Here is a 60,948-nt window from a genome sequence, read left to right as displayed (position 1 = left end):
GGAACACTTACAGGCTCATAAAAGAAAGGAATGAGGAAGGAATGTTCTTTTTCTCCTGGGAATAGGTAGTGACTGATTAACCAAAGACTGAAGTGCCACTTCTTTTTCTCCTTTTTTGGTCTGGTGTTTGTAATCTTGGCAAATGGGGTGTATCTTTAGCCCAAAAACTAAGACCACAATGAGACAGACACAGCATGAAGACAAAGATGCCAAGGCTTTCATCCTTTTCCAGTTACCTTATCAGTTCTCTGGAGGCTCAAGTGAAGAATCAGTGTTTTTAGCAGTAGCCTTTAAATCCCTGAATGGTAACATAGAAAATCATTATTAAGATGATACTCATACAGAGATGCTATCTACAGCAATCTACTGGAGGACTGATAATGTATTATCTAACTGTGTGATCTCTAAAGTTAGTGATTTTTTAAAGTTGAACAAAGGTAAGTGGAGCCAAAGAATTTATTTAGGTTTTTCCTCAATTGAAGTACCATTTAAAATAGGATCAAGGTTAATATTTTCCTAGGGATAGTGTAGCAAACAGCTGAAAATTGAGTCACTTAAATAACAGACATTTTTTTTCTCCTGTATGGAGACCAGAAGTCTGAAACAAGAGTTGGCAGGGCCAAGTTCCCTCTGCATCATCTAGAGGAGAATTTTGTCTGCCATTTCTCCAGTTCTAATGATGACTGACCATTCTCAGTATAATTGCTGTGTAACTCCATCAGCTTAGTATGCCTCAATTTTTACCCAGCCTTGTTCTCTTTGTGTCTATTTAACAATTAATTTTGTTGGTACATTGTAGATACACATAATGATCACATTTATCATAGGAAATTAGAACACATCTTAATTATTCTGTTTTCCCCAATTCCCTCCTCTCTCTTAAATATCTCTTCGCTTCCTTAATAAAGCTTTTTCCATTATTTTTATTCTATTCTCTTTTTTCTTTTTCCTTTCTTCCTTTCTCTCTACCCTCCTTTGCTTGCCTCACCATTTAAAAAATGTCTTCCTATTTCCCAATATGTATTACATTTTAGTCCTAGTTTATCCTTTTGGTTTCTCACACAAGATGAGCAATGTGATATTTAGAAATGTGTGTCTTACTTAGTTCACTTAAGAGTCTGGTCTCAAGGTGCATTCATTTTCCCAAAAGTATCTCAAGTTCATCTATCTTCATAACTGAGCAGTGCTCCATTATACATTTTTTAAAAACCTGTCTTCTATGCCCATTTATATGGTGATGGGCAGTTATACTGTTTTCAAATTTAGCTATCACAAATTGTGCTATTATAAACATGGGTGTGCATACATCAGCATAGTGTGCTGATTTTAATTCTTTTGGGAAGATACCAGAAAGAGTAATAGCAGAGTCAAATGAACTTTCTAGTTTTAGTTTTTTGTTTTATTTGTTTTGTTTGTTTGTTGCTGTTGTTGTTTTTGAGGAGCCTCCACACTGATTTCCCCAGAAGTTGCACCAATCTACAAATGTAACAGTAGTAGAGAAGGATTTTTTTTTGTCACAACCTGGTAGACACTTTTTATAGGTTCATTTGCTGATAATAGTTGTTCTTTATGAAGTGACATGGAATCCCAGTACTGCATTAATTTAAATTTCAGGAATGACCAGTGATGATGAAAAACTTTTATATAGTTATTTGCTGCTTGTATTTCTTCATTTGAGAAGTGTCTATTCATTTCAAAGCCCATTTTTTGATTGGGTCTTCACATTTGGAGGATCTTATATTTTCAATTCTTTATATATTCTAGATATCAATCCTCTGTCTGAAGAATAGCTGGTAGAATAATTTTTCCCACTGTGAAAACCTCTGTAGTTTGTCTCTTCACTCCGTTAAGGATTTCTTTCCCTTGGAAAAACTTTTTTGACAAAATGAGATTGAGTTGTTGATTCCTTGTAATAGTTCTTGTACAATCAGGATTTTGTTCTTAAAGTCTCTGCCTACATCTATCTGTCTTCAAGAGTTGTATGTATTGTATCTTCCAGCATATTTAGTGTCTCTGGATTTTTAAAACTTGTTTTTATTTTGAAGGTTGTAAAATACAGCAGAACAAGATGAAACAAAGCCATTTGAGACAGTGCAGTGAAAGTGGTACAGAACTTCACAGCAGGTTGCAAGGATAATAGCAATAGGTACCACAGTTTATCTCATTATCTTCACAACAGTTGTTCTTTCAAACAGATGTAGCAAAATTAAATGTAATACAGAACATTATAGAACTTATGAAAGCAATATTGAATAGAGCAATACCATTAAACAGAACGAAGCAAAACAGTGAAAAAAAAAAAATCCTTCAGAGATGGTAGAAGGAAATCCCCCTTATTTGCTATATTGCATATAGCCAACCTCCGAAGAGATGCTCAGATCTCTGGCTTCCACTTGCTAATGGGGGGGATGGGATATTTGATTCTTAGCCCATGTGCCAGTAGGCTCATGGCCATGCACCAGGGAGCTGAGCTGGCTGCTTGGTTTCCCAGCACCCCAAGTTCCAATGTGACATGGATCTAGGGAGACACTGACGATTCTCTCCCTGGGGTGGCCGCAACTTGTCCGAGACATAGCCACTTACCAGACAGGTGAGCTGGTTGCTTGGTTTCCCAGGGCCCTAAGTTCCAATATGGCATGGATGCGCTGGTGGTTCTCACCCTGGAGCAGCCATAGCTTGCCTAAGCCATAGCCACTTACTAAGGAGGTGAGCTGATTGCTTGGTTTCCCAGTGCCCTAAGTTCCAACATGGCACAGATCTCAGGAGATGCTCAGTATTTCTGTTTTAATATTTAGATCTTTGATCTCTTCTAATTTTTGTTTAGTGCATGGTGAGACGTAAGGGTCTAGGTTTAATTTTTGACATGTGAAAAATCAGATTTCCTAGTGCCATTTATTAAAGAGTCTATCTTCTTTGCAGTGATTTTGGACCCTTTGCCAAAAGTAACATGGCTGAACATGTTTGGAGTTGTCCCTGCATTTTTTAATCTTCTCCATTGATCCTTAGGCCTGGAGTTTTTTTTGTCGATATCATTATGTTTTTATCATAGTAGCTTTGTAATACAATTTCCAGTCAGAGATTGGGATGACCCCAACCTTGCCTTTTTTGCCCAGAATTCATTTTGCAATTCTACATCTCTTCTAGTTCCAAATGAATTTTAGTGTCTTTGAAGTATACTGTTGACATCTCATTTGAAATTACATGAACTTTACATAATAATTTTGAAAGCATGGCCAAGCTCACTACATTGGTTCTCCCTACCTAAGAACAAGAGATATTGGGCAGCCCACTCAGGACCCCTTCTATCTCTCTCTCAGACAGAAGCTTTCTTTCTCTCAATAAATATTCCTACTGTTAAAAAAAGAACAAGAGGTATCTTTTTCATATCCTTTTTGATATCCTTTTTCTTAGCAACATACTTTTCAGTGTAAATGTTTTAGTTTATTTTTCATTTTAAAGAGAAAAAATAAATAATGGAAAAATAAAACAGCAAACAAATCAAGAAATCAACAAAAATCAAATGACAATAATAACAAAGAACAACAAGAATTATATAGATTTTCAAAATAAGATGATAGGGCCACAAATTAAGCTCAGTGGCTTAAGAGCCTGCCCAGAAAGTGTGAAGTCATGAGTTTGATCCCCAGTACAAAAAAAAAAAAAAAAAAAAAAAAAACAAGATGATAGAAATTTAACAATGGTGGTTATAACATATATCTTTATCTTCACAACAGTTGTTTAGGTTACCAGATACAGTAGTAAAGCAAAACAATAAATGGAACAAAACTTTGCATTTCAAAAACAAGACAGAAGGAAATCCCCCACAGTTGCTATAATGCATATGGTTATACTTCAAATGGATGCTCAGACTAACAGCTTTAGGCTTGCAAAATCAATTAAACAATATAAGCATTAAGTTTTTTTTTTTTTTTACTTTAGTTACTATCATCTCAGCCTGACTTCCTCCAAGTCAGTCTATTGCTTATGGGAGGTTCTTCATGTCTCCCAGCTGTGCACCAGCTGGTTCATGGGAATGCATGGTTTGGCTTCTTGATTCTCTGCCCCTTCCCCATGATGGTTATCTTGATTCATGGGAAGGTGTGATTTCTGTTTTTAATTTCTTTGTTAGATTGATTTTTTAAGTATTTCATTTTTATTGATCCTATTGTGAAAGATGTGGTTTCTTGATTTCTCTCTGAATGCATTTGTAATTGTGAATGCTAGATTTAATTGGAGTGATGGTACTGAACATTCTTATTTTATTTCTGATTTTAGAGTGAAAGATTTCAGATTTTGACCACTTAGTATGATTTTGGCTGTCAGTTTGTCATAGATGGTTCTCATCACATTGAGATAAAAAGTATATATTACAATTTTCTCTAAGGTTTTTGGCATGAATATGTGTTGGATTTTGTCAAATGATTTTCCTGGATCTATTGAGATGATCATGTGGGGATTTTTATTTGGTTGTTTTAATACACTGCACTAGATTTATTGACTTGTGTATGTTGAGCCATCTCTGAATCCCTGAGATGAGTCTTAAATAGTCATGATGCAAAATCTCAAAGATTTAGCTGAATTTTGTATTGCAGTATATTACTGAGAATTTTTGCATCTATGTTCACTAGGAAGATTGGGCTGTAGTTTTCTTTTTTGGAAGGAACTTCCTCGGGTTTAAATCATGAGTTTGAAAATATTGCTTCCCTTTCAATTTCATTAAGAAGTTCGATCTTTGACAAGATCTGGCTATTACAAATTGTGCTGCTATAAACATGGGTGCAGATATCTCACTGTGGTATGATGTTTTCAGTTCTTCTGGGACTATGCCTAGAAGTGGAATAGCTGGAACAAATGGGACTTCCAATCCAAGCTTTCTGAGAAATCTCCAGTCTGAACTCCACAATGGCTGCACCAGTCTACACTCCCACCAATGGTGCAGGACAGTCCCCTTTTCCCCACAGCCTCACCAGCATTTGTTGTTGGTGGTTTTCTTGATCCTGCCCCTTCTTTCAGGAGTGAGATGGAATCTGAGTGTGGTTTTAATTTTCATTTCTCTAAAGAGTAATGATGATGAACATTTTTTCATGTATTTATTTGCCATTTGTATTTCTTCATCTGAGAATTGAGTATTCATCTCAGATATCTATTTTTGGATTGGATCTTTGAATTTCGGGGATCTGATTTTTTTTTTAATTCTTTATATGTTTTAGACAGAAGTCCTCTGTCTGAGGGACAGTTCACTAAGATTTTTTCCCAGTTTGTAGGTTTTCTTTTCACTATGCTGGAGATTTCTTTTGACATGCAGAAACTTTTTAATAAGAGATTATCCCAGCTATTGATTCTGGGAAGTATTTCCTGTGAGGTTTGATTCCTGTTCATGAATTCTCTTCCTACCCCTATGTCTTCATAGTTTTTACCCAATTTGTCTTCCAACAGATTTAGTGTTTCTGTTTTAATATTCATTTGATTTTTAGATCTTTGATTCATTTAGATTTTAGTTTAGTATATGATGATAGGCATGAGTCTAGTTTTAGTTTTCAGCATATGGAGAGCCAGTTTTGGGGATTGGGAGAGAAAAAAATGGCGGCTTGCTAGGGGATTGGGTGGAGAGTCTCTCCAGAGAAATCCTATTAGAAGCTAGAATATGACAACATGGAGAGGGCCAGAAAAATGGATAATGATTCTTATTAACCAAGACAGCGCAGCTGGAGGATTTAAAATCATGCTGAGACTGTGAAGGCTGATAACGGGAGGCTGCAAATCCCGTGCCTTTAAATCAGCAAACTGACCCATGGACCCAACAGGAAAAGCTGTGTTGGCTTTTGATGACTGCTGGAAACTGAGACCTGGGACCCCAAAAAGCAGCCAGGACTGCCCCACTGCACCAGAGGAGATTGTGAAAGGCTCTGGAGCTCCGAAGCCAAACGCTGTGCAGTTTTCTGACCATTCCACGCTGTGCCAAGAGCACAGGGAGGGCGAGCAGCGTGGTGTGCAGTAGACCCAAGAGGAGGACCTGAACCGAACCCTGGTGAGTACTGGGGACCCTGCGGCTGCTTGGGTTGGCCAGAGAACATCTTGGAACTGGGCAGTGCCCACCACCATGGGGACATCAATAACACAGAGAGTCTGGTGGCAGACATCTTAGAGTTGGGCAGAACCTACAGCTCGGTGACATCACCAAGTCCCCCTCTAAGGAGGTCTGCTGGAGGACATCTTGAAATTGGGCAGAGCCTTATGCCATGCTGGCTTCAGCATCATACAGAGAACTAGAGGAAGACATCTTGGATTTGGGCAGACCTGCTGTCCTGGTGCTCCAGTCACAGAGAGGTCTGGAAGAGAACAGCTGGGATTTGGGCAGAACCCTGTGCCATAGTGACATTATTCAGCTGCTTCTGGTACAGAGAGAACTGGCAGGAGCTACTGGGGCTAAACCAAGCCTCCGCTTGGGGCCCAATAAGCAGATACAAAATAGTCACAACTTAGTGACATCCAGAAAGTACAGCCTAATTTACAGATTGACTGGCACAGAGGCTAGAGACTAGCCTGTACTGCCCCTGCATCACAGGCTACCCAGGATAACAGCAAATTGGGGAGGATGGCAAAAACTCAAGTCAGCACGCTTCTGAAAGGCCCTAAGCAATACAGAGAGGGCAAGAGACCCCAAGGACACTTCAGTCTGAAAGAAACCAGAAACATCACAAGAGATAAAAATTTAAAAAAAATCTCCAGCTGCCCAACATGAGAAAATAAGCCCAGGAGAAGTAAACACTGAAGAGAACAAGCACAGTAACCATCCAATACTCAACACAGCATCAGCTGAAATTAAAAAGTACCTTCATGACCTCATAGATGAATTTAAAGCTGTACTCCTCATCCAAGTAAGGCAAGATATGAAGAGATTAATTAAAGAAATGACAAGCCCCGCCCAAGAGAACACAGATGGAAGAACTGAGGAAATCAGAAAAGAAAGAGAAACTTCTGAAGAAGAATTTAAACATAACTTAGAATACATGAAACAGATCCAAAGAGATTACCTGGAAACTAAAAACTCCATTGAACACTGGAAAAATGCCTTGACAGAAACTAAAGACTGCCTTCTGAAACTTGAAGAGAGATTTATGGCATATGATTGTGAAAGAAAAAGCCTCCTAAAAATAACAAAGAAGCAGAAAGAAACAATTCAAAGACTAGAAGATGACAAAAAGATACATAACTTAAGAATAAAGAATGTGAGTGAGGAAGCAGAAGCAACCAAAAATGAAATACAAAGAATATTCACAGATAAATTAAAGCAAAATTTCCCATGTATAGCAAAAAGAAATGATATCCAGATAAAAGAGGCATACAGAACACCAGCTACCTACAACCAAAACAAAACTACACCTAGACATACAATAATCAAGATTCCAGAAATCCACCAAAAGAACAGAATATGAAAAGCAGCCAGAGAAAAGATGCAGATTACCTACAATGGGAAAATTATCAAAATAACAGCAGACTTATCAACACAAACTCTTAAGTCAAGAAGGGAGTGGGTAGAAATATTCCAAGTCCTGAAAGAAAATAATATGCAACCAAAGCTCATATACCCATCAAAACTCTCTCTCAAAATTAATGGAGAAATAAGATGCTTACAAGACAAGGAGGAACTGTGGGAGTTTGTGGCCACCTATCCAACCCTACAGAGAGTGCTGAAGGACATTACAGAGAAAGAGAGGAAGGGATACCAGGATTCCAGCAACAGTGGCAGAGAGGCCTCAATGAATGGGGCAGACAGTGGAATGAGGGAATAAGGTGGACAAATTATAGCAGAAAAGTGGAGTAGCTGACATGAGGCAGAGACGGTAAGCTATAGTCTTTAGTATAGACAGCTCTGAAACACTATTTTAAAAAAAGGCAGAAGTCATTGTTAATGGTGTATAAGGATTTAAAAGACACAGTAGTCTTATCACCATATTTAGTTTGAATTTAATTTGTTCTGGTCTGTCCACTCATGTCAGATTTGAGGGCACAGACATCTTGACCCAAAAATAGCAGGTTATACCATGGTAACTATCCTTACTTTCCTCTTAACTTAAACTGAAATCCTGTATTACTTACATTGTCTTACTATGACTGATTTTAATTGAATCTGAATCATAAGACTATGGGCTGGCCTTGGCTGATTTTATTTGAATTTGGTATGCTTGTTAGTATCAACCCTAAAACTAGAGGCAACTATTCTGAACATGACAAGATGTAAAGGATATCCATACTGGTATTAAGTAGTAACAACTCTCAAATCCTACAATGCTGTCAAAGTTAAGTTTTTATAAAAATAGGTGATACTATGTTTAACTATATTAAGCAGGTGTTGTGGACAAATCTATTGAAAATAACAAGAGAAAACATAGTAACTATGGAAGATCATCTATATTGTGGTCTTATATGTCTTATCCATCGCATGTTTTTCTAGGAAATTGTTTTGCTGTCTTGCTATGACTTGGTTTTCCCTATAATACAGAGAGGATAGATATATATGTAGAAATTCACACATGAGTTTTTTTAAAAATTATTTACAGGAACAGATTATATAATGCACGATGTAATGAACAGATACTCTGAAGAAGAGATACTAAGAAACCTGAAGCTAATTTTGTAGCATTATGATATAAATTCTAGCAATACTATTGTTTGCTGATTAGAATGACATTGGACTGGTTTCTTGAGTTCAATTTCAGCATATGTAGAGATAGGGACAGCTATCACAAAGAGAATGAGAGATGTGATGGTAGTTATTGTCTTCCCTAATGTTAGATCTTGAAGACCTAAAAAGCCTTCATCATCCTGTAATGATTTGATTAGTTCTATAATATGCAATAAGTATATAAAGTGGGTGAAGATGGGGACAACTATTTGTAAGAAACTAGAGACAGTTAGATAGAAAGTGAAGATCTCCAGTGTACTTGCTTTGAAATCTGTATTTCTTTAAATTGTTTTTTTAACTGTTTTGTTCTGTTTTGATATGTTTAATCTTACCCTCTTTGAGATGTAAAACAAATGTGTAGGACTGATAACCATATTACTGAGCTTTTGTTTGATCATTGAGCAGAACTGTTTGTAATGTCACTTTTTGAATGTCATTCTAAATACTTTAATTCTATAACCTGAGCAGCTATTTCTAAGATGACAATATGTAACTTATCAACCAGCAATTTCTTATCATTTGTTTTTCTGTAATTTTGTATTATTTCTACCCTTTTTTTATCTCCATGTATTTTTTTGTTTCCTTTTCTTTAAATAAAAAAAAAAAAGGAGAGCCAGTTTTTCCAGGCCCATTTATTAAACAGTCTGCCATTAACCAGTGAATATTTTTGGCCCCTTTATCAAAGATAAGTTGGTTGAGTGTGTTGATAGTTGTGATTGCATCTTCTAATCTATTCCATTGATCTTCAGATCTGTTTTTATTACAAAACCATGTTGATTTTATTACACTTCCTTTGTAATACAACTTCAAGTCAGTGATTGTGATGCCTTCTGCCTTGCCTTTGCTGCTTAGAATTGCTTTTTCTATTCTAGGTATCTTCTGGTCCCAGGTGAATTTTAGGATTGATTTCGCTAGATCTATGAGGTATGTTGATGGTATTCTCATTGAGATTGCATTGAATCTGTATAACAGTTTTGGGAGAATGGCCATTTTTATTCTTCCTATCCATGAGAAAGAGATGTCTTTCCATTTTCTGAGATCCTCTTCAATTTCTTTTTCAGGGCATTATAATTTTCCATGTATAGATCTTTTACTAGTTTTGTGAGATTAATTCCTAACTATTTCATTTTTTGGATGAAATAGTTAGTGTGAAGGGTGTGGCTTCTTTTATTTCTTTCTCAGTGATTTTGTTGTGAGTGTATAGAAATGCTTTCGATGTTTGAGTATTGATTTTGTATCCAGCTATATTGTGGAGTTCATTTATTATATCTAGGAGTTTCAATGGAGTTTTGAGGGTCATCTATATAGAGTATCATGTTATCTGCAAATAATGATACTTTAGCTTCCTCTTTTCCTATCTTTACCCTTTCTATTTCTCTCTGTTGTCTAATTGCTCTGGCTAGTATTTCCAGTACTACGTTAAACAGGAGTGGTGATAAGGGACATCCTTGTCTTGCACCTGATTTCAAGGTAAAGGTCTTCAGTTTTGACCATTTAATATAATGCTGGCTGTAGGTTTGTCATAGATGGCCTTTATCATATTTACATAATGGCCATCTATTCAAATTTTCTGTAAGGTCCTTAGCATGAATGAGTGTTGGACCTTATCAAAAGCTTTTTCTGCATCTATAGAGATGATCATGTGATTCTTACTTTTGACTTTATTGATATGGTGGGTTACATTTATTGATTTATGTATGTTGAAATGTGCCTGCATGCCTGGGATGAATCCCACTTTGTCATGGTGTTCAACTTTCTTGATGATTTGCTGCATCCTATTGGCCAATATTTTATTGAGGATTTTTGCATCTGTATTCATTAGAGAGATTGGTCTGTATTTCTCTTTTTTAGTTGGGTCTTTCTCAGGTTTTGGTACTAGAGTAATATTTGCTTCCAGGAATGAATTAGAAAAGATTGCTTCCCTTTCAATTTCATTGAAGAGTTTGAGGAGTGTCAGCTTTAAGTCTACTTTGTATTTCTAGTAGAATTCTTCAGTGAATATGTCTGGGCCTGGGCTCTTCTTTGTAGATAGGGATTTAATTACATTTTCAATTTCATTAATAAATTTGTGTTATTCAGCAGTTTTACATCTTCTTGACCCAGCTTTGGTGCTTCATACGTTTCTAGGAATCTCTCCATTTCTTCTGTGATATTTAACCTATGAGAGTAGAGATTTTTGAAATAGGTGTTGATGATCTTCAGTATTTCCACAGAGTTTATAGTGATTTCACCTTTTTTATTCCTTATTGCATGAATTTGAGCTGTTTCTTTCCTTTTTTAATAAGATTGGCTGGGGCTTATCAATTTTATTTATTCTTTCAAAGAATCAACTTTTTGATTCATAGATTCTTTGGATTGTTTTCTTAGTCTCTATTGTATTAATTTCTGCTCTGATTTTTAAAATTTTCTCCCTTCTTTTGCCTTTGGGCTTTACTTGCTCTTTTTTTCTAGATGTTTGAGGTGTAGCAACAGGTTATTTGTATTCATTCCATTTTTGTGATGTGGGAACTCAGTGCAATAAATTTTCCTCTGAGGACTGCTTTCTTCAGAGCAGCTTACCAGAATGCCTGGGATGAATCCCACTTCGTCATGGTGTATAACTTTCCAATAAGCTGTGTTTTTATTTTCATTTGCTTGTAGGTATTGGTTAATTTCTTCTTTAATTTCCTCTGTGACCCACTGATTGCTCAAGAGTTTATTATTCAATTTCCATGTGTTTGTGTGGTTTTTGCAGTTTCCTTTATCATTAATTTCTAGTTTCATGACACTATGATCTGATAACACGCATGGGATAATTTCAATTCTTCTGCATTGATTTAAATTTGTTCCGTGAGCTAGTATATGGTGTATTTTAGAGAATGTCCTATTGCTGCTGAGAAGAATGTATATTCTGATGTTGTTGGATGGAACACTCTGTATATGTCTACCAAGTCCATTTGTTCACAGATGTGATTCAGTTCTGTTATTTCTTTGCTGACTTTCTGTCTGGTTGATCTGTCCCTTGGTTTCAATGGTGTGTTAAGGGCTCCTGTTATAATTGTGTTATTGCTAATTTGGTTTTTCATTTCTTTTAATACTTGCTTTGTATACTTGCTTTTAATACTTGCTTTTTTAATACTTGCTTCTTTTATACTTGCTTCTTTTAATACTTGCTTTTAATACTTGCTTTGCTGGAATTTGGTGCATATATACATTTATGATAGTTATCTCTTCTTGTTTAAGTTTTCACCTAAGCAGTATGTAGTGACCTTCTTTATCTCTTAGGATCATTCTTGATTTGAAGTACACATTATCTGCAAACAAAATAGCTTTTTTTTCAGTTCCTGTTGCATGAAGCATTGTTTTCCATCCTTTGACTTTCAATCTGTGAGCTTCCTTTTTGGTTAGATGGGTTTTTTTGTAGACAGCATATGGTTGGGTGTTGTTTCTTGATCCATTCTGCCAGTCTGTTTAGTTTAATTGGTTAACTGAGACAATTTACATTGATGGTTATAAGTGTTATATATTGGGTTATTGTTGGCATATTATCTTTCTGCTGTTGCTTCTTTATCTTTCCATTCTGTTTAGCTGTCTACCTTGCTTAGTGGTTTTTTCCTATGTGTATCTAGACTATTTTTCAGTATTCTTTGAAGGGTTGGCTTGGTGTTCATGAAATTCTTCAGCTGTTCTTTGCCATGGAAGTATCTTATTTGTCCATCCATTTTGAAGAACAGTTTTGCAGAGTACATCAGTCTGGATTGAAAATCATTTTGCTTTAGGGTTTGAAATACTTCACTCCATGCTCTTCTTGACTTCATTGTTTGTCTTGAGAAGTCTTCTGATAGGCTTTACTTTAAAGGTGATCTCTCTGACAGCTTTTAGTATTCCATTCTTATGTTGGATTTCTGGGATGGTGATTATTATATGTCTGGGTTTAGTTTTATGTTGGATATTGCTATTTGGAGTTTTATATGCTTCACTAATCCTAATGTCAGTTTCTATTCTCATGTTAGGGAAATTTTCAGCTATGACTTCTGTGAATAGCCTCGATATCACTTGTGTTGTTCCCTTCTTTTTCATTTATCCCTATTAATCTTACATTGATTTTCTTTTTCATCATCTTGCAGCTGTTGAATTGTTATTTCCTGATTCCGGTTTTTTTTTTTAAATGATCTTTCCTTTCCTGTTCACTAGCTGCAATCTTGCTTTCAAGGTCTGAAATTCTATATTCACTTTCACTGAGTCAAGTTTTCCTGTATCTCTCTTTGCATCTGCTTCATGCATTCTGTTGGTTTCTTAAATTGTTCATCCAGGGATTCTATCTTTTTGTTTTGTTCCTCTAGTTTTTAAACTGTGTCTTCTTTAGATGTGTTCAGTATCTCTTTCATTACTTTTATCATTTCTTCGTTTACCTGGGAGATTATCTCTAGTTTGAATTCCTTTAACGTTTCCTGGAGTTGCTTCTTCAATTCAGTTGCTATTATTACAGGTATTTCAGGTGTATGTCATATATTTTCTTCTATGCACGTGGCTCCTAGGCTTTCTTGTGATTGGCTGGAGTTTTAAGATTGCATTTTGAGATTTTGTCATTTTCCTATATTTCTGTGTTTGAAGTGTTTTTCTAAGGCTTCCCCTGGATGTGTTGGAAATTGTCTCCTATGCCGTAGGCTCCTGGGACTGAATGGAGGTTGCTGATCGTGGTCCAGTCAGGCCCTCCGGCCCTCCCATGCCATCTTCAGTGTTCTGTGTAGCTGGGCAGGCACCTAACCACTGTGGATGATGGGCTAAAGCTCTCCCTGTGAAGAGACATATGCCCTGAAACTCACTTCACCTGCTCTCAACTCCCATAATCAAAGAAGGTCGCTGGGGGTAATCTACTCAGGCTGCAAAACTTCCCAAGGCTAGTCTAGTGTGGCTGGGCTCTGGGTGGGTCCTTGATCTCTGGGAGCAATGATCACACCATCTCCCAGCCTTGGGATGGCACATGGACTCACCCCAGCCATCTCCTGAGTTTCCCAGTTCCCGGTTCCTGAGAAGGTTGCTGGGCATGTCTTGGGCAGGCCTGAAACCTGCCGGACAAGTGCAGCCTAGTGTGACTGGGCTCTGAGCGGGCACTTGAGCTCTGGGAGCAATGGTATTAACACAGTCTCTGGGCTCATGATGGCGTGCATGGACTCACCCCAGCTGCCAGCTGAGTTTCCCAGTTCCCCATTCTGGAGAAGGTCGCTGGGCATATCCTGGGCAGGCCTCTCTCAGTGTGTGTGTGTGTGTGTGTGTGTGTGTGTGTGTTTTGTCTTTTTCTTTTTTATCAGTACCAGGGATCGAACTCACGACTGCCTGCTTGCAAGGCAGGCGCTTTATGCTGCTGAGCTAAATCCCAGCCCCTCTTGGTGTGGTTTTAATGATATATGTGCACCCATGTTTATAGCAGCACAATTTGTAATAGCCAGATCTTGGAAACAACCTAAGTGTCCATCAACTGAGGAATGGATAAAAAAGCTGTGGTATTTTTATATAATGGAGTACTACTCAGCTATAAAGAATGATCACAGTAAGATATTTATAAATGGACGAAGCTTGATACCATACTCATAAGTGAAATAAATCAAACTCACATATATAAGTACCCAATAGTCTCCCTAGTGTAAGAAATGGTAAGAATACACAAAAGTATGTGGTAATCATGATTTCCCATTATATGGCTTTGAAGACTTATAATGTTTTCATTCATTAGTTGGAATGGTTTTATTCTGGGTTGTTTGATTTTATTGTCTGTGATGGTATGAACAGCTATTTTGAAGAAAACAAGACATTATAATAGCTAGTGCTGATTTAATGGCATCTTGTTATGAAGTCTTACCAAGCTTTTGTTCTTCTGTCTCCATCAGTTTTATCATGTTGTATCTTATTGGATTTTATTATATGTGATAGTATAGATTTTGGTGGTGGTTGGAGGCAGTGGTGGCGGTGAGGAGGGGAGTTTCCTCATGCTCCATTCCCCGTAGGGGGGAGCAGAGTCGCAGGCCGCCATGTCCAGCAACAGCGGCTTGTGATTGGCCATACCAGATACTGAGTTGCACATCCCCACATCAATGCACTGCCAATGAATTTTCTCATTCAGCATTTACCTTTGGTATAGAAAGCCATATAAGTCAGTCTAACATAAATGGTGCACTTGTCCTACCTGCTGCATTGATCTCTATCATCCACAAAGGTCTACAGTATGTAGAGGCAGAAGTTAGTATCAGTGAGGATGGTACCTTGTTTGATGGTCAACCCATAGAGTCTTTGTCCCTGATAGATGCCGTGATGCCTGATGTAGTACAGACGAGACAGCAAGCTTACCGAGATAAGCTTGCACAGCAACAGACGGCAGCTGCTGCAGCTGCTGCAGCTGCAAACAACCAACAGGGATCTGCAAAAAAATGGAGAAAATACAGCAAATGGAGCACACACCGTAGCAAATAATCATACTGATATGATGGAAGTAGATGGGGATGTTGAAATCCCTCCTAATAAAGCAGTTGTGTTATGGGGCCATGAATCTGAAGTTTTTAATCTGTGCCTGGAACCCTGTTAGTGATCTCTTGGCATTGGGGTCAGGAGACTCAACAGCAAGAATATGGAATCTTAGTGAAAATAGCACTAGTGGTTCCATACAGCTAGTACTTAGACATTGTATATGAGAAGAAGGACAAGATGTTCCAAGCAACAAGGATGTAACACCCCTAGATTGGAATAGTGAATGGTTCATATGATGGATTTGCCAGAATATGGACTAAAGATGGTAATCTTGCTACCACCTTAGGGCAGCATAAAGGCCCAATATTTGCATTAAAATGGAATAAGAAAGGAAACTTCATCCTAAGTGCTGGAGTAAATAAGACTACAACTATTTGGGATGCACATACTGGTGAAGCCAAGCAATAGTTTCCTTTTCATTCAGCACCAGCATTGGATGTTGACTGGCAGAGCAACAACACCTTTGCTTCTTGTAGTACAAATATGTGCATTCACATCTGCAAATTAGGACAAGACAGACATATTAAAACATTCCAAGGACATACGAATGAAGTAAGAGCTATCAAATGGGACCCAACTGGCAGTCTCCTGGCTTCTTGTCCTGATGACATGACGGAAGATATGGAGTATGAAACAAGACAACTGTGTCCATGATTTGCAAGCACATAATAAAGAAATCTATACTATTAAGTGGAGTCCAACAGGACCAGGGACAAATAATCCAAATGACAACCTTATGTTAGCAAGTGCATCCTTTGATTCTACTGTTAGGTTATGGGATGTAGACCGAGGGATTTGCATCCATACTTTGACAAAACACCAAGAGCCTGTGTACAGTCCTGATGGCAGATACTTGGCAAGTGGTTCTTTTGACAAGTGTGTGCACATCTGGAACACACAGACAGGTGCTCTAGTTCACAGCTATAGGGGAACAGGTAGAATTTTTGAGGTTTGCTGGAATGCAGCAGGAGACAAAGTTGGAGCCAGTGCATCAGACGGTTCAGTTTGTGTATTAGACCTTCAGAAACAGCACTACTAGTTGGAAGCCATGGACGGACTATGAATGTGTACATAGCCAAAATGACTGTCCCTGACCCATGTACTGCTATAGTCCCACTTGAACCATGGCCAGTCCACTACAGCCAAATCTAAAAGAAATATATACATACAGTGTATACAAACAAAATTGCACCCTGAAGATGACAGAGTATTGTCACAGCTTGTGAATTTTGTTCACCAAGTGCTGGACTCTAATCTGCTGTGCCCCTAAAATAGCATTTAGAAATTTTGGAAAACAGAAGACAGAAAGAAATATACATTATAAAAGCAGACCATACATGTACCAGTTTTTGGATACTAATGACAGGCTTGTTTCTTCCCTTTGAATCAGCAGACACCATGTATTATATTCTTTTTTTTTTCCCTTCAGTAGTGAACAGTTTGCATGTACAGAGAAAATGGACTTATAAAAACTCGCAGCAGTAGTTTGTTCTTGCTTTTAAATTTTGTTTTTGGTTTAGATTATGGATGCCTGAAGTAAGGTAGTGAATTAGTTTCTTTATATTTTTTTCACCTTTTAAACAACAAAAAATTCTTAAAAATACTTTTATGCATTCTTTTGAAGAGGTAGATGTTTGGTACATTTTATGGCTCTCAGAGCATATATTCAATTGGTGCATATTGTGAAAGAGAGAATTGGAAATTAAATGAAAACATGTGACTTCAGTCATGTCAATCTAAGACACATCAGTAAAAGGGTATTATGCTCTATTTTTGTGTGGTTTTTTTGTTTGTTTGTTTTCTTGTTTTTGGTGATGTAGCTTAAATACAATAGCTTCTTTTTGGGGACATTTATGCCAATTAAAGACTAGAAGGGCACAAAAATTTTTTTAAATACCATAGAGAAGATATATTAAAAAAACCTTATGATGTTTTGTAGCCATAACTGAATTATGGTTAAAATGTGCACTATTGTGAAAAGGAGCAAAGTAATTTCAGACTTTTTGTTTGTTTGTTTTGCTTTGTTTTCTAAGAGATTAAAATGTTTCTGGATAAGGATTAGCTTCTCAAAGTGTCCATCATTCTGTATAGAAGCTTAACTATGTAATGTAACCAAACTCCAGTATTAAAAATCTCACGTTATTTTTCTTTATACAAAGCAAGATAACGGTGTATAACACTGCCATTACATGGCAAAATGTTTGTTACCTTAGTTTTAAAAACAACCTTTAAAATAAAAGACTTGCTTCAAGGTGTTTTTAAATAGCAGTGATTCTGAATTTTTTTTCAAAAGTATAATTGCACTAACCTCCCTGCTGCTCTGAATCTGCATTCGTGGTACTTGTGACTACATTTTTTTAAAATATAGATAGATGTAAGCTGCTATTTTTTTCCAGTAATCACTACTATATCATGTCTTTTACTCTATTTATATCAAGTATTTTCTTAAAAAAGCAGGTATCAAATCTCCTCATGTTCATGCAACTGAAGTACAATATACAGATAAATGTTAGGATGAGGTCATATGTATGTGTATTAACAGGGTTTATCATGATTAATATAACCCAGAGTGTCAAGTTTGAAAAAGATAGTTGTCAAATTTATATCTTAAAAGTTTTGATTAAGCAATTGCTTGTTAACAAACTTAGCAAATTAAAAACACTAGTCCTGTCACTAGTTAGTTTGAGGCCTTTACTACTAAAATTTTAACCTGAGTTCTAGGTTTAAGTAGAAACTGATTTAACCCAAGTAATGCAGCTTTGATATGCAGCATTTGTTGTTTTGCTGTTTTTTACAAAATAGCATTGGTTGAAGCAAGTCTTGGTTTTACTAAGATAGAGTAGCATTTGCTATTGGTAAGAGAATAAATACACTTAATTTACAATACATTGTTATATGTGCCCCAGCTGTTGTTAGTGGGGACTATGATACTGTAATAATATTTTTTTTAAATTCATATCCAGAGAGACAGTCATTCATGATTGTTTTGTGCCAGCTGTTTATAGGGTTTTGGATCACATTAGAGATATTTAGAACTTATTACCCTGTGACTTATGTAGGAAACCTAATATGCTGAGTAGCTGGCACTTGAAATACTGCTTTTCTTTCTAGAGGTCTGCATCTGTGGTTGACCTCTATTGTTGTTTAAAAAAATAAAAATAAAAATTTAAAAATCTGTGCAATAATTTTTAAATGTGCTTCCAGGAATAGACACAAATGTTTTGAGTATATTTAAGCTGCATTTTCCTTTAGTGATGCATTTGTCAATTGTACTGAACTCAAATCTCAAAGTCAGAGGTGGTTCTTGGTAGTACTTTTTTATTTTGATAAGGACAGTTTATTCATTTGCATACAGTTATTAACCTTTTCCCCCCAGCTGATTAAAAGACAGCCAGAAATTCTGCAATATAGCTGCCAAATAGACAGCTAGCTACATTTTTATGATATTGTCATCTTTTCTGTTTTTTAAAAATTCTTTAGCTATTTTACTTTAGCATAATTGTCACAATAGGGCATATAAGATTATAAATGCAGAGCTTTATTATCCTGAAGTCTTGGGTCTTTTTAAGTATGAACTTTTCTGAAAGGTATCCATTTTGTAGGCTTGGGTTCTTCATGAACATACAATTGCTTGTTTTTGCTGCTGTTCTCAACATCATCATTGCCTGCTGATGTGCCATAATGCTGCTCCAGTAGAAAAAAAGTGAGATCATCTCTAATTGAGCAGCAACATATTTGCAAGAGACGAAGTTTCACAGCCTATAAAGTTCTATATTTGAGGTTCTTACTCATTTTTCCTATTTTTTTCCTAATGTACTCCTGAAGATCAAGTTTAACCCAGTAGTTTTCTGTGGTGTTCATTACAGACCATCATCCTATACACTACTGTAAGAAATTTACAAGGAAAAACAGGAAGGAAAGTGAATGAATACTCTTTGATTAAAACAGAATACAGAAAGAGCAGCTGCCACTTTAAATGTTATAAAGGAGTATCTTTTTCTCCATGTAGGAAATTCTTTACTTATATTTCTTTCAGTCCCCTATAATGAACCAGGAAGCACTGAGTTTCAAGTGGCTTTTAGAAGTGGTAACTGGTAATTTTCTAATAGATCTTAGAGTACATCAAATTATGTTTTAATTAATTGTCCTCTAGGTAAGTATGTCTTAGGATTAAAAATCTTTTACAGATACTGAAAGTACCTCCTTTTGTGGTATAAAAAACAAATTATGGTGCAAAAAGTAATCATTAGATTGAATTACATGAAGGTTTTTTGCTTTTTGATATGAAAATGTCAAGAGAAAGGCCAAAGATTTCTACTTTTTCACTTAACTTATAAAGCACTCCTTTTTTCCTTGAACTTCTTTCTGTCAAATTAGATTTAATGAGAGAGTACTATTTTTAAGGATCTATCTGTTTATGTAGAGTGGTTTTGTTAAGAGTAATGTAAACTATAAATGAGTAGAGGCCTAAAGCGGACTGTGCATTTTTGCTATTTAAAGGAATCACAAATGATCATACTGCAGCAAGCAAAAATGACAAGCTTTACTAAGTAGAACATAAGTCTCAAATGCAGTGTTTACTCTTTTAAGATGATTTTCATTTTCTTAAGCACACTGTAACTTTGTACAGAACCTGTATTTATTCTCATGCTAAGGATAGTACTTGCTTATGGTGAGTTACTGTTGACAGTTTCCACAGAAGTCCTGTTTCAGTGGACCTACATTGTGGCGTGGCAGCAAATGCCAACATTTTGGGGAATAGCAGCAAACCCATAAGAGACCCTGGTTGTTGTTTTTGTTTGTCTGTTTTTTTTTCCCCCTCTCCTTTCTCTGAACCAGCAGGGATGGAAGGGAGAGTGGGAAGTTATGATTTACTCCATCCAGTAGTAGCTCTAAAGTGTCACATTTAATATCAAGTTTTTAAAAACATGATTCTAGGTAAATGTAGGAGTGGAAAACAGAAAGTGTTCACTTTTTTAATACACTGATTTAGAAATTTAATGTCTTATTTCATTATCTCTGAGGTATTGATAGTATTCTTTGTTTCTGCTTTTCCGTTGACAGTGTTGAAGCAGGGTGAATAACTAAGGCATATTTTTTCCTAGTAAGCCAGCCATTCATGATGTTTTCTTTGAAATTTATGGATAAGTTCAAGAAAACATCCTTCATGTTAAATCTAGTCTGATGTACTTACCCATCCCATTACAAATAAAAACATGCAGACTGCATTTTTAGCTCTGTAATCCTTGAATACAGAAACTAATCTTTCCTGACTTTGACATTGTAGTTATGTTTTCATTTTGATTTTTACAAATCCTTTGGGTCTAATTCTGTGAGGCTACCTATAGCACTGGATGAAAATGTCTACATCATTTCTTTAGTTATCCAGTTAACTTTAAAACTGTTGTAAAAGTGTAAACCTGCCCATGACAGTTTTTTGTACACGTTAAAGAACTTTATTGTTCAGTTTTCATGATTACTGTGTAAGGAAGACTGATATACATGTTCTATGCTGTCTTGGACCATGTCAATTAATTACACTTATGATGTATTTTGGTTTCACATCACAATGACTTGTCCCTATATAACCCTTTTTATCCTTTCCAGGCACATTTTTTGTTGTAGTTGTTGCAGTTTCCCTTTGCACTGTATTGCTTTGACAACTGTAATTTGAATCAGATCTGAAAGAGGTCCAGAATAAAATATATTTTGATATTAAAAAAGTTATAAATAAAAATTTTTTATGGACAAGGAGATAACTTAGTAACAATTGTTTGTTTTCTGTTAGTTGGTTCTGAAAACCGTGTAATACTTTCATTCTCTTGAATGGTTTTATACTGCTCCTTCTGTTATATACTGTACAGTTACTGTTGTATACTGTTTTACACTGTTATGTTTGATACTAAAGTGTATGAAGGTATATGCAAATATTTCAAGGAAAGAGACACTATGGTAGCTGCTGTTATGTCAGGTTGTCTTTTAGTGAAACACTATGTTGCTTAAGTTGTTCTGTTCTCACATGTTTTGTTATGTTCTTTTTTATCTTAATCTTTTTTAAAATAAGAAAAGAAGTTTGAGGGACACTGATATTAAATATTCTCTAAATATCTTTTTAAATTTTCTTTTAAAGAGAATAAAACCAAGGAAAACAAAGCAAATCTCTGTAAGTAATACAGGACTTCAAATACTGTGAAATCAACAACAATTACCATAGTACCTATTGTCATCTTGAAAATAGCTGCAGATACCTTAAAATGTAGTAAAAATCTAGCAGAACAGAATAGAATGGATACAATAGAAACAAAACAGTGAATATAATAAAGGACTTCAAAATAAGACAATAATGAAAAGAAAATGGCCACCATCGTGTATTTTACTGTCTGTGAAAAAGCTGTTCATGCCTTTGGATATAACAAAATCAAGAAAAATGAAATAGAATAAAACTCAACCCAACAAAACAATGAAAATAACTCAGAATCTCAAAACAAGACAATAGGGAATCAACAATAGCCACCACATTCAGAAGAGCTCCCCTTGATGCCACATTGCATATCACTATCTTCTGAACAGATAATCAAATCTCTGGCTCTAGATCTGCAATGTCAATGAAACACCAAAACACCACACGTGTCAATTGCCTTTCACCTAAATAACTATCATCACAGCCTGTGTTTCTCCAGATCAGCTGATCTCTTACAGGTTGGGGGGCTGTATTTCTTTGAACCAGCAGGGGCTGGCGTCTGGCTCTCCTATGTCACCAGCAGCCCACACATGTTGCTGGTTCATATGTTGGGGGTGTGCATGCTTCTTGGTAGTGCTTTGTTCACCCCCCACAGTACACAAATGGTGCTGACTCACAGGGAAAAGTTTGGGTCTCTGTCTTCATTCCAGTAGTGGCCCATGCATGGCTCTAGTTCATTGGTGGGGGGGAGTTGCTTCTTAGTGAGGCCTTGTTCTCTCCTTCATGGTCTCTCTAAATTTCCTTTTTTTAATTTTAAAAATGGTAAAAATAAATACAACAAAACAGAACAAAGAAAGATAAGAAGAAACCAATGTAAGTAAAACAGTTCAAAGCAAGACAACAGGAGATCAATAGTGGCTACCATGTCTCTCATTTTCTTCTAAATAATTGTTCATATCTTCACACACAATGGTTTCATACAAAAAAATAGTATAAAACCCATCATAACAGAGTAATGAAGTCATTGCAGGCCTTCAAAACTAGAAAATAGGAAAATCAACAATATCTGCCATAATGTTTCTTATTCTCTTCAAAATAGCTGTTTAGGAATCTGGGAAGATAGTGGAACAGTAAGCAGTGGAGTAAATAGCCTCTCTAAGAGAAACAGTCCAGATGCTGAAATATAGAATGCTGGAGAAAACAAAAAGGAAAGAAGTTGGTCTCCTCAACCCAAGAAGAAACTAAAGTGCAAATTGAAGCCCACTGAGACAATAAAAAAGAAAAGAAAAACTTAAACAGAAGAAGGCAGTAGCTGGCAGCACTTTCACCAGAGCTGGAACCACTGTGTCAGAAGTGCTATTGGAACCTGGAGACACACAGGCACAGTGAAGCTGGTGGCTAGCAAGCCCAGAGGCCTTGGCAGGGAGACATGGTGGTAGAGTGGAAGCAGACCAGAGAACTGCATAGGCTGGTGGTGAGTGTGGGGAACTCAGTATTCCTGTGGGAGTGGGTGATTGGCTAGGTGTAATTTTGGAGTTGGGCAGGATAAGCCCAGAACACAATTATAGCCAGCTTCATTCAGCCACTCCTAGCTCAGGGCAGACTAGTGGAAATTGCTTGGACTGAGTCCCGCCTCCCTGCATAGTCCAATAGCCACTGCAGAGGTTTCCCTAAAGCTATCCTTAACCAACCACACCCACCCAGAACACACTAATATGGTGAAGACTCCTGTGGTTAACCATTTAGAAGGGAGAGGCAAACCTGCCCCACCCCTGCTTACCCTCCAGTAGCCACCAGCAGACTGGGGAACGCAGCAAACAGCAGAAATACCTAGCCAGTACACTTCAGAGTAATTGTAGCCAATACAGGAAGAGCTGGGGACCCCACTACTCACTTTTCTGGAAGAAACCAGGAACATGAGAATGTAAAGAAGCAAAAAGCAGTCTCTGGCCTCCAACCCAAGCAGTACTGGTCCAGGAGATATCCACACAGAAGAAATTGGGAGTTGCCCATTTGCAGTTTTGAAGCAACAGCAACTGAAATAAAGAAACAACTCCATGAAGTTATAAAAAACTTAGAACAGAAATATCATTACAGGTAAAAGAAGATATGAGAAACATAATAAAAGAATTGCTAAACACCTCTAAAGAAGACACAGATAAAAGAACATAGAATGTAGAAAAAGGAGGGAAACCTTCAATGAAGAATATAAAAAAATTAGAATACATGAAACAGATTCAAAGAGATTATCAAGAAATTAAAAACTCCATTGAAATCTGGCAAAACTGCTTGAAAGAAACTAAATATAGACTTTCAAACCTTGAAGATAGGTTTGCAGCATGCAATCACAAAAGGAAAGATCTCTTAAAAATAACAAAAAACCAGAAAGTAACAATGCAAAGGCTAGAAGATGACAAGAAGTTCTATAACTTAAGTATAAAAAAATGTGAGTGAAGAAGCAGAGGTAAACACAAATGAAATACATAGGCTGTTTATAGAAATAATTAAAGAGAACTTTCTAAGCATAGGAAAAGAAAATGATATTCAGATATATGAGACATACAAAACTCCAGCCAGCTACAACCAAAATAGATCTACATCCAGAAATATAAATAATCAAGATCCCAGAAATTCAACACAAGAACAGAGTATTAAAAGTTGTCAGAGAAATGAAACAGATCACCATCAGAATCATGACAGACCTCAACACAAACCATCAAATCAAGAAGAGCTTGGAGTGAAGTATTCCAAATTCTGAAAGAAAATAACCTCCAACCCAGACTGATGTACCCTGAAAAACTATCTCTCCAAATTAATGGAGAAACAACATGCTTCCATGACAAAGAGGAACTGGGGGAGTTCATGACCACCAATTCAACCCTACAAAAAATACTGAAAGACATTCTAGAGAGAGAGAAAAAAAAGACCATGGTTTCGGGAATAGTGGCAGAAGGGGCTCACTGAATGGGGCAGACAGTGGAATAAAGGGGAAAAGTACTCAACCAATGGCAGGAAAATAACATGGGAGAGATGAGGCAGAGAAGGTTGGTTATAATCACTAATATGGAATGGCCTCGATTCATCAATAAAAAGAAACACAGGCAAAGTGGATCAGGAGATAGGGTTTATCAATATGCTCTATATCAGAAATGCAATTAACCAGAAAGAGGATTTATAGACTGAAAGTCAAAGAAGAGAAAACAATGCTCTGTATGACAGAGAACCAGATAAAACTGGAGGTATCTTGCCCACCAGCTGCAGATTGGCTAGAAAGCCATAACACTTTTATACCATGAAAAGCTACTCATCTATAAAGAAAGAAATCCTTGAGGCTCTTGTATGTAAATGGATACAACTTGAGATCATGCTCAGGGATATAAAGGTTTAAAATCACATATGTGAATAACAGTCTGCCTCCCTAATTGAAGAACTAAGGGAGTTAGTGGAATGCAAAATGTACAATGCACACTGTGAAAGCGAAAAGGGAGGAATTGGCTAAAAAGGGAAGGCAGTGGCCATTGTTAATCTTTTATCATGATTTGAAACCCAAATTGTTTTCATCATTCTGTTTAGTTTGGTTTTATTCTGTTTCAGTTTGTCTACTTGTATTAGATTTGATGGCATGGACAGCTATTTCAAAGATAGCAGGATATATTATGGAAACCATTTCTGATTTCTTATTAATTTGATTTGAAGCCCTGTATTGTTTTCACTGTCTTGTTTTAACTGATTTTATTCTATTCTGTTTTTTGATAGTATCAAGTCTGAGGGTACAGGCACCTACTTTAAAGACAATAAGATTCACTATGATACCCATTCTGGTTTGACTATTATCTTCTTTTAAAGTCCTACAATGTCTCCAATGTTTCATTTTTGCCGGTTTTGTTCTGTGCTGTTTTGTTCAATTTTATTACCCCTGATGATATGGGCAATTTTTTGAAGATAGCAAGAGGCATTAAGGGAACCATTGTTGATCAACTTATATTTTTTTACATCATGTAGTATGTCCATCCTTTTGTTTTGACTATTTTGTTTTGTCACATTTGATTTTATTCTCTTCAAAATAAAAAAATAAAAAATAGATGTCCATACCTTCATGTATATTGAAATGAAACAATAAAAAACAGATGAAAACCACTCTGAACAAAGAATAGAAACATTGCTGGATTTCACACAATGATGATATAGAATCAGCAATGGATACTATGATGTCTGTTTTTCTTCAAAGTAGCTGTTCATTTCATCATTCATAGTATAATTGGTTCTTGTAAACTGTTTAGGAGAAGTTTTAGACATGTATAAGCCTCTATATATTTACCTATCATTTCTGTATTAGAGGGGAAAACAAAACAAAACAGCTTACTAGAAAAACAAAAAATAAAAATAAATAACCCTAGCAAAGAACTCAAAACAATGATTGTATAAGCCTTCAAAAGAAGGTGGTAGGAACAGAACAAAGGTTGATATTTTACATAGTGATCTTCAAAAGTTCCTCAGGTCACCAGACACAAGCATGCAAAATTCTTTCAATCCTATGAAGGTTAACTGTTTTGTTCTATGAAATTATAGAATTTGTAGCACAATCATCTTAGCTACCCTAAGTGCATTTATACAAATTTAAATAACTTTTTTGTCCTTTTTTCTTTTTCCTCTTTTTCCCTGATATGTTTTTCTTCCTGAGCAGATTTTTACCCTTTCACTGTATTTATTGAGGATTTTCTGACACTAGGGGGACAATACAGTATTTGCACATGTGAGTTTGATTTATTTCACTTACAAGTATGGTCTCAAGTTGCATCCACTTACTTACAAATATCTTAATGTGATCATTATTTATAGCTGAGTAGTACTCCGTTGCATAAAAATACCACACCTTTTTTATCCATTCCTCAGGTGATGGGCATTTAGGTTGTTTACAAATCTAGCTATTACAAATTGTGCTTCTATAAACATGGGTGCACATATATCACTGTGATATGTTTTCAATTCTTCTGGAAATATGCCCAGAAATGGAATAACTGGTTTAAAAGGGACTTTCAATCTCAGCTTTTTGAGCAATCTCTAGACTCAGTGGTTGCACCAATTTATAATCTCCCCCAACAGTGCAGAAGTGTTCCTTTTTCTCCACAGCCTCTCCAGAATTTTTGTTGGTAACTCTCTTGATCCTGGCCATTCTTTCTGGAGTGAGATGGAATCTCAGTGTGATTTTAATTTGCAACTCGATAAGGACCAAAGATGCTGAACATTTTTTCATGTATTTATTTGTCATTTGTACTTCTTTATCTAAGAACTTTGTATTCACATGCCCACTTTTGGATTCAGTCTTTGAATTTCTGGGATCTGAAATTTTTTAATTCTTTATATGTTCCAGACAGAAGTTCTTTGTCTGAGGGATAGTGGACTAAGACTTTTTTCAAAGTTCATGGGTTTCCTTTTTATTCCATTGGATATTTTTTTCAACTTGCAAAAACTTTTTAATAAGATGAGATCCCAGTTCTTGATCCTGGGAAGTATTTCCTTTGCAGTTTGATTTTCATTCATGAATTATCTAGCCCTATATCTTCAAGATTTTTACCTATTTGTCTTCCAACAGATTTAGTGTTTCTGTTTTAATATTTAGATTTTCAATCCATTCAGACTTTAGTTTAGTACATAGTGATAGGCATGGGTCTAATTTTCGTTTTCAGCATATGGAGAGCCAGCTTTTTCAGCACCATTTCACAAAGAGAATATCTTTCTTCCAGTGGACGTGTTTGGCCCTTTTACTAAAGATAAGGTGGCTGAGTGTGTTTGTAGTTGTAGTTGTAACTTATAATCTATTCCATTGATCTTCAGGTCTGTTTTTATTCCAGTACCATGATGACTTTATTACAGTACCTTTGTAGTATAACTTCAAGTCAGGGATGCTTTTGCTATTCTAAGAATTTTCTTGTTCCAGATGAATTTTAGGAATGATTTCTCTAGATCTGTGAGGCATGATAGTAGAATTTAATTGGAATTGCGTTAAATATGTATAAAAGTTTGGAGAATGGCCATTTTCACAATATTTGTTCTTCCTATCCATGAACAAGGAGTCTTTCCATTTTCTGAGATCCCCAATTCCTTTTTCAGGGTATTATAATTTTCCATGAATTTTCTTATTGTGCTTCTTTTGTTAGATTGATTCTTAAGTATTTAATTTTTTTTGATGCTATTGTGAAGGGTGTAGCTTATCTTATTTCTGGCTCAATGAATTTGTTGTTTGTGTATAGGAATGCTATTGATTTTTGAGTGATGACTTTGTATCCAGCAATGTTAATGAATTTATTCATGATACCTAGGAGTCTCTCAATGTTTTTTGGGTTTTCTATGTAGAGTATCATGGGGTCTGCAAGTAATGATAATTTAACTTCTCCTTTACAATCCTTACTCTTTTATTTCTCTCTCTTGTCTAATTGCTCTAGCTAGTATTTCGAATACTATATTGAATATGAGTGGTGATAATGGACCTCCTTGCTTTGTTCTTGATTTTAGAGTAAAGGTTCTCAGGTTTGGCCATTTAATATGATGCTGGCTATTGATTTGTCATAGATAGGGTTTTTTTTTTATCAGATTGTGGTAAAGACCATCTATTCCAGTATTCTGTAAGTTTCTTACCATGAATGATTGTTGGACATTATCAAAAGCCTTTGTTACATCTATAGAAATTTTCATGTGTTTCTTATTTTTGGCTCTATTGATATAGTAGATTGCATTTATTAATTTGTGTATGTTGAGCCATCCATGCATTCTTGGGATGAATCCCACTTGGTTGTGGTGTATAATCTGCTTGATGATTTGCTGCATTCTGTTTGCCAATATTTTTTTGAGAATTTTTGCATCTATGTTCATTAGGGAGATTGGCCTGTAGTTCTCTTTTTTGGTTCTGTCTTTCTCTGGTTTTGGTATTAGAGTAATTGCATCCAGGAATGAGTTAAGGAAAATGGCTTCCATTTCAATTTTATTGAGGAGTCTGAGAAGTGTCAGCATTATGCCTTCTCTGAATTTGTTGTAAAATTCTGCAGTGAATACATCTCACCTGGGCTTTTCTTTGTTGGTAAGATTTTAAATACATTTTCAATCTCATTAATCAGAATTGGGTTATTCAGCAGTTTTACATCTTCCTGCTCCCAGTTTGGTAATTGTTATATTTTTAGGAATCTCTCTATTTCTTGTGTGTTATCAAACCTATGGAAGTAGAGGTTTTCAAAGTAGGTATTGATGATTGTATTTCAACAGGGCCTGTAGTGATTGTACCCTTTTAATTTCTTATTGCAGGAATTTGAGTTTTTTCTTTCCTTTTTAAAATAAGTTTGGCTAGGGGCTTATCAATTTTATTTATTCTTTCAAAGAACCAACTCTTTGACTCATTGATTCTTTTTATTGTTTTCTTAGTCACCATTGCATTAATTTCTGCTCTGACCTTTATAATTTTTCCCATTTTTTGGCTTTGGGCTTGACTTGCTCTTCTTTTTCTAGGTGTTTGAAGTGTAGCATCAGGTTGTTTATTTGTGTTCATTCTGTTTTCCTGATATGAGAATTCAATACAATAATTTTTTCTGAGGCTTGCTTTCAATGCATCCCACAAGCTCCAGATAGTTGTATTTATATTTTGCTTCCAGATGTTGTTTAATTTTTTCTTTAATTTCCTCTGTGACCCTCTGAATGATCAGGAGTGTATTATTAAATTCCCATGTGTTTGTGGAGTTTTTGAAGTTTTTTGTCATTAAATTCTTGTTTCATGGTGCTATGATCCGATAACATGCATGGAACCCTTTCAATCCTTTTGCATTTACTTAAGCATGTTCTGTGGGCTAGTATATGGTCTATGTTACAGAATGTCCTGTGAGAAGAGTGTGTATTCTAATTTTGTTGTGTGGGTCACTCTGTATATGCCCACCAAGTCCATTTATTCACAAGTGTGAGCCATTTTTCTTATTTCTGTGCTGCTTTTTTGTCTAGTTGATCTGTCTTTTCCTGTCAATGGGGTGTTAAGGTCTCCCATTATAACTGTATTATTGCTTATTTTATTTTTCATTTCAGTTAATATATGTTGTCTATAGCTGGGTGCTCCTGAATTTGGAGTGTATATATTTAAGATTGTTATCTCTTCCTCTTGAAGTTTTCCCCTAACTAATATGTAGTGACCTTCTTTATCTCTTAGAATCATTTTTGGTTTGACAATCACATTGTCTACAAACAGAATAGCTACACCTGTTTTGGGGGGCTTTCTGCTGTATGAAGTATTGTTTTCCATCCTTTGAATTTCAGTGTATGAGTTTCCTTTCAAGTTAGATGGGTTTCTTGTATACAGCATATGGTTGGATATTGTTTCTTGATTTATTCTGCCAGTTTGTTTCTTTTCATTGGTGAATTGAGGCCATTTACATTAATGGTTATAACTGATATTTGTGTGTGTTTGGGTGTTTATTTTTGACATTTATCTTTCTCCTGTTGCTTCTTTACCTTTCCATTCTGTTCAATTGTTTGCTTTGCTTAGTGGTTTTTTTCCTTTGTCCATTTAGAATGTCTTTCAGTATTCTTTGTGGGGTTGGTTTAGTGGTCATGAAATTTTTCAGCTGTTCTTTCTTATGGAGGTCTTATTTTTCTAATGATTTTGAAGAACATTTTTGCAGTATACATTAATGTGAGTTGGAAGTTGTTTTCCTTTAGGATCTGAAGTACTTCTCTCCATACTCTTTTTGACTTCATTGTTTGTGTTGAGAAGTCTGTTGTGATTCTGATAGGCTTTCCTTTATAGTTGATCTGTCTCTTCTTTCTAATGACTTTTAATATTCTGTTCTTATGTTGGATTTCTGGTATGGTGATTATTATATGTCTGGGTTTAGGTTTATTTTGGTTATGGCTACTTGGAGTTCTATATGCTTCATTGATCTGTATGTCAGTTTCCATTCTCATGTTTGGGAAATTTTTAATTATTACTTCTGTACGTAGTCTCTTGTTATCATTTGTGTTGTCACTTTTTTCATTTACATCTATTAATCTTATGTTGTTTTTCTTTGCATCATCATGCAACTGTTATTTTCTGAGTCCTTGTTATTTTTAAAGGATCATTCATTTCCGCTTCACTAAATGCAATCTTGTCTTTGAGTTCTGAAGGTCTGTCTTCACTTTCATTGAGGTGGTTTTGCCAACTTTTGATGGAATTTTTATCTCTTATATGTCTCTTTCAATCTTTTTCATGTATTGCTTGTTTCTTATGTTGTTCATTCAAGGTTTCCATCGTTTTGAAATGTTCCTCTCATTTTTAACTGTTTCTTCTTTAGATGTGTCCAACATTTTTTCATTACATTTATTATTTCTCCTTTTACCTGGTATATTATTTCTGAACTGAGTTATTTTATAGCTTCCAGGAGTCGTTTTTTTTTTTTTACTTCAATTGCTACCATTTAGGGAGTTTTGGGTTCATGGCTTATATTTTCTTCTATGTCCATGTCTCCTAGGCTTTCCTGGGATAGACTGGAGTTTTGAAAGTGCATTTTTCTCTTTTGTTTTATCATTTTCCTGTATTCACTTAGGGAAGCCAAAGGCAAGGTGTCAGTTGTTTCTTGGGTTTAAAATATCTATCCCTATTGCAGGGAGTTTTCCCATCTGAGTGGAGGTTCTTAGCCAGACCTTTACAGAGGGCTCCAGCCACTTGGGGTCACCAGGCAGGGGATTACCAGCCTTGGAACAAAGTGCTAAATCTTCCCCATGGGCTAAAACTCACTTAACACACTTTTGGCTCACCAGGTGAAGCACAGTTGGCTGTGGGATGCTGGAAGGTCAGGAGGCAGGGAACAGATAGGCCCAGTGGGACCGCTGGTTGCATCCTCCTATGATGTGGGAGGCTAACCGGGCCTTACCAGTCTCAACGTGAAGCATTAAAGCTTCCCTATGGGCTGGAGATCACTGCACACACTTTTGGCTCACCAAGCAGAACACAGGCAGCTGTGGACCACTTGGGGGTCACTGGGCTGGGCCCAGATGGGACCAGAGTGACCTCCTGATGTGTCCTCCAGTGATGTACAATGCTGGGTGGGGCCACACTAGTCTCGGAGCAAAGCTCCAAAGCTTCCCTATGTTCTGGAGATCTCTGTGTGCTCTTTCAACTCTCCAGGCAGAAAACAGGCAGCTGTGGATGACTCTCTAAATTTCTTGTAAAATTCAGCAATGAAATCATCAGTCTCAGGCCTTTTATTCATTGGTAGGTTTTCAATCACATCTTCAATTTCATTGTCTAGTATTGAGTTATTTAAAATTTTTATATCTTCTGTATGTAACTTTGGCAATTCATATGCATCTAAGAATCTGTCCATGTCTTCTCCATTTTCTATCTTATTAGAGTACAGGTTCATGAAGTAGGTATTAATGATCTGAATTTCTGCAGTATCTATTGTGATTTCACTGATTTGATTTCTAATTGCATGGATTTTAGTCTTTCATGTTTTGATAATATTGGTTAAAGATTTATAAATTTTATTTAATCTTTTAAAGAACCAACTCTTTGATTCTTTTTGTTTTGTTTTGTTTTATTAGTCTCAATTGCATTAGTTTCTGCTTTGGCATGTGTAATTACCTTGCTATTACAATCTTTGAGCTAGGATTACTCTTTTTCTTCTAGAAGCTTGAGGTTCAATATTAGAATGCTTATTTGAGTTCATCTTACTTTTTGATGTAGTGGCTTACCACTGTAAATTCCCTTATAACACTGTTTTCATTATGTATTGTGAATCCTAGTATGTTTTATTAGCATTATCATTTAATGTAGAAACTCTCTAGTATCTTCTTTAACTGTTAAAATTTTATTGGTGATTATTCGATTTTTAAATGTCTATTAGTATTTGTTTTATATAATTGGGTGTGCTCACATTTGGTGCATGTACATTTATGAATGTTATCTTTTCCTCATGGATTGTTCCTGTAACAAGTATGTGATAAAATTCTTTGTCTCTTTTTATCAGTCTTGGCTTGACATCCACTTTGTTCCCAAGCATAAGAGCTACCTCTGTTTTTTTCCTGGTTTCTGTTGCATGGAGCATTTTTTCCATTCTGTGACTTTCATCATATGAATTTCTCTTTGAACTAAATTTGATTTTTATGCAGCATATTATTGGATCTTTTTTCTGATTCATTAGGTCAAAATGTTTCTTTTGATTGAATTAATATCATTTATATTGATGGTTATAACTGGTTGTATTGACTTCTCCTCCTCACATTATTTTCCAATTGCTGGTTCTACTTTTTTCCTCTCTGTTTAATTGCTTGCCTTACTTGGTGAAGTCATTTTATATTTGCTCGTGAATTATAGTCTTTATTATATTTTTGTACGTTATCCTTCAGATCTGGTATTCTGCCCTCATATTGTTCATTTTTCTATGTATGCTTTCAATGCAATACTTAATATCCTGGATATCAGTTTGAATATATTTCATGGATTTCATTTTTTTCCTGTTTCAGTTATTTATAGTTTCCACCATTTTCCTAAGCTTTGCTATTATTTAAAAATACATTTCTATTCCACATTCATTAGTTATGTCTTCTTTACATTCATCATCGCTTTAGTTATCTGAGATATTATTTCTCATTTGATTTTTTCTAGAACCTCATTCATCTGATTCCTAACTTCTACTGTTCCTATTTCAGATAGTCCAGGTGGGTAGGTTTTGAATTATTCCACCTCATTACCTGCTTAGTTTGCCCTGAGTAAGCTGTGTAGGGTTGCATTTTGATTCAATATTTTCTCATTTTATATGTTCTTAGTTCTATTTCTGCATTGATTCTTGTAAGATGCATATGGTAGACAGCTTCATCACTAGTATCAAGAACGCTTTAGGAAATTATTTCTCCTCAGAGATATTTTCCTCATGTAGTTGGAGTTTGAACTTGAGTCTGTTGCAGGATCCTCCCTCTTTAAATTTTTGGAGATGAGAAATTACTGCCTATTTGGCATGGTCTGGGGATCTCTGGCACTAGCCTATAGTATTGTTTATGACCCCCCAGACAATCTCAGTGTTGGCATGCAAGGAACAACTGATTAAACAATTATATTACCTTGAAGAAAGTAATACAATCAGTAATTACAGTAGAATCAAGCATGGTCTTGAAAGTAACAGACTGTGGTAACTATTAATTTACCTCCTGTAACTATAAGAACAAGATTTTTTAGTTATATAAGATAATCTAAAACCAAGTAGAAGGTTTTATATAGTGAAAATCCCTTCAACACAGTGATTTTTCACTCAAGGTAGAAAATTTAAAAGGAATAAGAGAACAATAGAGATACAGAAGAAAAGAATGCAATTGGAAGCAAAGCTGGTGAACAAAGGAAAATTATGCAAACCTTGAGAAACTAGTCAAGAATCAAGGAGGTGGCAGACCTATGCCTTCTGGGAAGCAGAATCCACAATGTAGATCAGTAAGAGACTCAGAAGAAACAGAACCATGCCTTGTTGTAAATCAGGCTCTGCCATGCAGACCTGTAAGAGATTCAGCAAGAAACAGAACCACACCTTTCTGCAAGCCAGCCATTGCACAGGCTGGGAAATCCTAAGAGAAGAGCATCCTCCACTGCATGGTAAGCAACTGGCTGATTTAGAGGACGCTGGGTGAGATGATAGCAACTGAGGTGAAAGAAATAGCTTAATGCTTGTATTGTTTGGTTGACCTTGCAGACCTGGTGCTGGTGGTCTGGGCATCTATGTGGAGGATGGTAGTGTGCTTTGTAGCAACTGTGGATAATCTCCTCCTGTCCTGTTTTTTGAAATCCAATGTTTTGTTCCATTTTATTGTTTTGTTTTATTCCTGTGTCTAGAGGCCTGATCAACTACTTTGAAGATAGCAATGTCAGTATCACAACCATTGTTAAATTCCTATTATATTGTTTTTGGAAACCTATATATAGCTGGGTTTTTTCTGTCACTCTTTTGTGCTTTTTTATATTTTAAGTTTGTTTGCTTCTTGATTTATCTGTGTTTTTTTTTTCTTTTTTCTCTTTAAAATAATATTTAAAAAAGAATGCAGGAAGGAATGAAAGAAGGAAAAACAAGAACAGAAGTAAACAACCAAAAGAAACTATAAATGATGCTCACACACCTATAAAAATAAGAACAAAAATTGAGAAAAAGGTAAATAAAGGAAGAAAAAAAAATGTCCACTTCAGGACATGTCTCTGCTGTCACTGTTAGATAAAAGGTGCAGACAGAGCCAAAACCTATCTTGATTGATCCCAGCAAGCTACTTGTAGAAGTACAGTGGATCAATGGATAATCTCAGCAAGCTTGAGCTTTTAGTCACTGAAGTTCAGGCTGATCCTAGTTTCTACCTCGGAAGCTGGGAAGTTGTTCAGCCCACAACACACTAGGTGGCTCTTGTAGGCTTGAATTCAGCCCCTGACTCTGTGTTTCTCCCACAGCTACTCCTCACCCTAACAATGTGAGCCTCAAGATAGAGCTGATGTAATTTTTGACTGCTCTGTGTCCTGGGTTCAGCTGTCCCCTTTCTAAAATGGTATCTGGCAATTCACCTTCTGAGAATGCTTGAACCAGAATCACTCACACACGACTGCAGCCCACAGTGTCCACTGCTCTATTCCACTGCCGTGTTTCTCTACGGAGACCTCTGGAGTCACCCATAGTTGACATATCTCAACACCCTTCTCACACCGTGAGCTAAGATTCAAGGACAAAACTGAATTTGCCACCATTCAAATACAGAGAATTGACATATGGCAGATGTCATATTGCAAGCCACAAGGCAGAGATAAATTATTCAAAATGCAGCACCAGGACAAGTGCTATAAATGTGGAGGAATTACCATTAGATACCTTACCTCAAACATCATGAAAATCTCTTCCAGATAGATTAACTAACAAGTATAAAGAATTAAACACTATTTTAGACACTATGCAGGATTATTTAGTTGATTTTAATGTGGAAAGATATATGTGAAGACAAAGCTAGTTGGGCCAGGGATATAGCTCAGTGGTATAAGCACCTGCCTTGCAAGTACAAGATCATGAGTTCAATTCCCAGTACAAACAAACATGATAAAAAACAAAATAGTTTTAAAAGCCTGGTAATTTGTCTACATTTAAACTAAAATCACAACCAGCTCTGATAGTGTATACCTGTAATATCAGGGCTCTGAAAGGATAAGATGGATGATTGTATGTTTAAACTCAGCCTGGTCAACTGAGTCATTTCACAAGAATGTCTCAAAATACAATAAGGGCTGAGTATATAGCTCAGTGCGTATATCAGGAGTTGAATTCCTAGATTGACAAGAAAATCTTAATTATAAACCAGTACATATGGCAACAGAATTCATAACAGCCAGAAGGTGGAAACAATCCCAAAGTCTAGATAAATTGTAGAATATTTTTATGATGAAACATTATTCTGTCACAAAAAATAATGAAGTCCAAATATATACTACTAGTTGGATGAACCTTAAAACTGTTATGCACAGAGGACAGAGACAAATAGCCGCAAATTTATGTTTGCTTGTTTTTCTTTTCTTGTGGTGCTGAAGATCAAACTCAGGGACTCACACATACTAGGTGGTCTGTGTTAGCTCAAGTTATATTGGCTTTTACAAACCAAGGTAAAAACAAACATGTCAAAAATGTTACATGTTTTAATTGTGGTAAATTGAGACATCTTTCCTAACCATGTATGCTCATGAGCCAAGTTAATAGTTCCATACTCTGGTCTGGGAAATACTGAGGCTGAACTGGGTTTTTGTCCACCATGTGAAAACCATAATCATTGGGCTAGACATTGTCAGCCTAAATATCGCAGAGATGAAACTCCTTTATTGGAAAAACAGGAAGGGGGATCAACTGTGGGACCCCAAATCCCAATAGGAATCTGGTTTGCAATCAGATTTCCAATTAAAACCTCAGTCAGATTTATCCAGTCTAGACCTGGCAACAGGTTTATATTTCTGGAGGAATATTGCCTTTTCACTCAAGGAACTTTAGGGAGCACAAGATTAAATCTATCAGTCACCAAAAAGTTAAATCTCCCTGGGGGCAGTAAGTCAGTTGTCATTCCTGTGGGATTTGGAGACTTCCACCTAAAAATACTATTGGATTATTGAGAAAGACTCCTTAAGTTTAAAAGGTCTTATTGTTATACATAGTTTATTGGCAAAGATTATGAAAATGAGATTCAAATCTTTGAACAGATAATGGATATTTGGGTAATTGATCCTGGAAAATATATTGATCAATTGATATTGCTACTAGTGCCCCCATCTGGTGATGCTTATTTTAGATGAGGGCCTTGATTAGGACAAAGAATGTGGAAAATGTCAAAAAGAGAAATTTATTTTACGGAAAAACTGACAGAGGAGCAACCCATGTGCTCTATAAAATTAATAGAAAAACCTTTTGAGGTCTATTAGATATAGGTGCTGATGTTTTTATAATCTTGTCTCATAAGTGGCCTGCTAAGCTAGCTTCTGCATCATTGGTGGATCTTGGGTCACCGCCAAAATTTTATGAAGTGAGTTTCCCTTAGCATGTCATGAGCTGATAGTCAAACTGTTGTTTCTTCCCTGTATAACCTCCATTCCAGTAAACTTTCAGGGAAGAGACTTACCAAAAGAATTGGAAATGAAATTGTCTACTGAATCCCCCTCCATTCCTCAAAAGATTATGAATGAGATAGGATATATGCAAGGTAAACAACTGGGAAAAAATAATCAAGGAAGGCCCCAGCCCTTAGATGTTAAAATTAGGTCAGACGATTTGTAATTGAGTATTAAACCCTTTTTTAGTGGGGACTATTGATGCTTCTCCTCCCAAAAGAGCTTGAACTTTACAATGAAACACTGACAGTTCTGCTTGGACAGATCAATGGCTCCACAAAAAAGAGAAGCATGTACATCTGTATGAGTTGATACAGGAACAAATTCAACTGGGTCACTTGGAGCCATCAGTTATTCCCTGGAACAGGCTTGTGGTTTTTATTCCTAAAAAATCTGGTAAATGGAGATTGTTACAGGATTTGAGAGCAATTAGTGTTTGCTTGAAGTCTATGGAGGCTTTGGAGCTAGGGCCTCCATTCCCTACTGATGTACCAAGGGAGTGGCCCCTAATTGTCATAGATGTCAAGGGCTACTTCTTTACAATTCCTTTGCATCCTTCAGATCATCAGAAGTTTGCATTTTCTGTACCTAGTGTAAAGTGAGAAACCTATGAAAAGATATCAATAGATGTCTCCTCCACAAGGGATGAAATATAGCTGCTCTGTGTCAATATTTTGTAGGAAAAACCCTACAAAATATCAGATAACAATTCCTGCAAGCATATATCATCCATTACATGAATATTTTGTTAGTTAGCAATTAATTCTAAATCTGTTATCTGACTTATTTGCCTTGGGGAAAAGAAATTTAAGGTGTTTTGACCTTTATATAACTCCTAATAAGATACAGATTTCTAGCCTTTTTTATTATTTAGGAACTTTATTAACAAAACAGTTGGTGAGAGCTCAAAAACCAAAATACATAAGATCTGCTGTTGACTTTGAATACTTCTATAGATATTAGATTTTAAGTGATTCTGCCCTAAGCAGATGTAACTAATTATCAATTAAAGCATCTTTATGAAACACTGTAGAGTGACCCTCAGAGTGACTCTTCATGCACCAGGAGCATTGAGGTCTCTTGGGAGCTACAGCAAGAAGAGTCAATGTTTCAAAAACATCATGTGTTAACATCCAATATCCTCCTATCCTGTATGCTCTCAACACTCCACATTCTCAGACAAGGTTTTTAGTTTAATGCTATGATACTAAGCTATTCTTCTTGGGATATTTATTTTTCTAACCAATTAGTAAATCTTTACAATTATATACTGAGTAAATGTCTAAAATTATAATAAATGAAAGCATTTGTTCTACTCAACTTCTTGCTGATGATCCCTGTATAATAGTTTTAAGCATATATTTGCCTCAAAATGTTATATTATTACAACAAGTTATATATTGGCAGGTGGTTTTTGCAGACTTCATTGGACAGTTCAACAATCATTTACCTAATGATCTGCTTCTCTAATTGTATTTTATCTAGAATAACTCAGTTAAAGCCCATTTATAATTCACTTAATTTTTTCACAGATAGCCTCTCTAATGGAAAAGCGACCATAAGGAATTCATATCTTCAGTATCTCACTTTACTTCTAATTTTTCAGCCCAACAATCATAAATAACTGCTATTTTGTTTGTTTGTTTGTTTGTTTGTTTTAGAGATTATAAAAAACTCCTGTGAATATTATCAGCAATTCTGGTTATTTAGTGTTTCTCACCCAAAGACTCAAAAGGGCTACCTTGCCAGCCACTTTAGACTCACTTTTGCTTAACCTATTTTTAAGACTATAGTGTATCATTCACAGCCATACTGCTCCCTTCTTCAACAGAAATCTCAGTTCTCACTCTAATTTACCAGGACCTGTAGCTTATGGTAATTAACAGGCTGATTCATTAATCACTTTTGGTTCCTCTTTTGACCTGAATAGACAATCACATGGGTATCATCACCAAAATAGCAAAGTTTTAACAGAAGAATTCCAATTGTCAGATTCAAAGGCCAGAAATATCATTCTCTCTTGTGCTATGTGTTAAAAAATCCTTCACTCAGTACCCACAATGTAGCAATTCCAGGGGGCTCTGACAAAGTTACATTTGACAAATGGATATTACGCACATCCCATTTTTTGGTCGTGTGCAATGTGTTCATGTTTCTGTTGATATATGTTCCTACTTACTGCATGATATTTGTCATTCTGGAGGAAAAAATAGGACATGTTCCACAAGTCTGTATTTCTGCTTTTGCCTCTATGGGAGTACCAGAAGCTATAAAAACAGATAGCAATTCTTCTTATACTAGCAAAGTGTTACCTTCTTTTTTTTCAACTCTCGCATATTAAGCATTTTACAGGCATTCCATATAATCCAAGAGGCCAAGCTATAGTTGAAGTGTCCATTTGACACACACAAATCAATTTAAAAGCAAAAAGGGAGGATATAGTTTCCTCCACAGGTTCAACTGGACCATGCCAACTTCACCCTAAATTGTTTTAAATCCTTGAACAGAAAGCAACTGCACTCTGGCTGAATTGCATGGGCAGTCTGAGACTAACTCTAAATTGCCACATGCTCAAGTATGGTTAAGAGATACACAGATAAATGAGAAGGTCCATCATCATTAATAACTTGGGGATGAAAGCATGCTTGTATTTTAACAAGAGATGGATCACCAGTGTGGCTACTGTCCAAGAATGTGCAACCTTAGAAGACAGAAGGCTCTCTGGTGGCACTAGTTGACTACCCTGTCAATCAGAACACCAAAGTGCACAGGAAGTACTTCAAAGAATCAACAACTGAGATCTCATCTTCTTAAAAAAAACCTTTTGCACATTGAAATAAATCACAAGCAGAGTGAAAAGAAAACTCATAGAATGGGAAAGGATTTTTGCTAACTGTCCCTCAGACAAAGGACATACGCAGAACATATAAAGAATCTGAAAACATCAGGTCCCAAAAATTTAAAGACCCAATACAAAAATGGGCATCTGAGATGAACACACACTTCTCAGTTGAAGAAATACAAATGGCAAGTTAATATAAGACAAATTGTTCAACATCAGTGGTCATTTAAGAAATACAAACTAAAACTACACTGAGATATCATTTCACTCCAGAAAAAATCACTAAAATCAAAAAATTAACCAATAACAGATGCTGGACAGGTGGGGGAAAAGGAACTGTTCTGAACTATTGGTGGGAGTGTAGACTGGAACAACTGTGGAAATCAGTATGGAGACTCCTCAAAAATTAGGATTAGAGGTTGCATTCAAGCCAGCTATTCCTCTTCTGAGTACTTTCCCAGAAGAATTGAAAACATCATTCCACAACTATATATGTGCACTTATGTTTATATCTGCACAATTTATAATAGCTAGACCTTGGAAACAACCTAAATTCCCATAAACTGAGGAATGGATAAAAAGATGATTTTTTATATAACAGAATGGGCATTCTATTTTAAAATAAAAAATACTATATGATGGGTGCAAGTCTGGTTCTGCATCATTCGTGACAGGTTTTCAAACGATATCAGGAAGCTGTAGCAAGAGAGTTTTGGCAAAATGATTTTGTACATGGTGACCATAGCATATCTAGCTTGCCCTAATAGAGCTACTTTCATTTGTAAACAGGGAGTACTCACCATCTCTCAGTGGGGGTATTTTGAAGTCTGATTGGCACAAGAACAGTCATGGACTGCTGGGCACAACTTTATGGGCAGGTACATGACAGAATTGAGTGATTTTATCACCACAAGAGTCAGGAAGGGATCTTTGCATAGTAGTCCTTGGTACTGAGTAAGGTCCAACACAGCATTTAGCTCCTGGACAGTTAGGTATTGGCATAAAGTGAGCTTTTCAGTGTCTTTTATCAGTAGGACAATGGCCTCCCTGATCAGAAGAAAAATAAGGGAAGCAGCCCTTAGTGGCTGGATCAGAATACTTGTACACGTAGGCCACTGGGCACTCGCAGGGGCTGACAATCTAAGTATCATTTTTTGTGTCTGTGAACTCAAGGATCCAGATTCCATAGAATCAAGAAGTTCCAAGAAATTTGTGGAGTTTTACCCTTGTGACCCATTTCTGTCAAATATTGTAGCAGAGGTTTTGTGCCTTTCTAGCAAGCAACATGGTTATCATTAATCAGAAAAGCTTGTTTAAAAAAAGAACCCAAAAAGCCAAGCATAGTTGCACATGCTTGTAGTTCCAGCACTCAGAAGGCTGAGGCAGAAGGATTACTTAGAGTTTGAGACAAATCTAGGTTACAATGTGAGCATAAGTCCAGCTTGAACTGCATTGCAATATCCTGTCTCAAAAAAGACAAAATAAATAAATAAGGAAACAGGTTTTTGAATCTGTGAGAGGTTAAGTCTAGATCAGTTGCAAAGAGGGGCTATCTGACAAGAGCCAATAGAAGGCCAAGGAAGGTATTTTTTAGATTAACAAGTGTACCAGCAGGCTGTGGGTTTCAGAAGACTGAAGCAACATATATAGAGGGCAATCATGATGATGTTGGCAATTCCAATATCTTGAACTGGCTTTACAGACAGGAGAGGTGTATTTCAGCAGTTTGCTAGTCTATACACATTTCATGATTTTGAAACCTCTGGAACAGTCCAAAAAGGATGTACAAATTGGGACTCACAGAATGTATGATGATGGCTGCTTTCTTGACAAATATAGAGATCTTGCCCAAGGTGATTAATAGTCTGTCAGGCTGATGTGTGGCTGGATGTTTGTCCTTCCCATGACATCGAACAGGAACACAGGTCACAGTGATATGGCATGGTTGATGGTCAGGTCCAGAGGTGAGTCTTTAGTTCATACCTCTGGGAGGAGAGGTTTCAGAACTTTAGGATTGTGGTTATCTGACTCATGCTGATGCAGGTGTCATCTTCCTCTTGGGGAACAGTAAATGTTGAAAGTGCTGGGTTAAACAAGAGGGAGGCTGACTTGCTTGGTGCAAAGGAGACAGTTGCTTCTAACTTGAAGAGATCTCTTACCAGAAGCTGTATGTCATCCCAGGCAGCAAGTTTTTGCCTAGCAGAAATAGTGAAAGGTAGTGTTGTACTCGTGGGTTGTACAGAGAACAATTAGAATCAGGGCATGGAGTTTATAACATTGTTTTTATAATGGTCACCAGGAGTTAACACAAGAAAATGCAGGAAATCTATCTGCAACACCAAAGACATAGAATATTTTAGTCAAGGTCCTAAATCCCACAGCAATGTCCCACATGAGTCCAGATAAAAACCCAGAGCTCATGACAATGCCTCCCACGAGTCCAACTGGAGGTCCAGAGCCCACAAGAAAGACTCATGCCAGTCTCTTTTAAGAATCCATGCTGGAAAGCCCAAAGGTCAGTGGTGGAAGCCAGTAAGCTCATGCCAGTGTGATGAAGGAGCTGTGCTGGTGGTATGAGTGTTCTATGCTGGAGCCAAGAAGTCACACTCACAACAAAGACCAGGGCTATCCTGAAAGGCACCACAGCCATCCTAAGTGACATGGAGGTCCCGAGGTCCTCCAGCAACAAGCACAGTCCAGAACATGCAAGGAAGCCAGCATAACAAATTCATCCTGGAGACCAAGCGGCACACATCTTCTCCTCCAGAGCCAGGAAGCAATGCTAGATGTGAGGACCAGAGCTTCTCCAGGAGAGCCAATGGCTCAAACAGCAACTCATAGGAGAACCCACAATGCCTCAATGCAACAACGCATTATGCTCATTTGAATTTTATGAGTAATGCAAATAAATTAAAGAGGAAAAGAAAAAATAGACAACAGGAAATAGGGAAGTACAACTTTTGTAAATAGGAAAAAGATCTAGAGGTGGAGAAAAGGGCAGGAGGAGGAAGAAAATGAAAAATGTTGCATGTACATACTCCCTACAATAATCATTATGTGCCACAAACATACACTAACAAAAAATAATAGGCATGGTAGCATAAGCTTATAATCCTGGCACTCAGAAGGCTGAGGCAAGAGGATCATCCTGAGTTCAAGGCCACACTAAATAGCATAGTGAAACCCTGTCTCAAAACACTAAAAAAGTCATAATCATAATGATATTGGTTTTAAGAAAAGAAAAGGATTTATGAATATGTTGTTAGTAGGAAAGAACAATGAGGACTGAAGAATTTACAGGTTTTTATTATCCCTTCAGTTTTTAGATATTAATTTTTATACACTTTTCAGCTTTACAATTTTTAACACAATACTTCTCAAAGAAGCTTTCTCCTATTTTAACATGCTAAAATTGCTTCATATTGTCTAGTTTAATAATTTCTATAACATTGAGATCTTGATACATTATTTCATTTGATTGGAGAAAAATATGGAGTCTTAAATTCAGGTTAACAGCTTTTCTGGTGGACTTTTTAGACTGATTCTAATAAATGAGAGATGACTTCTAGATAACCTGTTTGTATCCTAATAGTGGAAATATACAACACTTTTACTCACTTTGACATAGAAATTTCAGTTTAAATTAAATTATTTTGTTACTATAGCACCATACACACATCTTTTCTCTTAGTATAAGTGCCTTAAAGTATTTTACAGTAGGGCTGGGGATTTGGCTCAGCGGCATAAGTACCTGTTGGCAAGGTTGTGAGTTTGATCACCAGAACCAAAAAAAAAAAAATATTTGATAAGATGTTAAAACTAAGTACTATCTCGTTTTTGCTAAAATATATTTTAAAATATTTTTTGATAAAAACATATTTACAAGTTTTAAAAATACAGTACTAGACAAAAATAACATTTCTAGTACTTTCGTCTATGAAATTAAGGTCAATAAGCATTTCTATTAAAAAAATTCATGGTATAGCTGTTACTTGGCTTACATTAATAATACAGTCATAAGAATGACTGCAGTAAGTTTGATATAACATCTCAAAATGCATATAACATTTATATCCTGATTGTATGCTGTTTGAATATTTAACAGGCATTAATTGTGCATATTAATGGAATTCAATGTGATACTTCAACGCATACATAAAATGTTTGGAAATAGCTTGCTACTTCTATATTTTCTGAAATATTCCATGACTATTGAATCCATCAGATATTATATTCATTTCACTAAAAACTTCCTATTTATTAAAACAAGACCTGTCCATCAAGATCTCAATTAATGTTACCTTGTATCCAATATTTATTAGTTTATAATCCATAACAAATCTTGTAGAAATATTTAGACTATAGGAAAAGTCATAAATTATAATGTTCATCTCCACTTCTAGCCTGTGCAAGTCTACATTAGGTAAAAATTGAAATCTTTGGACACCAGAGAATGTGTCTTACAAATATCTTCAATAGGCAAATTGTAATAAATTAGAAAGAGTGAATTGAAGATAATACTTGATAGATTCAACATTTATAAGATATTGCAAAATGTATAGAAGCAGCTACTTCTTAGTATGCCTTAGTAAATGTTAAATTTATTCATACTTGTCAAAATGTAGAAGTAAGCCAAATGTCTATTCACAGATGAATGAATAAGCAACTCTGGTATATACTATGACTGACTATTATTCAGCACTATGAAGCAGCTCTGAGTAGGATTTAAAATTAGCTAATTGGCTTTCTATGTTTATCTGTGAGTCCATCCTAGACCTGGGCCCGTTGCCTGGGTGATAGGAGACGACTCATAGTAAGTGAACCTCTATGAATCACTGGTCCTGGCTGAGGCCTGTAGTGGCCTGTGAGGCCAGAAATGCCTCAAAAGGCAAGATAAGGCCACATCTGCAGACACTTGGCTCAAACATCAGTTAAGTAGATAGAGACTGCAGCTGTGGGAATTACTTCAATAGTCTCACTCCTGCTATGTCTTCATGAGAAGAAGGTTCTCCTAAATTGACATGATTTATTACTTGGACACATCCTTGAAGTGATTCCCAAGGTCCTACTCCTTGCCTGTGCTTTCCTCAGTTTCCTCACTCTTTATTTTGAACCTAATAAAAATAGGTGGTCAAGAGAAGTCTTTGTCTTAGCCCTCAGAGCTTGAACTCAGCTAAAGGATTTTGACTCTCATGGAGCCCTAAAATCATATCACTTGTCTCATTTTATTTAAGCTTCATCATACACTAGTTTGGGAGATTGGGGATTTGGATCAGGACCCGATAAAGCTGAAGACATTTCTAGGTAAACAGATGTACCTTAAGACCATTCTCTTAAGATCAGATACACATTTAAATACCAAAAGTATAAAAAAAGGACCAAATGTACAGAAGGTATTGTGAAATGGGAAGAAAATGTTCACCTGAGGAGTTGAACAAAGGAAGGGGAGGAGGAAAGGAAAGAAGGGAAAGGTAAAAAGGGAGAAAAGAAGAAAACATGGAAACAGCTTTTATAAATGCAGAGGGGAGGTGGAGGAAGCCCCCACCACGTGGAGGAAGAAAACCAAGCTCTGGCCTACTCAGGCTGCTGGGCTGCCTGAGCACCTCTGCACGCACCCTCCCACCCCCCACCCCCACTGCCACCACAACACGGGGGAAGCCACCACGCAGAGGAAGATGCAGAACTCCAGCCCAGCTCAGGCTGCTGGGCTTGCTTGAGTGACTCAGCACCCCCAGCTGCTGCCGGCCGCTGCCACATGGAGGGAGAACACCAAGCTCTGCTGGGCATGCCCGGGTGCCTGGGCGCCCCCTTACCACTGCCTCCACCTGGAGAAAGCTGCTGCGGGGGGGGGGGGGGAGCCACCAAGCTCCGCCCCAGCTTGGGCTGCTGGGCGTGCCTTGAGCACCACAGTGCCCCAGGCGCTGCTGGGCATCCCTGCGTGGAAGAAGAATAACAAGCTCCATTCCTGCTCAACGGCTGGGAGTGCCTGCGAGTCTTGGCTCCCGTGCCTCCCACTGCCACCCCTGCGAGGAGGAAGTGCTCAGTGGAAGCCTGCAAGCTCCACCCTGGCTTGGGCCGCTGGGTGTGCCTGCATGCCTTGGAGCTCCCCTCACCCAGGTTTCCACGCCTGCTTGGAGGAAGCCGCTGAGCAGAGGAAGCTGGCAAGCTCCACCCCAGCTCAGGCCACTGCATATGCCTGTGTGCCTCAGTGCCTCCCTGCCACTGAGGCTCAGAGGAAGACCACCAAGCTCCACGCCAGCTCAGGCAGCTGAGCCAGGCCTGCCTGTGTCAGTGCCCTCCCACTGCCACCACAGAGAGGACAACCCCATGCTCCTTCCTGGCTCAGGCCTCTGAGTCCTGCCTGCAACCCAGCATGCTCCTCCCATGTGCAGACACAGAGGACCGCCCCACCCACCCTATCAAGACCCACTGCCCATCTCAGACCAAGCACTGCTGTGAAAATTTGGCTCCTACTCTCCCTCCCAGAACCTTGAACTATGGGAGACTGGCAGTTCTGGTTTGACAGGAGACTTGGTGGCCCTTCCACCAGACAGAGGATCCTGGTAGGTTCCAGTCACTATGTACCCAACAACTGGTCAGACATCAGCCGCACAGTAGGACCCTGGGGCATACACTGCCGACAGTTGTGACCGTTGGGATTAAATAACCAAATATTGACCCAGAAGGTGAAAATGACAAAACAAAGTGCAATCTCAAACATCTAATCCATCAAGTGCAAGAATAGGTGACAGCAAAATGGAGAACTTTAAAAGTCATACACCAGAAATCTTTGAAAAGTTAGCAAATGAAGTAAAGAAACCATGAGGCTATAGAGGAAATCAAATTGCAAGTAATATCTTATGTAAAGACAGAAATAGCAACCTTAGTAAAGGATTTGCTCAATATAGGTAGGGAAGAAATACATTTTAAAAAATACAGGAGCATGAGAAATTAATTGAAACTTCAAATGAAAAATGTAGAAAACAAGCAGAATCCATGAAAAAAATCAAAAAGATATCCAAGAAACAAAAAATTCTATTGAAAGCTGGCAAAACGATTTAAATGAAGCTGAGGATAGAATTTCAGACCTTGAGGACAAGATTGCAGGTAGCAACCATGAAAAGATAGAATTTATATAAATAACAAAGCAGCATGAAATGACAATCCAGCAGCTTCAAGATGATACCAAGAGAAGCAATGTAAATCTAATAGACATCAGTGAGGATCCAGGATACAAAGCAAAGGACATAACTAGGCTTCTCACAGAAGTAATAGCAGAAAATTTCCCAAAGATGGGGAAAAAATCTGACATACAAGTAAGTGAGGCATATAGAATGCCAAACAGTCATCACCAACACAAATTACACCCACACATATAATAATTAAGATTCAAGACATACAATATAAAAACAGAATACTTTAGCATTCTGTTTTTATAGTCATTATATTATAGTCATTAGAGAAAAGACACAACTCACCTGTCAAGGAAAGCCTATTAAAATCATGGCAAACTTCTCAAGACAAACCTTCAGGTTAAGACAAGCTTGGAGCGAAGTATTTCAAGCCTCACAAGAAAACAACGTTCAACCCAGAATGATGTACCCAGAAAAACTCTTTGAAATTTAATGGAGAAGCAAGATACTTTCATGACAAAGAACAACTGAAGAAATTCATATCTACCAAACCAACCCTAGAAACAGTATTGAAAGACATACTAGAAAGAGATAAAAGTGACCACCATCTCCAGAACAACAGCAGAAAGAAATCACCAGACTGGACAAGAAATTACACAAGAGAGGAAAGTAATTAAAGTAATTAAAGTAGTTAAACAAGAGAGGAGAGTAATTGTAAAGATTAGAGCAGAAATTAATGAAGTTGAAACAAAAAAAAAAACAGTACAAAGAATTAACGAATCAAAGAGGTGGTTTTTTGAGAGGATAAACCTCTAGCCAACCTTAGGCAGAAAAAGAAAGAAAAACTCAAATCCATGCAATAAGGACTGAAAGGAGGGAAATTACTACAGATCCCAGGGGAATTCAAAAGATATGAACACCTACTTTGAAAATCTTTACTCACATAGGGTAGAAAACACAGAAGAAATGGACAGATTTCTACAAGCATATGAACTACCAAAGCTCAATCAAGAAGATATAACAATTTTGAATAACCCAATATCAGCTGCTGAAATGAAAAATGTAATTAAAAGCTCACCAACAAAGAAAAGCTCATATACTGATGGATTCATGGCTGAATTCTATAAGAAATTTAGAAAAGATTTAATGCCAACACTCTTTAAACTTGTCAATGAAATTGAAAAAAAAGAAGTCCACCCTAAATCATTCTTGGAAGCAAGTGTCATCCTGATACTAAAACCAGAGAAAGACCCAACCAAAAAGAAATACAGACCAATCTCACTAATGAACATTGATGCAAAGATTTTCAGTAAAATACAAGCAAAAAAGTGCAGCAAACCATCAAGATTATACACCATGACCAAGGGGATTTATCCCAGGAATGCAGGGATGATTCAAACATACAAAAATCAATAAATGTAATACACTACATAAACAGAGCCAAAAATAAAAATCACATGAACATCTCAATAGATGCAGAAAAAGCTTTTGATAAAGTTCAACACCTGTTCATGATAAAAAGCCTGCAGAAACTCAGAATAGATGGTATGGTATGTATCTCAATCTCATATAGTCCATTTTTGACAATCCAGCAGTCAACATTATACTAAATGGGCAAAAACTGAAAGCTTCACTCTAAAATCAGGAAGAAGACAAGGATATCCAGTATCACCACTACTTTTCAATATAGTGCTAGAAATATTAGCCAGAGCAATCAGACAAGAGGGAGAAATAAAAGGAATAAAAGTAGGGAGAAAAGAAGCTAAGTTAATGTTATTTGCAGATGGCATGATACTGTACATAGAAGGCCCCAAAAACTCCATTAAAAGACTACGAGAGATAATAAACATATTCAGTAGCATATCTGGATACAAAACCAACACTCAAAAATCAATAGCATTCCTGTACACAAACAAAAAACTCACTGAGAAAGAAATTATGGAAATATCACCCTTCACAATACCATATAAAAAAGTCAGATGCTTAAGAATCAACCTAACCAAGAATGTAAAATATCTATACATGGAAACTATACTACTCTATAAAAGGAGATTGAAGAAGATATTAGAAAATGCAAAGATATTCCTTGCTTTTGGTTAGGAAGAACCAACATTATGAAAATGGCCATACTCCCAAAACTTATAAAGATTCAATGCAATCCCAATCAAAATACCATCAACATACCTTACAGATCTAGAGGAAATATTCATAAAATTCATTTGGAAACAGAAGAAACCTAGAATAGCAAAAGCAATTCTGGGCAACAAAGGCAAGACAGGAGGCATCTCAGTTGCCAACCTGTAACTATACTACAAAGCCACAGTGATAAAGTCAGTATGTTACTGGAAAAAAAATAGACCTGAAGATCAACAGAACAGATTAGAAGATTCAAACACTGCTACAAAGACACTCAGCCTCCTTATATTTGACAAAGGAGCTAAGCATGTTCACTGGAAAAAAAATAGCCTCTTTATAAATGATGTTGAAAAAATTGGCTTTCCACATGCCAAAGACTAAAAATAAACCCATGCCTATCACCATACACTAAGCTAAAGTCAAAATGGATCAAGGATCTAAACATTAAAACAGAAACACTAAATCTACTGGAGGACAAGGTAGGTAGAAATCTTGAAGACATAGGGGTAGGCAAAAATTCATGAATAAAATGCAAACCACACAGGAAATACATCAAAGAATCAACAACTGGGATTTCATATTACTAAAAATTTTCTGCACTTCAAAAGAAATCACCAGCAAAGTGAAAAGAAAACTCACAGAATGGGAAAGAATTTTAGCCAGTAATCCTTCAGATGAAGGACTTATAGCTAGAACATATAAAGAACTGAAAAACAGCAAATGCCCCAAATTCAAAGCCCTCTCCAAAAATGGGCATCAGACATGAACATACAGTTCTCAGAGATAGATATACAAATGACAAACAAAGACATGAAAAAATGTTCACCATTACTGGCCATTAAAGAAACATAAATTAAAACAACACTGAAATTTCATCTCACACCAGAAAGAATGGCTACCATCAAGCAAACAATTGATAACAAATGTTGCAGAGGATGCGGGGAAAAAGGAACATTTCACGGTTGGTGGGAGTTCAGACTGTTGCAACCACTGTAGGAATCAGTATGGAGATTCCTCAAAATCTAGGATTGGAAGTTCCATTCAACCCAGCTATTCTCCTCCTGGGTATATTCCAAAAAAAATTGAAAAGGTCATGTCACAGTGATGTATGTGCACCCATGTTCATAACAGCACAATTTGTAATAGCTAAATCTTGGAAATAACCACAAAGCCCATCAACTGCTGAGTGAATGAAAGAAATGTGGTATTTTTATACAATGGAGTACTACTCAGCTATAAAACGGATGATCTTGAGGCCTTTATAGGTAAATGGAGTCAATGTGAAAATGTCATTAGTGAAATAAACAACATTAGTAAATATCACATTGTCTCTATAGTGTAAAAAATAATAAAAACTGACATAATAATGGGATTCAAAGGTATAATAGATATTGTGAAAGTGAAATGGAAAGAAAGTGCTTTGAAGAGCATAATGGTATATATAGATAGATGATCATATTACTGAATTTCTGTTGGAACATTAAACAGAAGGATTTGTACTGTCAATGTTTGAGTGTCCAGTCACTATTTATGCTTTGATTTTATGACTTTGGCAACTATCTTTTAAGATGACAATGAGCAATATATCACCTAGAAATTCTATGATAATTTTTTTTAATTCAGTATTGTTCTACTTTTCTTTTCTGTTTTTCTATTTTCTTTAATTTTCTTTGCTTTCATTGAAAAAAAGAGAACAATATGCATTATACCAATCATTGTTAACTTTCTTTCATTCTGTTTTGAAAATGTATATCGTTATTAATCTGAGTTTGCTGTTGTTGATTATGCCTTTTGCTGTTTGGTTTTTCTTTTCTCTTTTTAAAAATAAAATTATAAAAAGAATCCCTCATTGAACTCTGCACTGTTCAACTTCTAGTCCTATGAATTACTAATCTATTTTGTGTTTTTCAAGATTTGCTTTTGAAATAAATAAATAAATAAATGCACAGGGGAGTTGAGTGTGGGAGTGTACTCCTATAATCCTAGCATTTGGGAGCCAAAGGCAGGAGAATCATTTGCAATTTGAAGATAGGCCTGGACTACAAAGTGAGCCCAAGGCCAGTCTAAACTGCATAGTCAAACTCTGTCTCAAAAATCAAATAAATAAATAAACAAATAAATGCAGGGGAGGGTTTAAGGAAATGTAGAGGAATGGGAAAAAAGGATCAAGTTATATTATGTACAGGTATAAACTCTCTATGATGAGTATGATTATTACATATATCTAAATGTACCAAAACATCTAATTGAAGAAAAATAAGTAAAATGTACCTATAAAATCTGATTGGAGAAAAAAATTTAAGGGTATTATATTAAGTGCAATAAGTCAGTCACACATGACAAATACAGCATGATTCTATTTATCTGAGACATTTACATTAATTAGATCCATGGCGATAATAAGAGTGGTAACAACAAGGAACTGTGAGGTGGGAAGATATCAGAAGTTACAGTTTAACATGCTCAGAGTGAGGGAAAAATGGCAGAGTTAACTTATGCAATATATCACTACCTCTTCATGACCTAGAATCCGGACACCTAGAAAATAATTTATCCAAGAGAAAAGGGACAAAACCTCTGGAAATTAAGAAACAACACATAAAGCTGAGTATAGTGGAGTACACTTGTAATTGCAGCAGGAGGCAGGAGGATCGCTGTGAATTCAAAGTCAGTGGGCTACATAAGCAAGTTCAAGGCCAACTTGCACTACATAGTAAGACCCTGTCTCAAAGACAAAACAGAAAGAAAGAAAGAAAGAAAGAAAGAAAGAAAGAAAGAAAGAAAGAAAGAAAGAAAGAAAGAAAAAATTTGAAAGAAAGAAATTCTAGGGAAACCAGAAATCATAGAAAAACTGGAGGAGCTGAAGACAAGGCAAAGACAAGAGTGAAGCAATCTGTAATGCTAACTTCTACCATTGGGGAAGAGGATCTATTTCCATAAACACAATATAAGCCCAAAAAAGATGAGCAACACTAGGGATAAAACATATGGTGTATTTCCATGAATACGGCAGAGTGGTAAGCAACAACAAATCAGCATCTCCAAGATTTGGAATCCACACACTGGAAAATAACAATTTGGGGAAGAAAAAAATGTATCCCTAGAAATCAGAAAGATCTCATAGGAAAATTAAAACCTACGGAGAAATTGAAAAGACCAAATGCAGTACCTAAAAGGAAAAGGATAATCTGTATTTTATCTTCTGCTCCAGGCTTTTGGCTCATGATAAAGGTAAACTGAATCTAGTAATACAAAATGTACCGAAGGACTCGAGGACTTCAGCAAGAAACACGGTGATGGAACAAACTGGCAGATGCTGAAAATTGCAATATCCAGTGAATGATTCTAACTCAAGACTTGCCAAACTCCTGGTTGAATATTGTACTAACATGCAGTTAATTGAACTCAAGATTCAGAGCAGTCATGGGATGACTTCAATTCATGGCTTTGAATGTTATGTTTCCACAATGACTAAGTGAGAGAAAGCCAAATGAAACAACTCTGATCAAGGACTTGCAAGAGATACCCTAAGGCATATAAGCTAAAGAACACATGCCCCAGCCCCAACAGCTAGAGGCCACGTCCAGCCTGAATTGCTATGGAGTTGGAAATTTAAAACTGAGCATCCACAATTTGAGATCATACTCATAAATGAAATAAATCAGAGACACATGTGTAAACATAGTATTGTCTGATCAGTGTACGAAGCTAAAAGAAACATGTGTGTATATGTATATGTATATGTATATATATATGTATATACAAGTAGTTATACTATTGATTTCTCTGAGTTCGTTGAAGAGAAAGATTTGTGCTTGTATTGTTTGGACAATTGAATGTGGATGTCTTGTCCTCTGGATGATTACTTGAGGATGACAGTGTGCAATGTATGTGCCATTGTTGCCCCCTGATTGATGTGTTTTGAAATTTTTTTTCTCTTTGAAATAAAATTGATTTTTAAAAGAGAATGAGCATCCTCACTCTGATTCTACTGCCTGCTGTTGCCTACATCCTGGACAGATCTGTGGTCTGATTGCTTTCTTTATCAGTGGGAGCAGATACACATCCTCATGTAGACACTGCCCCTCATGTAGACATTTATATTATGAAAGAAAATCACAAGTTCAAAATCACAAAAAAAGTCTTGTTTATTTTTGTATATGTCTTTAGTTTTGTCATTTTCTGGGTTTACTGCTTGTTTTGTTTTTGGTTTGCTTTTGTTTGTGATTGTGTGGATTGTGCTTTAGTTTTTTTTTTTTTTTTCTTCTCCTGTTTTATACATTTTGACTTTTTTCCTTTTCACCTTTTCAGCGGTTTATTTTAGCCTGGGGAAATTTTCCTTTGTATTTCTCTTTTTTGCTTCTTATCTTTTATTTTTTCCTTTTCTCCCTTATATTTTCCTTTAATTATTTTTATGTCAGTTTTACTCACTATATGATTTTTTTCTTTTTCTCCTATTTTTCTCTTAACATTACCTACTTCTATTAACAACCTTCTACTTCAATAAGATCCTTTGTACTATTTCTCTCTCCTCCTTATGTCACAAATGTGAAGGATCCAAAATCTTCCTCTTGCATTCCTTCATTCACAAACTTTGTATTTTTAAAAATAAAACAAAAAGCTTTTCTAATGTTTTGATAATTAACACTAAAAATTACTATTAAATTTTTTTCTACCACTGAAATAGAAAAGTGTACCACCCTGGACCTCCCCAAGGGAGCCCAACCTGTCAGATGGTGTTATGTTTTTACTTTATCTTTTATCCACAAGATTATAGAAATTTTAGTATCTTGCTGCTACCCCTTCCTCTTTTCCCCATATCATCAATCCCTGATGTGATGAGCAAACAGGTTTTCCACATCCTATATTTTACTCCAGTTAGCCATGGCTGACCAGATGTTCAAAATTACAGAACTGTCACTTTTGAGTAATTGTCTTTGGTCCCTTCTGTACTTTATCTTCCTTCCTTTTTCCCACTAATAGGCTCTATATAAGGCCCAAAAACCACATCCTTGGGGCTCAGAACTTAGAGTACTTAATGCTACAGGGACAGCTGGCTAAATAAGGTTTGTCTTGCTCCACTTTCCAGACTGTTACTCATGCTTCTCATGCCACTGGTGAAATCCAAAATTTCTGCAATACCATTAGGAAATATAAAGCTATTGCATTGCACTAGGAAGGCTAGGCAGCAGGGAGACTGCCATGAGTTCAAGGCCAGCTTGAGCTACATGACCATGTCAGCCCAGGCCAGCCTGAACTCTATAGTGAGACACTGACTTAAAAATAAAGTTGTTGCATTTAGTGCACATTAGCTGTAATTTAATATCTAGTTTGTCTTATAACAAACATGTTGTCTTAATGTTTACATGTTTGTTATGAATTTATTCTGTAGTACTAATGGTAATATATGATTTGTTCTCAACGTATATAAATATTCAAATTGATTTGGATGATAATGCTGTAGCCAATTCATATAACATTAACAGGGTCTCTAGTTCTCTGTACCCAAACATTCAGATTACCTCTGTGACATTAACAGTACTAGAATACATTTCCAAAGAAGCTGATCAATTGGCTAACCACACTGCATCTTCCCTTTCAAAATCAACCAAAGTCGTCAACTCTTGGGGCTATGGCAAAGTATTATAGTTAGCAATACCCAAAAAAACATCAGTGAAAAGCACCGAAAGAGAGCCCTAACCTTTTCATTCCTTATTGCATGGATTTGAGTTTTTTTCTTTCTTTATTTATTTTCTTTGAAAATGTTGGGTAAGGGTACATGAATTTTATTTAATGTTTCAAGGAACCAATTCTTTGATTTATTGATTCTTTGTACTATTTCCTTAGTCCCAAATGCATTAATTTCTGTTCTGGTCTTTTTAAATTTTTTTTAAAATTTTATTTAAAGAAAGACTAAGCAAAACATAAAATAGGTAGAAATAATACATACGTTCAGAGAAAAAAATAAACAGTAAGAAATCACAAGTTGATGTTTACATATTGTCATTTTACAAATAGTTGTCAAGGTACAAGAGTGGAATATGTAAAGTGAGAATTCAAACAGCGAGACTGCAAACAGTTCTGTTCAACTGTCCAAAAAAAAAAAAAACCTTAGTAACATGGTCGTCCATATCTTCATTTATGTTTAGATTAAACAAACTAAACCAGGTTAAAATCATTCTGAACAAAGATAATAGTATTGCTGGATTTAACATCATGACACTCTGTGATCAGCACTGGGTACTGTAGTGCCTTTTTTTAAAATTTAATTTAAAGAAAGACTAAACAAAACAGAAAATGGGTAGAAATAATATATAATTTTAAAAAATAAACAGTAAGAAATCACTAGTTGATGATTACGATTGTCTTCTTACAAGCAGTTATTCAAGATACTAAAGTGGAGTATATAAAGTGGGGATTCAAACAGTGAGATTGCAACCAGTTCTGTTCAACTATCCAACAAAAACTTAGAAATATGTTTATCAATCATATACACTTAATACACATGCAGTTATCCATATCTTCAATTATCTTGAGATTGAATAAACCCAAGCAGGCTAATATCACTCTGAACAAAGAATAATACTCTTGCTGGGTTTCACATTATGACACTCCAGGATCAGCACTGGGTATTTTAGTGTCTCTTTTTCTTCAAAGTATCTGTTCATTTCATTATGTGTCATAAGATCTGTTCTCATAAACTGTTTACAGCTTCTACACATGCATGGTTCTTAACATGTATTTCTATCCTTTCTATATTAGAGGGAGAAATAAAACAAACCATGGCAAAACAAAACATATTCCTATAAACACATGAAACAAAATAAACATATAAGACCATTGTACAAATGTCGATGTCCGCTCCCGGCCGGCAGGAAGGACACACGACAAAGTCTGGTAGTGGACAACCTTTTCTTTTTATTTTCCTTCTCCGTACAGCCTGCCCTGGGTTCTCCCAGCTGAAGCCTCCTCTGGTCCGCTCCCCGCGGCTCCTTTTGTGCTTCAGTCTGCCCCAAAGCCTCTACCGGTCTGCTCTCCGCGGCTCCTTTTGGGCTTTTACTTCTGGGCTTCTACCTGGCTTCTTCTTCCGCCCAGGGGTGGCACCGGTATATATACGGGTACAGTGTCCAATCATGTTAAAGTAAGCAAGGCAAGCTGATTGGCTAACATCATCAGTTGCCAGGCAGACTATATTGTTGAGCGGGTTGTTTACGCGGTAAGCAGGAAACTAACATATTCGATGGGAGGGGTAATCTACCTCAGGCTTTGCTCTTTACCACAGGCCGCACGTCCGCCGCGCAAGGCGAGCTATCACAGACGCGGCTCCCAACATCTCCCCCTATTTTATTTTTTATGAATGTGCGCATCGTAGCCCTTCCTGGACTGGGTGCAGAGGCTTATGCCCTATGTGTAGGCCCACCGTAGGTCCTTGGCTTAGACCCTGGTTGGCCATGCCATGGTCTGCCAAGGCCCTGAGGCCCTCGTCCTTTTTCTAGGGCCAGGCACAAACTGGACGGAACCTGGATGCACACAAGCTTGCACTCATTTCCTCTCCGTAAAGAAATCCCCTCGGAGAGAAATTTAGACCTGGGCAGCATCTAACAGTCCAGCGGCTTACGTGCAGGATGGGGTAGGGCCTGGCTTAGGTCGAGTCGTGCTGGGGAGGCACGCTCTTACCCGTCATTGACTCACCTACCCTGCTGTGTATTGTCACCTTATGGAGGAGAATGAGGGATGCCCGCCATATCTAGACTCGGTCGTGGGCCAATTGAGCAAGCCATGCATATGCCTGAGGATCTTCTTGTCCATTTCGGGCTACCGCTATTTTTATTCATCTTATTGGTTGGTCTGTGATGGATCTCCAGTAGGGCAGGTCTGATCTTCAGTCGAGGGCTTTGTTGCCCGTGTCAGTCTCTCCGGTATCCACAGTGGTTCTCGTCCCGGTTCCTGTGGGAAAACACAAACCGCGCCTCGGTTCCAGCTGATTACCGGATCCGGGCCCATCCATTGTACTGCCATAGATAACCGCGCCTTTGGAGGCAGGCCTTGGCTTACTCCCCCTTTTTGTTTTTTATTTTTTATTTTTTATTTTTATCTTTTTCGTTTTTTTTTTTTTTTTTTTTTTTTTTTTTTTTTTTATTGGTACCAGGGATCGAACTGGCGATTGCCTGCTTACAAGGCAGGCGCTTATGCCGCTAAGCTAAATCCCCAGCTCCCATTTCCTCGACCGGCGTTTTTCTCAGCCTGCTCGGCAGAGAACTCTGTGTACCAGGCTCGCCAATCCAGGTAACTACCCGAGGGCAGACACGCCTTTGCCAGCTGAATCCAGTCCGCGGGGGTGAGGGGCCCAGAAGACAGATTCTCCAGCATGGCAATGGTGTAAGGCGCAGTCGGCCCAAAGGTTGTAACTGCATTTTTAAGTTCTCTAATCTGCTTTATCTCAAAAGGCTCCCATACATTGCGTCCCTGGCCCATAGCTACTTGTACAGGAAATATCCCGTAGGGGCCACTATCTATCCCAGGTGGATGTACCTCATGAGACAAGCGTCCCCCCTGCCAAAGCCGCCTGTAAAAATACCGACCCGCCGGCGGCGGAGCATAAGACAGCGGCCGTGATTGGGCGGAAAATGGGGGCCCGTGCATCACTTCCTGTTCTGGCGAAAGGGGAGAGAGCTCCCAGGCAGCCGCCTCGTGGCGAGGAATCGCCTCCGGAAACGGCCCCCAAGGTGGGGCGGAAGGCTTCGCCTCCCTCTCGCGCCGGGGAGCGCTCAGGAGCTCTCTACTCCTCTGCAGACCAGGTTGAGCAGAGCGCAATTCGCGGGGCAACGCTGGAAAAGAACCCTGCGACTCCTTATTGAGCGACTTAGGCTCCTGACAGCTGGTCTCTTTGGCCTCCTTGCCATTCAACTTTCCCTCGTCCTCGGAGTCAGACGACTCCGAGGCTAGAGCCCCGTCCTCCTCCTTAGCATCCTTGTTCCCCTTGACGGACCCCTCTCGGGAGCTCCCTGACTGGGCCTGCTCAGATACCCTGCGTACTTTTGTAAGCTCTTGAGAGCTTTCTCCACAACCACCCTCGCTCTTAGTGTTGCTACCTAACATGTTTCCCATCTTTTAATATGTTACTCACCGCGTGAGGCCCAAGGAATCCGCCACTTACGCGTGAGCCTGAGGGGAGTCTAAAAGCCCTGTAGGTGCGCGCCACCCAGAGCCCAGGCTTATCCCCAACTCACCTGTCTCGCAGCTCTGTACTGGAGCGTTGTCCACTTCCACGTCTCGGGGGTGATCAGTCCCCGGGCGGGCCTCCAAATGTCGATGTCCGCTCCCGGCCGGCAGGAAGGACACACGACAAAGTCTGGTAGTGGACAACCTTTTCTTTTTATTTTCCTTCTCCGTACAGCCTGCCCTGGGTTCTCCCAGCTGAAGCCTCCTCTGGTCCGCTCCCCGCGGCTCCTTTTGTGCTTCAGTCTGCCCCAAAGCCTCTACCGGTCCGCTCTCCGCGGCTCCTTTTGGGCTTTTACTTCTGGGCTTCTACCTGGCTTCTTCTTCCGCCCAGGGGTGGCACCGGTATATATACGGGTACAGTGTCCAATCATGTTAAAGTAAGCAAGGCAAGCTGATTGGCTAACATCATCAGTTGCCAGGCAGACTATATTGTTGAGCGGGTTGTTTACGCGGTAAGCAGGAAACTAACATATTCGATGGGAGGGGTAATCTACCTCAGGCTTTGCTCTTTACCACAGGCCGCACGTCCGCCGCGCAAGGCGAGCTATCACAGACGCGGCTCCCAACATACAAAGAGTTCTACCATGGTTCCTGTGTTGTCTCTTGTTATCTCCAATAGAATTGGCTATATCATCAGACATAGTATAATTGAATATATCAGTACATAACAGGATTAATAAAAAAACACAACTTTGTGTATAGTATAGAACTTCAAAAACCAGCAGTTATCAAACCAGAATGTGTATCATAGAGTCTTGTCATCTTCAGTGTAGTTGCCTATACTCTCAGACTTGATTCTATCAATCATATCAGTTTTGAATAAAATCTTCTCTGCTTCATTTCGGTTATGCTCTTGCTTGCCATCAGTTGTTTGCTTATCTTCTTCATTCTGTTTTCTGCTCCATTCATTGAGGCCTCTCTACTACTGTTCCTGGAGTCCTAGTATTTTTCTCTCTCTCTAGAATGCCCTGCAGTATTCTCTGTAGACTTGGATTGGTGGCTGCAAATTTCCCAAGTTCCTCTTTGTCTTGGAAGCATCTTGTTTCTCCATTACTTTCTAGAGACAGTTTAGCAGGGTATATCAATCTGGGCTGGAGGTTATTTTCTTTCAGGGCTTGGAATATTTCACTCCAGGCTCTTCTTGACTTGATGGTTTGTGTCGAGAAATCTGCTGCTATTCTGATGGGCATTTTTCTATAGATTATCTGTTTCTTGTCTCTAACAGCTTTTAATATTTTGTTCTTATATTGAATTTCTGGGATCTTCATTATTATATACTTGGGTGTACCTCTGTTTTGGTTGTAGGTGGCTGGAGTTCTGTATGCATCATATATCAGAATATCATTTCCTTTTCCTATGTTTGGGAAGTTTTCCTTAATTATTTCTGTGAACCACCTTTGTAGTTCCTTTGCTTGTACCCTAGCTTCTTTATTCACATTCTTTATTCTCAAGTTATAGATCCCTTTGTCATCTTCTAGCCTTTGTATTGTTACTGCTTGTTTCCTTGTTATTTTTTTTTATTTAAGGAGAAAAGAAAAAAAACAGTGAAAGGGTACAAGTTATACAGATTTACAGAAGAAAAAAATGAACAGTAGGAAATCACTAGTTAATGGATTACATATTGCCATCTTAGAAATAATTGTTCAAGTCACAAAATTAAAGCTTGTAGAGTGGACATTCCAACAATGATACTGCAAAGAGTTCTGTTCAATGATCCAATAAAACTCTGTGATATCATTTTCTATCTTATACACTTAAATATACATGCAGTTATATAGTTTAGAGCACTTTCTTTTCCTCTCTTTTGTACAATGACTATTACACATTTTGGGTTTCATTGCTCCCATGGTTCTTATTGCTTTTTTGGAAGAGAGTAAAACCAAATGAGACATAACAGAACAGAATCGGTCAAGTCAAAAGGGTGGACATAATAGATAATATAAAAACATAATACAAGGTGATCAACAATGGTTACCATAATGCCTCCCGCTATCTCTAATAGAATTGCCTATATCATTAGTTATAATACAATTGAACAAAATAGTAAAGAACAAAACCGACAAAACCAAAACATTGGAGACATTGTAGGTCTTCAAAAGTAGATAAAAGTCAATGAGAATGGGCGTTATAATGAATCTCATTATCTTCTCAGCTGATGCCTAAACTTTCAAACCTGATACTATCCAGCAAAAGAGAATAGGGGAACATCAGTCAAAAACAAGATGGTGAGAGTAATACAGGGCTTCAAATCAAGATAATAGAAAGTCAAAGTGGGTTACTATATTATATCCTGCTATTTTTTCCCTTTAGTTAAACAGATAAAAATAAAAAAGTATATAATGGAGTGGAGATTGAGAAAAAAGAGGGCATAACAGCAAAACAGCGCAGACCAAAACATAACCATTTAAGCAGAATAGTGTTTCACCACCAGATAATTCTGACCCAAAAGTAGTTACCATGTTGACTCTTTCCTTGAAGTCCTTGAGTACAACTTTGTATACTGTAGCATTAAGTATATCAAAACAATGTAAAACCATTTAAGAGAATGACAGCATTACAGAGTATTTAGAATCGTCTAACAGAAAATGAACAATGGTTTCTGTATAATCTCCTTGTCTTTAAAAGGTTTTTGCT

At 37.1% G+C, this 60,948-nt stretch overlaps 1 pseudogene; it reads left to right on the top strand.

The window, feature by feature from the left end:
- The first annotated feature begins 14,489 nt into the window (after window positions 1-14,489).
- Window positions 14,490-20,910, top strand: LOC134475468 (F-box-like/WD repeat-containing protein TBL1XR1; annotated as a pseudogene).
- Window positions 20,911-60,948: the final 40,038 nt, after the last annotated feature.

The sequence above is a fragment of the Cavia porcellus genome, unplaced genomic scaffold, assembly GCF_034190915.1.
Source record: "Cavia porcellus strain 051 isolate PalLab524CR breed Dunkin Hartley unplaced genomic scaffold, mCavPor4.1 scaffold_3, whole genome shotgun sequence".
Taxonomy (NCBI): Eukaryota; Metazoa; Chordata; class Mammalia; order Rodentia; family Caviidae; genus Cavia; species Cavia porcellus.
Note: the sequence above shows the minus strand (reverse complement) of the source record. Positions and strands in the feature narration are given on the sequence as shown.